We start from the raw sequence: 72,089 nt of genomic DNA, 5'->3' as shown, positions 1-72,089 counted from the left end.
ATTGGTCAAAACCAATTGAGTTATCCTATGTGGCTTCCTCCATCATTGCTTGTGTTATTATTAAGGGTGGGCAGTGGGGCCCCGCACCCCTCTGCCTCACCCTTGCGTGGGCTGGGGGGCTCCATGTCTCCAGATGCAGGGAGCGGGTGGCCCCTCCCGCATCTGGGGCCTCTAATGGAGGCAGGGGACTAAGGGGGCCTAGCCTCGCCTCGATTTTCCCCCTCCCCATATATATATATATATATATATATATATATATATATTCTAAATATATATATATATGTATTTATATATAAGAAAAAAAAAACCCAGCCGTTTTGTCTCTGACAAAATGGCATCGTTTTATGGCTGGGGTTTTTTATAAAACACCCTATTCCAAAACACAAAATAGTGTCATTCTAGTATGGGGTGTTAAGAGCCCCGCCGCAACTCCCCCTGTTGCCTTCTCTGTTCCCACACCCCTACTGAAAACTCTATCTTTGTCACTCTCTCATATATGTTGTCGTCCGTCCGTCGTACACACTACACACTCGTCGTGTGTCTGCATCTCCGTCGCCGAAGGTAAGTTAATCGAATCCGATTATTTCAATGGTTATTTTCTTTTGTTGAGTTTTGGAGATTGGAGGAATGATGAGATTAAATGGAGGAGTTAGAAGATGAGATTGTGTATCTTTATGAATTGTGTGCTGTCGAAATTCGATTTGTGCATGTATTTTTTTATGTTTGTGTTAATTTTTTTGTGTGTTTTGGTGACTTTAGGGTTTCAGATTGAAACCCCAAATTAAGTTGGGGTTACGAATCTGTGGAGGTCTTTTTTTGGGATTCATAGGGTTTATGAGCTTTTCATTGAGTTTATGATATCTATATTTGTGAAAATTCTTATAATTTTGCATATCAGGGTTTATAAATCCACAACTTGTTAGTAGATTTTTTTCTCAAATTTGAAAACGATTCAAATTGGTTGTTAAAAAACCTCGATCATTCTGGTTAAATTTTGTTTATTTTTGTATGGCTGTTAGTTTAGGGCTGTAAAATGGAGTTTACCCTTAATGTATATGTGTGGGTGTGGGTGTAAAAATGTTTGACGGTCGGCATCCTTTATTATTTGAGAAATTCATAAAGGAGTTTCTCATCAACTTTATTAGTGACATTGTAAATAGCTTGAAGCTCCAGTGACATTTGTTTGAGAGAAACTTGTTAAATTAGCAAAATTGTTCAATCCCTGCAGTTTATAAATTGAAAATTACTCAATTATTAGTTTTACCAAATTTTCATATCAATGCTTGATAGATGGTCAAGAAATATAGAACAACTTTTAGTTTTAGCAAATTCACATAGGAATGTTGTGATGGGCCATATTAGTCCAAATTTTGGATATCTTTGCATGAAATGGTGACTTTTATTGCAATCTTCTTTATCTAATTGTTGGAAATATTTTTTATTGCAATGGTGACTTTTATTGCATGAAATGGTGACTTTTATTGTAATATTTTTTATCATTATATAAATCGTTGGTGTTGTTGTGAATTTGTGGTGTTGACTGATGATGTTAGTGGCATGTTTTCATTTATGATTTTTTACTGTTTTGGAGAATCCAGAATGTCTAGTCTAGCAGATTTTAGTAATAGCTCTCCTACCCCTACCCCAACACCTAACCCTACACCTGGCACTAACTCCACGTACCCTAGTTCTAATCCTATGGAGACGAAACCTTGCCCTGCCTCCATGCCACACAAAGCAAGAAATATATTTCCACAGTTTGGTCTCACTTTACCCAACTGCAGGATGCTGACCCTAATAATCCTCAAGTAAAGTACAACCACTATGGTAAATTCTGTGGATGTCACTATAGGAAACATGATACATCATAATTAAAAACCCACTTAGAAGAACAATGCAATAAGAGTTTAATATTAAAATCCTTACTAGAGAATAGTCAATTTAGACTAGAGATTGGACTAAAAACAATGTCGGATGGGAGTAGTGGGGGCTCAGCCTCAAAAAGGTATACTAAGTATGATCCCGATGAGTGTAGAAGAAAGTTAGCTAGTATGATTATCATGGACGAGCTTCATTTTTAGTTTGTGGAGGGTAGAGGGTTCCAAGAATATTCTAATTACATGGAACCTAGATTTAATCTTTCTTCTCACCACTTAGTGGCAAAGAATATTAAAAAACATTACAAGAAAGAGAAACATTTGTTGAGGGGCCAATTGGTGGGCCAAGTAGTTTGTCTCACTACCGATACTTGGACATTCATCCAAATTATAATTACATGTCTTTGAGTGTAAATTTCATTGATTGTGATTGGATACTATACAAAAAAGTTGTGAAATTTTATCAAATTTCTGAACATAAGGGTGAAACGGTTGGGAATGCCTTAGAAGCCATAATAAAGAAGTGAGGGTTGACACGAATTTTGACAGTTATAGTTAATAACGGCTCGTCTAACAATGTCGCATTGGGATATCTTAAGACCTATCTTAGAGAGGCAAATAAGACAATCTTGGGTGGTGACTGTTTACATGTTAGATGTGATACACATATTTTGAATTTAATTGTGACTGGTGGGTTGAAAGATGTTGATGACTTGGTTGCACAAGTTAGAACAGTTGTGAGATTTGTGAGATCTTCTCCTGTTAGATTGAAGAAATTCAAGATTGCTGCGAAGAATGCGGGTGTAACATCTAAGAAGGATCTTTGTACTTATGTGCCTACAAGATGGAACTCAACCTTCTTGATATTAGAGGTAACCCAAGAATATAAGGCAACCTTTGAATTATTGGGTGATGAAGACATTCAATATATCAAATATTTTGATGAGCACGAGGGATTAGGAAAGCCTATCGATGATGATTGGGAGGTTATTGCTACTTTTGTATATTTTTTAGGCTTTTCTACAAGATCACATTGAGGCTATCTGGTTCTTTGTACCCTACATCCAATGATTTCCATTAACAAATATGTAGGGTGGGAGAAGAATTTGATGAAATGTGTAGAGATGACCATATTAGGATGCGGGAGATGACATTCATGATGAGAGTCAAATATGATAAATATTGGAGAGATTTGAGTAGACTAAATATTTTTTTATATGTGGTTGTTGCTCGACCCTTAGATCAAGATTGATGGCATGATATATGATTTGGGACTTGTGCATGGGAACACATGAGCAGAGCTTATTGGGACAATGGTTATAGAAATCCTTGATAAATTGTTTGATGAGTTTACACTGATCAAGGTTAATAATGTACCTACACCTACACCTACCCTACTGCCTCCTCCAGAAGTCGAGGCGTGAAAAAGCGTAGGTTAGCATGGGGTGAGAGTCTCTCACAGAACCCCCTACTAATCCGTCAATCTACGGAGGCAAAGTCAGAGGTAGACAAATATTTGGCAGAGGATCTTCTCCCATATACACGAGAATTTGATATATTAGCATGGTGGAAGACCAATGCCGTGAAATATCCCGTCTTTGGAGAGATAGCCCGTACTATTTTGCTTATCCCTATTAACATCGTTACCTCACAATTAGCCTTTGGTATCAGAGGGTGTATATTGGATCCATTCGGGGGTTCATTGTCTACTATCACTGTGGAAGTATTGATTTGTATGCATAATTGGATCAACGAGATGAAAATTCATGTTCCAGATGTTCTTGACTTTAAGGAGACAGACGAGGAGGAGGGTGTTGATCAGCCTGGATCTGATAATCGTTGATTTCATTTTATTATTTTGATTTATTTATATTTATTTTATCGATATTAATCTCAAATTTAATTGTTGTAGCAATACATGAAACGATGTCTTCTTCTGCTGCAATATAATTTCATGGTATTGGATCCATCATTGACATTTGCCATAGATTTGTACAATTTGTATTGTCCCTTAATTAATTTTTTATTTATATAATTTTTTGTATCTAATTTTTTCTTATATTTTTTTAACTTTTATAATCTTATTGTTATATGCACAACTCAAGCCTCAATCCTAATCCCAAACCCAAGGACCAGAATTCGAATGATCTATTCTCATCTTGATCCCCATCTCATCTTGGTTAGTCAGATTTTAGTTTTTTATTTTTTCATTTCTAATATATGTTTGTAATTTTAATTTTTTTTTTTGTTTATAATTCTAATTTATTTTCCTTTTAAATTGTTAATATTTCAGATTTTATATTCTCTTAGCAGGCAGCAGCCGCAACACTAATTACACGTCTTTCCACCCTTGGCCACCTGTCCCAAATGTCAAACAGCTCACTTAGTTCAGTTATATTCAGTGATTCAGTTATTTGTAATGTTGATTCAATGTTTTATGTTTGTAATTTTGTAATTATTTTTTCTTAATTTGTATTATTGTAATAACTTAGATATTATTAATTTATTAGGTAGTAGTAGTACTTTTTGGGCCCATTTCAGCGGTTTCTAGGCCATTTTGGACCCAGAAAAATGTTCTAATGTTTCTACGTAGAAAGGCCCATTTGGGGGGTGGACAGATAGGGTGTCCACCTTGCACACCGGGGGCAGGTTCCAGGGTGCCAAACCCCACCCCAGCCAATGAGGGGGGCACGAGGCGGGGAAGAGGCTACCCCACCCCATAGGTTACGGGTAGTACCCCTAGTTATTAGTATGTTAGAGTAGTGCTACAGACACAAAGGATTTCACAAACTAAGGTGGGTTCATGTTAAAGTAATTTTACAATTTAACGTACCAAATCAAGCCACGTCAATTTATAAATTTATTTTTATAAAATCTCTGTGTCTATAGCATTTCTTTATTATTATTATTATTATTATTATTATTATTATTATTATTATTATTATTATTATCATTATTATTATTATTATTATTATTATTATTAATCATTGTGAAATCATCTTAATGCGTTACGCTCCTTGAGGCACTTTGTGATAAGGGCAATCAAAGTGCTAAAGTTTCTGATGAACCGGTGGTAAAAGGATGCCAATCCATAGAAACTCCTGACATCGTGCAAGGTCTTAGGTTTGGGCCACTCCATGACCGCATCTATCTTTGACTGATTTGCATGAACACCATAAGTAGACACAACAAAACCAAGGAAATTTACAGCAATGAAGAAAGTACACTTCTTATTGATGAACAGATGCTCCATTCTCAACATATCAAAAATAGCTCGAAGGTGATCAAAGTGTGACGTCCATGTCAAACTATAAATGCGGATATCGTCGAAGTAAAGTACAACGAATTTCCCCATAAAGGGTCGTAAAACCTAATGCATAAACCTCATGAATGTACTGGGCACATTGGACAACCCAAAAGGCATGACCATCCATTCATACAACCCATGATGTGTCTTAAACTCTGTCTTCCACTCATCTAAAGGCCTTATCCTGATCTGGTGGTATCCTCTTTTAAAGTCAATTTTTTAGAAGACCTTAGAACGAGATAATTGATCCAACATATCATCTAAGCGTGGAATGGAAAACCTGTACCTCACTGTGATTCTGTTGATTAATCTGCTGTCAACACACATACGCCATGAACCATCTTTCTTCGGTACTAGTAGGGCAGGGACTGCACTTGGGCTCATACTCTCACGGATGTAGCCCTTCTCTAATAATTCCATCACTTGACACTACAACTCTTCAGGTTTTTTAGGACTAAGATGATATGCAAGTCGATTTGGCAAACTCGACCCCGGAACAAGGTCGATCTGATTATGAATATCCCTCATAGGCTGCAACCTAGGAGGAAGATCTGCTGGCATCAGGTCAAAAAACTCTGCTAGCAGCTGTTGAACCTCTACTGGTAAATTTGGACTCACATCTGCTGCACTATTCCCACAAGGCAGTAGGGCGTAAATCACATTTTCACACTCAATCTCGTCTAGTAACCTAGACATGGAAAGTGGGTTAGTACTAATGGCTACCAAGGTAGGACTGGTTCCTTCCCATTGAGGTGCCAACACAATCTTCTTCCCTTTGATGCTAAGGGAATACATATTCTTCTGCCCATCATGAATAACAATGCGATCAAACTGTCAATGCCTACCTAACAATACATAACAAGCATCTATAGATACGACATCACATCAAGTATTATCAAAATATTTTTTGCCGATCAAAAAAGACACTAGGCATTGCCTATCTACTGTTACCTCACTGCCTTTATTTATCAACGATAATTTGTACGGGTTGGGGTGATGATCTATCTTCAACTGTAATTTCTAGATAGGCTCTTCAGACACCACGTTCTCACAACTGTCACTGTCAATGATCATCTTGCAGAATTTATCGACAACTGTGCAGGTTGTTTGGAAAATATTGGTTCTCAACCAATCGTCCCCTGAATCACCCTTGGGAGTCAGTAGACTTTTGCGAACGACCAAGGTCTCATGGCCATCACCATACAATATACTCTTTCATCCTCATCATCATCGAACACAGGCTCTCCAATCTCCCCAGTTTCTTCTCCCAAGTCTTGCTCAATTAGGAGATTTTTGCCTTTCTGATTAGGTAGGCTTCTTGCAATCAGTCGCTCTATGCCCCTGATCACCACATCTAAAACATCTAATATTAGAGTTAGAACTCTAACCCTATGGTGGTTGCTGGGTGGGACGTGGTTCTTGAAGGCGAACTGCTTGGCTACTTTGATCGCTTCTGATCACTGGTCTCTTGTTATGCTGCTTATCCACGATGAGTGCACACTGGTATGCTTCAGAAATTGTCCACAGAGCATGAAGGCTAAGGACATCCGATAGGTATTGTTGTAAGTCGCCCAAATACTGCGCCACCATCTGCTCTCCTATCTCAGTTAAATCATTCTGGGCTATCAATTGATAGAACTCTTCTGTGTAATCATCAATCGATCTCGGGTCCTACCTCGACGAGTGAAATTGCTAAAATAGAGTTTGAGTGTAGCCAAAAGGAAATAAGTGGCCCTTCATCTTCTCCCAATCAGTGTGATTGCCTTAACTGCTCCCACCACACAGATGCTCTACCCTTGAGTTTGATGGCAACTAGTTTCACATTGGCACAATCTGGGACTTCTTTATAATAAAAAAATCCGTTCCACTTCATTCAACCAATCAATGTTCAGCCTGTAACGTACCAGAAAACTTGGGCAGATCCATTCTGAAACCGAGGCCCCCATGACGCTTCTCCCAACCACAGTGCTCCCAGAATAGAGCATGGTTGTGATACAGATTTTCAAAACTGAATTCAGACTCTTGATCATAAGTCTGACTCTCCAGGTTTTGCGCCTCTAGACGCTGGGATAATTCTGCTATTTTCCTCTGCAAATCTGCAATCATCGCGTCCTGTACGTTACGATTGCGGGGAGGGACTTCCTCATTCGAAACTTGACCACCTCTTCCACGACCTCTACCACCATCCATGCAAACTGATGATAATTCACTCCATGAAAACACTACAACTCTGATGCCAATTTACGCCGAAACAAAATAGAGATTAATTCTAACGGCTAGCTAAAAAACATAAGCTAGATATTGAGATTGAGAAAACTCACAAATAGAAATAAACTCTAGGATAAACTATGGGATTAAAGTTTTAAATAAAATAAATTAATCATCCTCTCTGAAGCCCACAAGTCATGCTTAAATAGCTAACGAAAAATGAAAAATCAGTAATTAAGGCCAAACAATAGAATAAGATCCAGCCTAAGAATCCAAATGAAAGAGTTGACTAAAATTAACACTATGGAGGTAAAAATAGCTGATTTTGGAGTCAACAAGGAGCCCAACAAGCAAAGCCGATTACCACAACGTGTGCCCCAAAGAGAGCTTTCCGGATTAGGGTCATATGCATGATTCTAACACCAATAGCCAAAGTTATAGCTAAAATACGGATGTCATCACTTCTCCTTGCCCAACCAAGAGATAAGTCTCCTCGCCCAACTGAGGGATAAATCTCGTCGCCCATCTGTGGAATAAGTCTCCTCGCCCATCCGAGAGGTAAGTCTCCTCGTCCAAATCTTTATCTCTTCTCACCTACTTAAGTCTCCTCGCCCAAATCTTTATCTTTTCTCATCTACGTTGCACTGGTCTACCTTCTCTAAGTTGTCCAGTACTTTTAGCATCGCATCTGTCAGCTAAGCCTCATCGGTCTTGGATTCAGACTCAGATCCCCCTGCATCAGCCATAAAAGTGCAAGCTAAATGAAAACACCTGGAGAATTGGAAAATAATTACGTGAATTCTATCTTGCTAGTCTAATAGGGTCATCAGTTTAGGATACGTTCACTGATATTTGACATAGCTATTATATAATTACACTAGGTGAAGCTTCAAGTGCATAAGACACCATTGAAGTAATTTATTTTCATCCATATGCACAAGATTTTTCTTAATTATTATTTCAAATATCGGGGGAATGTTAGATTTTATTAAAATGATAAGATTCTTTGGGATATTTTAATAAGTAATGTGATATTTCATTTTCTTGATATGTTTAAATATATTAAGAATAAAATATTAGATGACATTTGTTACGTGATAAGAAAACTAGTCATTGTATCTATAGCATGTTTTATAGAACAACTAGAAGAGAAAGGGTTTCATTGAATCTTGAGAACAAATTTGGCAAATACTCTATAGCACGTTGAATGGGGACAAAATATGTTCTAAAGAAATTGTCGTTATGATCGAGCCTTGGAGTCCAGATCTTTATTTTTTACCTTCATGATTCCATTATTTTCATTATAACTTTCTAACACATTCCCTCTCTCAAAGACAATTAAAAAACTTCTCAAACAATAACAGAATGAGAGGAAATAAAAAATAAAAACACCTCCAAGAATTTAGACAACAAAGCCACAATGACAGGATAATATAACTATGATTGTCTATGCTTCCTAAGAAACCAAATAGTACAATTCCTAAAAGGTAGGAATTTCCAAGCCCACTAAAGTTTATAGATACAGTCAACAAACTTCAAAGTTCAAAGAGAACACAACTCCAAGTGGGAAGCAAAACTGCAAACTTCAGCAAGAATACAAAACTGGGAACGTCCTCCACAAGGTATATATATTCACTGTAATGTGATGTTGCAGTCAGAGATGAGCACACGCGCAACGCATGTAAGCAAAGGTGATGCTCATGATAGGAATATAATTTTTTTTTCATCATGGCATTTAATTTTGTGAAACACATCATCATCAAGAACCATATGCTCAGAATAATCTGACGTTTGCTTTGATCAGTTTGAAAATCTAGTCACCCTGCATTACTTATTTGCATAGGGAATTAACATTATCTTGGAAGAGGGATGTGTGGTTCAAGAGTGGAATCTCATTCTGAATAATACGCCCCAAGTATTTGTTTTTTTTTTCCCTTTTTTTTTCTCTTTTTTTTTTTTTGGCATGATGAGGTCAGGTACTTCATGGGAGCACTCAGACACTCATTTCACAGTGAATGTTTATCTATTTTATTTTCTCTTTGAGATTAGAAGCAGAAAAGCCATATTCTTTTAAAATGCAGATGATAAGAAAAAAACAACGTGATAAACCCACAACTGAAAAACCAAAAGTTATAACCATGTAATAAACAAACCAAAAATACAACAAAAACACAAAATTAAAATAGAGACAACAAAGAGAGAAATAGAAAACTCAAAGTGCCACGCTCCATGACAAAGGAACACAACAAAGTAACACTCTAAAATCTCAAGTCCAACAACAAACATACAAACCCTAACCCTAGCACCTCATAAAAGCAACCCACCAAATTAGATAAAACCAATGTAGATGCAAAAATGGTCTACATGGGTGCATTGCTGCATCATTCCTTACCTTCAATTAGGGGTGACAATATGTGATATGACCCATTAGTCCAATACAAATACGACACGAAATTAGTTGGTTTGGGTTTGATGTTAATGGGTTCGGATCAAAACAAGTTGACCCGTTAAGACACGATTTATTAACAGATCAGTAACGAGTCAATCCGCTCAACCCGTTAGTAACCCGTTTAGACTCATTAAGTTTTTTTACTCAATATTAAAATTATATTATTTTTAACCTAAAAACAAAAAAAAACCCTAACCCTATTTCGTATTTCCTAACTCTCTCTTAGACTGTCACACTCTCTTAGTTCTCAGTTGAGTCAGTTCTCAATTGTCATGACCTCCTCCCTCACTTCTTCTGGATTGTAATTTTAGTGTTTTTATTGTTTGGATTGTAATTTTGGACTTATGTAGTTAGTTTTATATTTTTTTAGAGATATTGTGATTTTAACTTTTATGTGAAATTATGTTAATAAGGTCAAATGAATTATTTGGGTCAATTCAATCATTTACATAAACGGATTGAAGCGGATCATGTCATGTTGATATATTTTTATTTAATTCGATCATAACGGGTCAAAACGAGTCGTGTCATGTCAACCTGTTATTTTAATTGGTCGTGTTAGGATTTGGAAATCTGACCCGTTAAGTTTAATGAGTCGTGTTCTGATTGATCCATATTATATAATATACATGACCTGACACGACACAAATACAACCTATTAACAAGATTTGCCACCCCTACTTTCAATCAATGCTCACTAAATCTTGTTGAGAAATAATCTGCCACTCAACCAGTAGAGAGGTAGAGAGAGAGATCAAGAGAGAGACAGTTGAGATAGTTCTAATAGCAGAGAGCACGAGAGACAGAAGAGAGAGAGACATAACTACTTAATATAAGTCCGAGCATCGATAATAACCGATTAAATCTGGAAGTAACTTGATTATTTTCATTTCTGAGTCGTTTAAAATGGGTCCAGATATTTCGGGTCGGGTCAGACGCTTTTAATCCAATCGAACACCCCAATGGCTTCTGAACATTTATGAAATTATAACCAACATAAAAAAAGATCCACATTGACACCTTCCCTTTTCTATTCATAATGGGTGGCGTGGCATAGATATTGGACTTGTAATAATCCGTAATTATGCTCTTTGCTGTTCGATTACTACTTATGAAAAATGGGATATACATATATATATATATATATATATATATTTGTTGTCCAGATTCATTAACAATGCAGCGGAATCATTTGTTAAATACAATTACTGTGCCAAAAATAAATACTAGAAAGCATCAAATATGTACAACAAACCTTCATACTGCAAATTTACAAAACTATCCCTTGCCCAACTTAAATTCACATGAGCACATTAATTTACAATCTAACAATCCATAACAATTTTAACTACCAAACATATCAACTGACGATGTTTCATTATATCACATTATTTATTATTGCATAGCATAGGACACTCCTATTCTTCTTGGTCTTTTTGGTTGTCAGTCTCTTATCCTATTCTTCCGTTACCAATAAATGACTAAACTTCAAGTGTACCACCACTAGACATGTGATTGCCATATGGTTTGCACTTATATAAACAAGTACCATGATGAGAATCATATCAAGTTTACAACTAATTGTAAATGAAAAGATAATATTATAATCATTCGGTCAACTCACAAATAAATTTATCTCTAAACTTTCTCAATAACTTTATCAATAAAACGTTAGTTCCAACAACTATAATTTCTTTCATTTATTTTCATTTTCTTTCCCACTTTGTTTTAATTCCACATGCCACATCCCCTCATGCTGTTCATATGCTTTAGTATTGTCTAGGAGTGACAACTCATGTTCACAGATCGTGTTCATATCCTATCTAGTCATGGGCATTCAACTATATAGATCAATCTGAATACAACCCATTTAGTTAAACGAACTAGACATTCAAACCCTAATACAACCTATTTAAATAACATGTGATAGACACAACCCGCATAACCCGTTTAATAATTAATTAGAAATAAGTCAACAAGATTCGACCTATTTCAACCTGCTTCAACCCATTTTATGTAAATGAGTTGAATTGATCTGTATAATCAATTTGATCTGATTAACATAATTTCACATCAAAGTTAAAATCTGTATTTAGTAATAGCCACAATATCTTCAAAAAACAATAAAAAGACTACCTACTAAAAAAATATCAATATTTTTCATATTTTAACCTATAATAAAACAATATTACAATCTCAACAATAACAAATATAAGCATATTGTAAGAATACCAATAGGAATACCAAAAATACAAAAGATAAGCATATTGAAAAAATAACAATACTACAACTCAACCCAACAATAATAAACATAAGCATATTGTAATAATATCAATGCTACAATCCCAAGAATAACAACATAAATCTAAACATTTATAATACTTGAAGAGGAAGTGGAGTGTCCTCCTTACACTTGTCGAAATCCAACTCCATAACATCTACAATTAGCTCATCCAATTTCATTTCTTGTGTTTCTATTAAACAAAATAGCATAAGTAAAGTTTCATGTCAAATAAAATTGTATTGAAAGCACTACAATCAATTATTTAATAAAATGAAAATAACGTTACCTTGCTCACCATACAACCAATCTCTTGTACAAACTAGTGCTTCAACAATATCTAGTTTTAGGGCACTTTTAAGCTGATCAATGATACGGCCATCAATACTAAAGATAGATTCAACTGTAGAAACGGGAACACTTAAAATGTCACGAGCCATATTTGCAAGATCAGGATAACGAAATTCATTTCTTTTCCAAAAACCAAGAATATCAAAGTTTGCATTTCTATTTGCATTGGGTTCATCCAAATAGAGCTCCAATTGACTTTTTTGCATGTTGGCAGCAAGATCATCAGTTTTATAGGACTCAAATTCCTTTACAAAAACAAAAAAAAAAAGTTTCAAGCCAGCATGATATAAAACATCAATATCACATAAGTCATTAAACAAAAAAAAAAAAAAGTATTATTTTACCTTCATTATTTGAGTCATTATACTAAAAGATTCGAATTGAGCTTCCCGTACAACTCTACAAACATTTCTTTCAGAGGCTGAACTTGTTGGAGTACTGGAACTATATTCCATGAAAAAAGATTCCAATTTCGCACAAACATGCAAATACTCTTGAGAATTATTTCCATAAAGCTTCTTGTAAGAAAATTCAACAAACCGAAGCTTGTATCGAGGATCCAATATAACTGCTATAGCCAAGATCACATTGAACTCTGACCAATATTTCTCAAACTTAGCAAGCATTTGATAAGACATTTTTCTCATGTAGTCATCTTCATTCTCACACTGATCCTTTAGTCTCAAATAAATCAAAAAAACTGCTAGAAAGTACAAATTGGCTGTGGGGTATTTCATTCCAGAAAAGTCACAAGCGGCATCATAAAAAGCAGCTAAGAAAGTGTTAATCTTCTCCACCTTATCCCACTCAGATGTAGATAGACAATGCTTAAAATTTGAATCAGTCAACTCCAAATGGCAAAAAGCCCGACGATAGAAAAGAGCACTCTCAAGCAAAAAAAAAAAGTAGAATCCCATCTAGTAGGGACATCCTGTCTCAACCCTTTCTTACTATCCAAAGACATTTGATTGATTGAATCTAAAAATTTATGTTTCCTTGTTTGTGAACCTTTGACATATTTGATATTGTCACGAACTTTTTGGATAGCACAATTAATCTCTTTTAACCCATCATGTACTACCAAATTGAGGATATGAGCACAACACTGAAGATGAAAGAACTCACCATCACAGATAAGGGCTTTCTTACTATTCAATTGAGTTCTTAAAATCTCCACCGAAACATCATTAGAAGAAGCATTATCGAAAGTTAAAATAAAAATCTTGTTTTCAATTCCCCACTTCATAGCAAAGTATAGACTTTTTCAGACAGCGATATGTCATTATGTGGTGGTAGCATAAAAGAAAAGCTCAACACCGTTTTCTGTAAGACTCAATTCTTATCAAGAAAATGTGCCGTAATGCGCATATAACCATTAGTAGTTATAGAAGTCCACATGTCAGAGGTCAGCTAATTCTACCAAGAACATCATTCACATGCATTTAACCCTTTTTCTTTCTCAGTGATACATCTTAACCAAATCAACCTTAGCAGTATTTATGGATATAAGAGGAACATTAGGACGCAAATATTGGAATGCAGCTCTTATATCAGAACATTCAGCTAATTGAAAAGGTAGATCATGCTTCACAATTGCGTCTACCCACAACTCTCTAAATTTTTCAGCAAATTTAGAAGCACTTACCAACACAGATCCACTATTTTGGCATAACATCAATTGACCACTATTTCGTGAATTTCTTTCAAGGCACGTTTCAATGTGAACCTTCAAATTTTCATTTCCATATTTGCTCGCTGCCAAGTATGTAGCTCCACACATCTTGCACTTGGCTCATGGCTTGCCATCACCTTTGTCAGAATTAGGACACATCTAAAAAAAACCCCATATATTTGAGGTTTTCCTTCGTTTCACTTTAGTTTGCTCAGTTTGCAAACTTATTGAGACATCTTCTAGCGAATCTAATTCAATCAAATCATCATTTTCGCCTTCAATGTATGGGTCATTACTTGTCTCAGTCATCTGACATTTAAAAAAAAAAATCTCAACTTGAGAATTAGTCTAGCGGCAACTACTAACTAGTACATAAACACAGCATAATTTCTTTGATTGTGCCCAAATTAGTAGATAAACACAGCAACTATAATACCCCTAAATTCATAACAGAGGTTACACAGCAACAACTATAACACAGCTTAATACAGTTTCTGAATTATCTTCTCTCTTCTTCCGGAGATAACTCGCCCTTGAAGTAAGCAAATTATCCTACATCTTTTCCATTATCCATTTGTTGTGTGTTACAGTTCTTCACGTTTTGATTTTGTTTAAGTTTAATGTATAAAAAGATAATTGCCTCCCGTATGGGTAATGTGTAGTTTTAATTTCTTTGTTATTTGGTGCAGAACAAAGAAGTATCAAAACTTTCCTCTTTTTCTCCCACTTGCAATTTCACTTGATCAGGTATTGTTTCTCTCATTGTGTTTTTCTTTCTTGTTTTGTTCCATTGATGGGAGTTTCTCTAGAACTGTGCTTCTCAATGTCACAAACTCATATTCTAATCACCTGAAGTCATGTATTTTTGTATATAATGTTTACTCTTATAAGTTCCTTGTATCTGTGCTTTTGGTCTATGCCTGTTGTTTTGTATTGGTCAGGTTGCTTCTAACAATAAAAACAGTTCAAAACTTAATAATGAGGAAGCGAGCTACGAGTGCTTCTAACAACCAAAACAGAAAAGTTAAAGGGATGCCTAGTCTTATTTTTTTTAATACGTAAGCCTACTCATATTCAAGAGCTAATAAGCAATATAACCACTGAGCATGCTTCACAACGCATACAAGCAAAAAGCTTAGCAGATTTTTGTCTGTGCTCAAAATTAAGGCGCATTTCTCCCTCAACATACGTATAACTCTAACTGCAAGCTCAACAGTTAGTGCATATTGTATGGGCGTAATAAGCAATCTAACCACTGAGCATGCTTCACAAAGCACACAAGCAAAGAAAAGCTTAGCAGATTTTTGACTGTGCTCAAAATTCAAAATAATATGCGCATACAATAAGCACTAACTGTTGAGCTTGCAGTTAGAGTTATACGTCTGTTGAGGGAGAAATGTGCCATAATTTTGTATATATTATGAAGACGCTATTGGAACAATAATCTCAGCCCGAATCTCGTCGGAGTTCTTGGCATTTTCCTGAAAAAACCATGGTTGGTGGGCCCTGGGGTTGCGGCTTTGGATATAAGACGCTCGGCATTGCTCTCACGACTGGTGAAGCATTTTATCAAACAACAACACTTCAATGTTTTCATAAAAGGGGAAGAAAAGCCGTCAGATAATGGATTTGGCACAAACAAAAGAATTTGATGAAAAGGGCTCGCATGAACAAAAACAACGGCAACAAGCAAGCAAACGAGAAGAGTATTGATTTTGAGGAAACAAGCAATAAGCACCGTTGCAAATGAGAGCAAAACAAAAAAATGAAGACAGTAGAGAGCATACCTGAGTCCAAAACGTGCTGAGAAATCAAAGAGCGCCGATAGCAAGAACAAACTAAGAGCAACAGCAGTGGTGCGTGTAGCGAAAATGGGCAAGAGGTTGTGAACAAGGACCACGGCTGGAAATATGCAGTGCCTGACAAATGGAAATGTGAAAGGGAAAAGCTTTTTGAACCGATGAACTGGACCTATTATTTGTATCGATTTAGGCCTCGACTGCGCTTCTGCGTAGTATTACTGTTTAAAAAATATCTCATCTCATTTAATCATTATAATTTTTTAATTTTTAATATAAAATAAAATAAATAATTTAACTTTTCTAAATCTTAAAATAAAAATAATATTAAAAAATATATTCTAACAATACTTTATTTAATTTTTTAACTTTAATTTCAACTCATTTTATCTCATATTATTTCATCTATAAAAATAAACGAATCTTTATTTATTTATTTTTAATAATTATGGAAGCAAATATTATTAAATTTATGTATTTTTTAAATTATAAAAAATATTTAAAAGAAAAAAAAAAGACAAAAAAATCTGAAAAGACAGAAAACGCCTACACTTCGCGTCAATACGAAGAAATATTTGAGGCACACCGTTCATATCATGGTAAAATCTCACTTAAAAAATTTAAATTTTAATATTTTTTAAAATTAAATTATGTCAGTTAACGTTTTATTAAAAGCATTAGTACGCTTATAAATAAAATTTTTGCAATTCAAATGAAAAAAAATGTACCTAATGCATTTAAACAACAATAATGATACTCCAAGCAAACTTTGAGAGGGAGTCTTTTAGTACAATACCATGCCAGCCAAAACAGTAATAGCTACTGTTTGGTGCTTGTAAAAAATTTTAAAATATTTAAATTTAAAAAATATCTCATATTTAAAGATCACATTTAAGATGTTCCTCTATTTTATTTGGGAACCCTTTTCTCTTTCATATCCTCTTTGTTACCATATCATCATTGGCCATTGCTGTTGATCTTCGTCATTGCTCGTCACGTAGTTTACAGTATTACGAGTTCACGAAGATCTCCACCACTGCATTTTCTCCCAAATTTTGCCACCGCCATCTCTCCCCATGAAATTGTGGTTGTGTTGCAGTCGAACATTATGTTGGCATGGTCGCACATTTCAAGTCACTCTGTGCCATCAGAAAACTTCTTCTTTTTCCCCACTTGGTATCTCGTTCCTGTAGCAAGGTCATTCGAGATGGAAGTAGGTTTCTACCCTCACAATTCTGTGCTTGAAACATTGAGATAAGTGTAAGAATTTGTTAATGCAATTTCTAGTGACGTCCTCGGGGAATCAACCAACAACTAGAACAAGAGCCTAGAGAACCAAGTGGGAGATGCCTTTGATAGTTAAGTTAGAGAGGGAACTACCCTCAATGATCAACACAGAATCCCTTTAGAACAACCTTGTAGGGTATTTATAAGGGTTGAGGTGTTCTACTACGGCACTACCCTTTCGGGGGCATGATTCTTGGTGCCCACTTAGGAATGTCACCATTTTTAGTTCGATTTTTTCATTAATACATACTTTCCAGCACGGGTATCTTGCTCTGCTTTATTCTGTAAGTGGCAATCTTACAAAGATAGGATTGGTTAATATTCACCATTGTGAATATGATGTTCTTATGGGCTTTTTATCTATGGGCCCGTACAATGGGTTTTACGTAATTTTATGCTTTGCTCTCCCTTAGTCAAGTGAATCTTTGTGATTTCACCATTTTTCGCCAACTAGTCTTTCCTCGCCAACATCATATTTATTCGCACTCAAGATCTACTAGCCGGAAATTTTTCTTTTTGAAAAGTACCCTTCATAGATCTACTAGGCACTCTCATGGACACATGACCCTTTCGTATCATTCTTAGTTTGTTTTTTTGGATGTTGTGTCTGCTCGATGGCTTGTTTGACACATTTTCACCTACTTCATCATGTAGCATGAAATTCGACAGTTCTCCTAATAAATGTCATACTTGTCCCTTTGTGCAGTGCAAAACACGGGATTTTGTTTCAGTTGCCTTCCTTCACTTTGACACGGGCGTCCTCCTCTTGGTTGATCACCTGCGCTTTCCTATCATTCCATCTTCCCATAACAACCGTTCGTCTTCTTTCTTTCTTTGTCATTCTTCCTTCCCTCACTACCTTTTCTCATTCGACCATCTCCCCTCATTCCTAGTCTTCCTTCATCTTCAAGTTCTATGCACTTCTCTATCTTGATGGCTCCCACAAATCCTTCCCGTAATGCCTCTCGTTTTTCTCACTTGCGCCAATCATTGGACGATTATTGAGGAGTCGACTCTTCTAGTACTGCTGCCTTTGCGGGGAATCAATGAACTGCTACTACCACCCAAGTGGAACTGGAAGTCGTGAGAGAATGGTGCGACAACTCAATGATATTGAGTCTTCTAGACACTTGCAGCGGCATTGTCAACTTGAATAGGGTTGGTTAACATGTCGGGCTCTACATTGGCATGATCTCGATGAGATCGAGACTCCCATTATGTCGCCCAGTTCGCGATATTTTGATAATTTGGGCATGACTCTTGCTCAGCTCTTGCCCGACACTTGGAGGATCTTGTTGTCCTATTGCATTTTTTGGAGGTAGCCCTTGAAGTGGCAGGAGAAATGAACTTGACCTCACCACCAATGATTTTTTCCAAATCCACAATGTGTGGAGGCCCGACGAGAACCAATGCAATTTTTATTCACATACTAGTTATCGGGTCATACACCTAGAGTCCTACTACTCCAACATCAAGAACTAGGATCGCAAGTTCTTTTTCGTTTATGAAGTTAGTTGGGAATTTCCAGGTGGCGTCATGAATTTCCCATTAAGGCCACTTGGGGTTTTTTCTCAGATGGCCGTAGTTTTGAGGGGGCCCCCACTAGGGGGAGATGGAGCGTTTGGATCTCTTCTACGTGTGGGTCAGGGATAACTCGGCAAATTCGGATAGTTTAGAGGTTGCCTTTACCCAGGAAAATGTTGATTGCTTCTTGGTCCTGCCTAATAGGTTGTGCATTGTGCATTGTCAAGTCCTGAACTTAATAGGTCCACTCATTAATGCAAAAGGTTCACCCCTGCCCCTTCGACCCTAAGGGAAAAAGACCCTGTACAGAGGGCAATGAACCCAACAGCAGGTCACACGCTCATCACGACCCAACTTACCTAGAGGGGACCGCATGGCGTCCCCGAACATTTTTTTTTATCCCTCTATCCTCTATCCCTACTTCCAGGGATCAACTAGATGCTCAGTGCCTACCACCACCGTTCCAAGGCGATCAAAGTCCAAATCCTGAGCCCCTTGGCCAATCAAGTTGCAAGGCAGTCAGCGTGCAACAATGGTGGTGGACGTCGAGCCTCTAGTCAGTCCCCGAAAGTAGGGATAGCAAAAGAAGTTCAGGGACACTTTGCAGTCCCAATTGGGCAAGCGTAACCCACCGTGGGGTTCGTCGCCTTCCGTCCAAGGTCTCTTTCCCTCAAGGTTCAAAAGGGTAAAGGTAAGCCTCTTGCGTTCACAAGTGCGCCCCGAACCCATTGAGCCTAAGACTTGACAGCCCACAATGAACGACCAGTCAGGTAGGACCATGAAGTGATCAACGTTTTCCTGGGTAAGGGTAACCTCTGAACTAACTAAATCCAATCTCCCTGACCCATGCATAGATGAGATCCAAATGCTCCATCCCCCCCTGGTGGGGTTCACCTTGAAACTGTAGCCATTTGGGATAGAACTCCAAGTGGACTTTACTAGTTCTCGAGCCTTCCTCCAAATAAGGCAGCAGGACAGCAAGACTTCCAAGCATTGGGCAATAGCTGAGTAGGAGTCATGTTTAGATAGTACAAAATCTCGTGAACTGAGCGATATAATGGGAGTCTTAGTCCCATCGAAAACATAATGATGTAGAGTTTGACATGTTCAGCATCCCCATCTGAGTTGACAATGCAGCTGCGAGAGTCTGGAAGGCTAAACCTCATTGACTCGGGAATGTCATACCATTCTCTCACGGCGTCCAGCTCCACTTGGGTGGTAGTAGCGTCCATCGACTCCCCTCAAAGGCAGCATTGCTAGAAGAGTCAACTCCTCAATAACCATCTATTGATTGGTGCAAGCAAGAAGAACGAGAAGGGTTTATGGAAGCCTTTAAGACAAAGAAGTGCAAAGAACTTAAAGATGAAGGAAGACTGGGAATGAGGAGATGTGGCGTCCTCAGCCCCCCCTTGGGATTTGGTAGAAGGTCGAGATGCCGGGATGCTCGCCACATAAGCAACACCCTTCACATCCCATGAACATTGTGTGTTAGTATGCCTGGCATACATGCACAAGAAAAATTGCAACAGAAATAATGTTAAGAAAAAGTCATATCTAGAAATATGAATACCAGAGAATTATACTTAACTTGCCCAACAATAATATTATCCATAAGTCTAGCCAAACCAATATTAAAAATATTACAACCCACAACTTGTTCATCGTCTAAAACAAAAGACTAGACATTATCACAAGATCTCAACATCTTAACAAGGACAGGCCTTCGAAACTACTCCTCAGGCTCCCTATCGTATCTCGCTTCATTTCCTATATTTGCATCAAAGCCTATGATTTTGAAGAGTGGAATCACAGTGGGACTACCACGGTGAGATTTTGAGGAAATCTTAATAAGTTAAAAACCCATGATAGGAACCATAAATGCAAGTAAATGGCAATGAATGTGAAATAATGACATTCAAGTAAATAAATTGATAAATCCTACTTACCAAAACGCCAACCTTTGAGCAAATAAAATAAGATAAACATAGTTCACCGTAACAATTATTACCGAGCACCCAGTGCCCAAAGCATCACAAAATATACGTTTCCCAGACGGTAGGTCCAAGACTTAGTCATGAAAACCATCTTATCAACCATTTACATTTATTAATGTGTATTCTATGGTCTCCCATTTCTCACGACTTCGTAACGAGTGAAACCTGGCTTCACGCCCCGTACTTGGCCACAATGTCCTTTAGCTTTTACCAACAGAGAGGTCACGACTTCAACCCGGGAGAGTTACCATCTCACTCGAGCTCATTATCGCCTGGAGACAACCCAGGAGCCTTCATTCAATTCTTAGAAGCTTTCGAGTAACCAGAGAAGCTCCATCAAGATAATGCAGTATCTCGATCGACTTGGGGTTCTGATCCACTCACACACTTATGAACTCCTTTTAAAATAGGAAAGTAAGTACCTTTAAAGAATACGATCAATCCTTTAACCAAGATAGCCAGTAAACTGTAGTAAGGTATTATGCATTCGGAAAATGTAAAAGAATGGAAAGAGAGGTATATTAGATTGTAACCCAAGGTACTTAGTCATTTTTCGACATTTCTAGAAGTGTTGTACAAAAGAACCCACCTCTGCAGTGAGTTTTCACTGAAATGCATGTTGATGATTTGGTCTCCCTTAGTTCGTTGTAGATTCTGACGTGTGAAACGTGAGAGTGCGATCGTTGCCTATGGGGTTCAAGCCTTCACCTTTCCTCAAGGATTAGAGCAAACGAGACACACACACACACGCAGAAATATATATATATATATATATATAGAGAGAGAGAGAGAGAGAGAGAGTGTGTGTGTGTGTGTGTGTTTCTTTTGAGCTTTTCATAAATTCCAAAGCATGAAGAAAGAGTTAAGTGAGGCGATGCTTTTATACATAGCATTGAGCTGATCAATAGTCTCATAGTTCTCGACATGGGTTGGCTGATAAATCGGTGAGTCCTTCACTATCCAAATGTACGTCAGATTGAGGGGGTTGACAGCAACCGAAACGGCATACTCTGTGTGTCTCATAATTTTTGGCCAAAGAGAAGGGTGGTTAGCATGTTGCTTGTGAATGTCGTCCAAGTGGTTGAAAGTTTTGCGCATGGTCGGGCACACGAATCCATGACCTTCCTTTCTCATGTGTGCTCTGGTGGAAACATTTTCATTTATACTATCTTTCATGAGGTTACCCACTACTCTATGAGCACTCAGGTTCTATTTTCTAGGCAGTTCAGTTGCTGAACCATGGTGCCTATTGCTTACTTTGAAACGTGTTCGTAATACACATTTTGCACCCTCAACATTACTCAGATATTACTTACTTGCGTCGTTACTGACCTTTTGCATCCCCCGTCTATCTTTTCCTCACCCGATACATAAATTGAATCCCTTTGGTCTCCTGTCTTTGCCCACCCAAAATGCTATTTCAATTGTTAGTTTCTCTTTTCTTGATCATTTGCTCGCCAAGGGCCATGCTTGCCTGTGTATTGTCTGCCTGAGGTCTTTGCTCGCCTTGACCGTCCAATGAGGGTTTCTTTTGCCTTGAGATTATCATCTTATGCTTAGACACACTTTGACCATTTGTGGAGGGTTCCTACCTTTGAAAAGAGCGTGGTTCTCATAGGGGAGCGCGATTCTCATAAGAAAAATGGTAGTTATGGGAAGATAGAACATCCGAGGAGCGCAAGAGCTCAGCCAATAGGAGGGAACCACGTGTCAAAGTGAGGGAAGACATGCCAAACAAAATTCGGCATTTTGCACTGCACGAAGGGAGGGTATGACATTTGTCAAGCAAACTATTAGATTTCACGCTACACGATGAAGTAGGTGAAAAGGAGTCAAACAACTCGTTGAAAAAAGTGGACTAAGAATGATACGGAAAGGGTCACGTGTTCATAAAAGTGTCAAGTGGTTTCGAAAAGCGTACTTTTCAAAAAGAAAAATTACTGCATATACACACGTGTGCAGTGGCGGAACCAAAACATTTCCCCGGGGGGGGGGGGGTAATAGAATTCGATTGTGACACGTTTAGGTAAAATAAAAAAGAGAAAAATCTTAATCTTAATTTCACAAAAAATCATAAAAATATATCTACATATAAAAATGATTTCGGTAATTTGCTATATGCTTGTAGTAATAAAATTCTAAAAACACAACTTAACATCTCTTTCAAATTTTTGATGATAGTGTTTCATGAAATAAAATTGATTCATTATTATTTTTGTAATGAGATATTTAGAATTCGTTTCTTCATAAAAATTATCAATTGATTTTTTAAAACTCATCTTTCATTCTAGTATGTAAGCTAGTTTATCAAGTCTCATATAAAATCTAGATATGTTGGTGTCATTTTAAGCATATAATGTTATAATTGAGACTTTAAATAGATTTTTTCTTGCTCAATGAAATTTAGAGGATAAAACTTCTCAACTATTTTTTATATAGATCGTCAACTTTATATGATTTTTCTTTTATTTATTTCATTTGGATTCCATATTAAGAAGTCTAATATTGTACAATAATAAAAACTTTGAGATCCATATTAATAAGTTTATTATTTCTCAAAAAATTAGTTTTAATATAGTTTTGGAGGAGTCGTATCATAGAAAAAGATAATATAGAAGTTATACAAAATTTTGGGATTATGGAAAAAGAATTGGAGAGAGACATTTTTAAGTATATAGAAATTTTAGAAATTTTGGAGAGCATATGGGGTGTATAATTTTTTATTTTTGGGAGGGGGGGGGGGGGTTTCATTTACATAAAATGAAAAAAACTTGGGGAATATTTTGGATTTCAAAAAAAATTTGGGCAGGGGAGGGGGGGCGCAAACCTTGAACACGTAGTTCCTCCGTTGCATGTGTGGTGAGAATTTGTGGGATAATTGTTGGGTGCGAATAAATATGTCATTGTAAGATGTTAAAGTCACAGGATATTCATGTGACCAAAGGCGAGCAAAGCATAAAGTTACCCAAAACGCATCGTATGAGCCTAGAGATAAAGCCTAGAAGGACATCATGTTCACTATAGAGAATATTAACCAATCGTATATTTTTCAGATTGGAATCCATAGAATAAGTTCAAGAAAGATATCCACGTCGGAAGGATGTATCAACAGCAAAATTGAGCACATGAAGGTAACATTCCTAACTAGGCACCAAGTATTGTGCCCTTGAAAGGGTAATGTCATAGTAGAATACCTCAAGTCTTACAAATAACCTACCAAGTTTTTCTAAAGGGATTTTAAGTTGATTATTAAGAAAAGTAGTTTTTCTCTAACTTAAATATCAAAGGCATCCCCCACTGGATTACCCGAGGCTCTTGTTCTATTTGCAACTTAGTAGAGCACGTGGAGGGTGTCGCTGAAAATTGCATCAACAAATTCTGATACCTAGCTTAATGTTTCGAGCACGAAAATGTTATGGTAGGAACCTACTTCAATCTCATACGGCCTTGCTACACTTCCTTCTTGAACAAACTTGCTACGGGAACAGGATACTGAGTGAGGAAGAGAAGATGTTTTCTGATAATGCATGGCAAATTGAAATGTGTGACTAGGCCTACGTAATGTTTGACAATAGCACACAACCATGCTTTTCGTGGGGAGAGATGGCGGTGCCGAAATTTGATTGTGAGTGATAGCAAAATCTGAGAGAAAATTGCAGTCGTGGAGATTTCATGAAGTTGTAATGCCATAAGTCGCGTGGCGAGTAGTGACGGAGATCGACGAACAATGGTTGTTAAAGCTAAGGAAATTCATAAGCACAGTAGGTGTTTATAAAAATTTCTTAAAGAATAATTTGCTCTTGAATAATCCCATTTGATTCAGAATATTTTCTCACGTACATTTCCAATGTATGCCAGTACAATAGATAGACTTTTTACATAACAGAATTTTCAGAGAACAACCATTTAGCTAGTGACACTTGTCTAGCCTAGTCACACTAATTTGTTACAGGAAGATTCGGCAGCAATATTCTCCAATATTCTAGAGTCATCCTTCGGTGCTAATATTTCTGATGCCTTAACATTCCCCCGCGATTCAAGCGGCACTATGGTAAGAGTAAGACTTGATCGGAGTTGCAAGAATCAATTAGTAGAAAGTGGTTTTGTAAGAATATCAGCAAGTTGATCCTTGCTGGAGACAAAAGATACTTGCAGTGATTTTGCTGTCACCCTTTCACGAACAAAGTGATAATCAAGCTCCACATGTTTGGTGCGATAATGCATAATTGGATTCATGGACAAGTAGGTAGCCCTAAGGTTGTCACACCATAGCGTAGGAGGAGCAGGAAGTGATATGCCAAGTTCACCCAAAAGAGACTGCAACCAAAGAAGCTCACAAGTAGTGTTAGCCAAGGATTTATACTCAGCCTCCGTAGAAGACCGAGCAACAGTAGGTTATTTCTTGGATCCCCAAGAAATCAAATAGTTCTCAAAGTAGACATATAACCCTTATGTGGACCGGCAATCATCAGGGCATCCAGCCCAATCGACATCAGAGAAAGCAGATAAAAGATGAGGAAAATTTGCAGAAAAAATAAACCCAGGTATCGAGTGTTGTTAAGATAAAAAAGAATTCTTTTAATGGCTGTCCAGTGGGGAAGCTGAGGAGAATGCATAAATTGGCACATACAATTGACAGTAGTACCCGAGAGTAAGGTTTGGGTTTGGTGAGAAAGCCTAGATTCATGACTCAAGAGATAACTGAAAATCTGATGGGGAGAGAGAGAATCTGGGCGAGTAGTGAGAGAAGTGACAAGGCTTTCATATTCAGTACCAAGACCGGTAAGAAGATAAATCGAGAGCTCGGCATGATCTAGAGGATGTCCCAAAGCACTCAAGGTTGAAGCAAGTGATTTGACTTTGTTGTAATAGTCAGTCACAGATTTGGGCCCTTTCTTGATAGAGGCTAGTTGAAATTTCGTATGAATAAGATGAGCAGAGGACTTAGCAGCAAACAGATTTTGTAGGATTGTCCAGACCTCACAAGAGGTTGAACAATCCAAAACCTAGCAAGCACCGAATCCGATAGAGAAGAATTTATGGTGGAGATGATGAGCTTATCTTGAAGGCACCATTGAGCATGCGCAGGATTTGGCTAATCATTGAGAGTTGCAGAGGGTTGAGGAAAGGAGCCATCAACAAACCGAAAGAGCTTATGTCCTTCCAAGAAAGGGACAATTTGGGCTTTCAAAAGCAAATAATTGTCAATGATAAGTTTGATGTTGATGAAATGAGATGCAGTGATGAGGAGGGAGGGATGAAATAGTATTGAGAGGGTTGTATTTGTAGAAGAAGCCATGGATGAGGGAAAAAAAAATCGAGCGTTGGTCCTTTTGGCTCAAGATATCATGTTAAAGCTAAGGAAATTCAGAAGCACAGCAAGTGTTTGTAAAAAGTTCTTAAAAGAATAATTTACTCTTGAATAATCTCATTTGATTCAGAATATTTTCTCACATACATTTTCAATGTATGCCAGTACAATATATAGACTTTTTACATAACATAATTGTCAGAGAACAACCATTTAGCTAGTGAAACTTGTCTAGCCTAGTCACACTAATTTGTTACAAGAAGATTCGGCAGCAATATTCTCCAATATTCTAGAGTCATCCTTCAGTGCTAATGTTTCTTATGCCTTAACAATGATCAATAGCAATATGGTAACAGAGAGGACCGGAGAGACAGAGAGGGACCTCCAAATATAATAGAGGGAGATTGCAAAATTGGTCTTAAATATTAAAAAAAATTGAAATTTGAATGTTTTTAATTTTCATTACAAACGCCAAACAGTAGTGGTTACTGTTTTAGCTGACGTGACACATGTATGTATCAAAGAAGACTCTCCGTTAAACTTTGCGTGTGAGTATCATTATTGTTGCCCAAATTAATGAGGTTTTGATAGTTTTGAACCCAAATGATTCATCTGGCCTTCAAGGCCAACACTCGACATTATTTGAAATGTAATCCTAATCGAGCTCGGAGTCAATTTTAGGATTTTTTTTTTTTCAAGCCATAATACTAAAAAATAGAGCTAAATTAATATTTGTAACATGAATTACGTGAAGAGACTGTACATGACTCACAAACATGAACATAGCAACCCTTTTTACCATCTTTTGGGTACTCTTTTTCCTTCTTCAACCCCCTCCCAAAAAACCCCTTCTCCCCCAAAATAAAGCAACTGAAACCTTAAGAGTACGATAACTTTGATTAAAATTAAGAATCGGCACAACTTCATCAAACAAATGAATAAAGGTCTCTTCATGATTGTAACATTAACATGCGCCATCGTTGATTAGAAAACAAGGCATACTTATCCAGCCTAGTGATAAAGTGGCATCCAACTCTTCATGGAAGCCACTTAAAACCAAGGCAAAACTCCAACGATGAAAACTTGTCAGCACATACATCCTACCCATACAAGCCATCCGGACTTCACGAAAGATAGATCATAAAAGGTCTGCCCTATTAACTTAACTTAGAGAACTACTACGTCTGCACAAACTTTTTTTTACAAAAAATAAGCTATGCAAAGTATTAGCTTAGCAAAAAGTTAATTAAAAACACTCAACACATGAGAAACTTCACTTACATATCAGCGTATAAAATCGCTTTTGTAGGACTTCTATGAAGACAAAATAATTCTGTTAACTTAAGCTATCTTGACATCTCGTAGAAGTCTAGCAGCCATCGACCCCGTTCTTCTAACTTCAAAATCATTAAGTTTCTCATTCTGGACATTGGTCGCTGGCTTGCAGTCTTCCTTGTCTACATCACCAGTAGAATTGGACACCTTTTCCTCGGTACTTTGCCCACCATTTTCTTCCTCTTCCTTGCTTGTTTTGACCTTTTCAATTTTGTGATCACTCCCCTCAATGTTTTCTCTAATCTCCTCCGAACGTTTTGCTCCCATGATGAAAAGTTGAATACTTGGATGTTGGAATATCTGGTCCATCTGCAAGGAATAAGTGGTTGGTAGGGACCAAAGAGTTAACAAGTGAAGTGGTACTATTTCTTATTTCAGGTTCAAGCCCTGCGCACCATACTGGACGCATGGTGCATGATCAATGATGTTCCTGTGTTCATCAGACATTAAATCCATGACCATCTGATGTATTTTTCCAATATATTACATACTACAAATATGCCATAGCTATATATCACGTAGTCAATCTATCAGGTATGGCACAGAAGCAGGGACAAAGCCAAGAAAGAAAATTAACCGGGGGAGGGGGGTGATATTTTATTTCCATATCATGCTATCCTTTACTTGAAATTTCTTTTTGTATCCATACTATAGAAATGGTGTTTTTTCTTTAAACCTTCATTTTACTTTCCAATCATGCACCACTTTCACAAACATGGGACCTAGTGCTTTTTCCTTCCCAACACAATATTTAATAGGAGTCAGGCATACAAGAATGTTGGGTGGAAGAAAATTACTACTCTTAGCACCCTCCAATAAACCCTATTTTACTTCCAAACTATGGTATTTTATTTCACTCCAGGCAGTTTGGGGGCCAAGGGCACTCAGCACTGGCCATAGCAACGGCCATGGTAAAGTGTATTATCTATAGACTATGGACGAAGGTATCTACTGTTAATTTTTGTGTTAAACATCACATACCTTAGATTGTGGAATAATCTTCACATCAAAGTTTCTTCTCCACATCTGAAGCATTTGCTCATGGACACTCGTAGAACGGATCTCATACCCCAGCTTCATGAAAATATTAGAAGCAAATAAGTGCATCAGTGATGATGCTTTTGTAGCACAAATTCAAGTAATAACTATCAAATCACATACCAAAATTGTAGTTTTAGGTCCTGACAAGGCAAATATTGTCTGCAATAGCGGTTCCAATAGATGCTCTGCATAAACCTTGAATACAAAAAGTTTGAAATTTACTGACTCAGGTGAAATAATTTTAGCTAGAGAGCCACACCAATATAACAATAAGAGAAATGGTGCGCCAATGGGACGGATTTGACATCTACAATAAAAAAGCTTAAGAAACCACAAATCGATCAATTATCAAGTACATGCCAGACTTAAATTTTTTTATTGGCAGGTTGGAAGCCTTGTCCATCCCATATCAAGTCTAACTTAGAACTAACTAGTCATTTTACCAGGGGAGGCAATATTGAAGCTGATTCAGGCAAAGTTACCCAAATTGCAAAAGTTAATGCAAATACTTGTAACACCAAAAAGTAAGACTACTACTTTAGGAAACATTCTAAAACGGGTACTGTTGTAGACCGTAGTTCATTCAAACAAAATTCTTGTATACCTACTGCGCAATTCAACATTAACCAAACACAAGTACATATGAATTACTCTTAGAGAGCAGCTGAAAACATTTTTTTTTTGTTGGCACTGGGTGTCCAAGAATAGCATCCTAACTAATCCCGAGGGTGAACAAAAACTAATATTCCTGCCCCCGGCACCACGTGCCTCAAAAAAAAAAAAAAAACCAATGAAACTTATGAACTCTTTAATTGCCTTGTCCACAAAAACCATTGAAAGTAGCCATTTATACCACGACTTAAATTGCAGTTATTGCTTATGTCAGTTACATAAGTTAAAATGCTTCACATCCCAACTGTGACCGATATCACCTAAAACTAATATTCCTGCCCCCGGCACCACCCCCCTGAGAAAAAAAAAGGAAAAAAGAACCTACAATGTCCTCATAGGCTTTAATTTTTCCCCTTAGAATTGTTACTTTTAGATTGAAACCCTTCCAACCAAAAAATAAATATTTATGGTCCTCATTCCAAGTATATGAGACCTATCAGGAAACCAAAAGGCAACAGAAAACTTATCTGTATAGTGAACAATTATCCCCCAAGAGAATATGGTTGTTGTCCCTGATAATATATCGTCTAAAATCAAGCCTAGTCTTGCAATAATGAGGGTACCATTTCATTTGATTAATATAAAAGAGAACGGATGGCCACAACAAAAGTTAGCAACATGACATTTTTTTTCCCAGTAAAAGTGGCAATTGGTGCAAAGATAAAGCAGCCTCTCACTGTCGAATGCAAGTTCATGGGTATAGAAGCAGTCTCTCCATGCAAAAAGGTTAAAGATTAAGATTTCCACTCTCAAAGCCTTACTTTTGTAGGACCAAAATCTTTGTGATAGAATCCTTTTAAATAAATGAGACAGGTCCACTTCACTCCATCAGACAATCATAAGGGTTTGTAATAATAAGCACACAAGCAATTTCAACACAACTTTGATCATGAGAGATCCCAAATTACACAGATATATGTATGTGTGATGCCAACATATGCAAATGAATTTACAATTTATTCATTTCTTAATGTGGGAGCAGCTGTAAGGAAGATGACTCAGTTCTTTTCCAGTCCTTTGTTAAAAGGAAAACAGTGGTGCAAAAAATGTCTAATATTTCATTAACTTACAACATCAGTGCCAATGATATAGTCAAATGGTGGATCAACAGCCCTAATATGATCCTTGTTTCCCCAGTCTAACTCTGCAACCTGAATTGATCCAAATGAATCTGCAAAGAACATAAAGTTTCAAGTTAAGATGCAAGTATTAGCTTTAAAAGTCTAAAATAATTAAGAGGAAGCTCCAAGTACATTCCTATAATCCTCTACCAATAGCAAAATATTCTAGAAGTGGTGAGTTATCATTGCTCCTTTTATAGAGCAAGAAGGGTCAACCCAAATATACCTGCTTTGCACAGAAATTCACACTACCAATGAGAATATGGGTAAAAAGAAAAAAAAGAAAAGAAAATAGATTATACAGAAATTGTAATATGTACAAGCCAATGAAAGTTGCATAAAGGTTGCAGAGCAGACCGGAACCAGGATTCATCTGCAAGATCCTTGAAGTATTACGTTCAACATTTCTCATTAGCAATGGCAGAACTTCAATTTGGTCTGTTGCAACTACATGGCATCCAAGCAAAGCCATACCTGGAAAGAGGTCCAAATCAGACTAAGCAGGTAGCAGGTAGCAGCACCCTACAAGATAAAATAGGGTGTCCTAGACTCTATTGAAGGAGAATAAGTGCTCAAACTGTGTATTGATTAATTGTACCTAAAACTCAAGAGAAAAATAAAAACTCACCAAAACCGGCTACTCCACAACCAGCTCCAAGTTCAAGAACACGTTTTCCTTTAAGTTTAGATGGGCAAAACCTTCCCTTTCTGCAGTTTTTCTCCTGCAAACCAAAAAAAAGGTCTCCTCAGATTTACAAAAAGAAAAAAAACAGCACCTGATGTTACAATCAGTTTAAAGCTATATAATAGTTAGCTACCATGTCTGCTTGTCTCTTCTGCAGGTTAAGGGGAAAAAATTTAGCAATGAGATTGCCCATACTGCATACATGATTAACTTGGCAATGTTTTTTTTTTTTTATAAGTTTTATTAACTTGGCAATGTTTAAGAAAGCTACTTAAGGGTCAGGAAAATTAACAACTAAAAGTGGCAGAAACGTTTCAAGAGCATACAAAGGGAAAATAGACGTACCAGAAATTTGACAAACACAAGTGAAGCATCCCAAACAGTAGTTCCTAAATGCTTGGAATTGGGATCCTAGCACAATGTCAGCATGCAGGTTCAGAGTTAATTTGTTAATGGATATACAAGAGAATCAATGTAACCAAATAATAATAGATGTGAAAAAACTCGATGTTCCTAAACCATCTAAGACTTTGATATTTGGTACTAGGTAACTGGCAAGTTAAATAAGTAAGCAACAAAAGTTTGCTTTTCTAGCAAATATGTATTAAGAAAAATGAAACCTTTGCCACTGTATTATTAGCATGTGCCAAGTTCTCATGCTTTAAGACAGTATGGAAATACCTAACTTATAATCTCCCATGACAAGACAATTTAGAAATGGTGGATTGTCATACCTAGGCAGGAAGGTCCATCGTCGTTCATGTGATGAATAGGTACTCTATTCTTTAAAAATGTCCAGAATTTTAATGGCATAACAAAGGTGCAACCAATACACCACCCCCCCCCCCCCCCCCCAAAAAAAAAAAAAAAAAAGTGCAACATCACTACAGTAAATAAAACATACCTGATAAAACTGCAATTCATGGCCTAAAACTTCGAGATTCATCGAAAATGTGCTCGGAGAATTTAACCTGATCACAAAAAGTTGTAGAGCATAAAAAATCATTCTCTGAAGAAATATGTGATCATTGTGATGTGAGGAATTACATGAAAATAGGGAGCACAATGTCAACCACATACGTCCACATGAACTCATAACTATACACAAGAAAAAGTTGGATAATAAATGATAGCAATTATCACCACACTACCACTCAAAGTGGTGTGCATAGGAGTATTCGTCATGTTACGAAGGCGAGAAATTTAAAAAACAGCCATTTAAAAAAAGAAACAAACAAACAAACAAAAATCTATAACCTTATTGTGCTATCTACTATATACATGGACATAAATGTGTGATCCAACATATTGAGCAGGAATCAAACTAGGGAAGGCTCCATAATGCAGACATAAGAACACAGTTGTATACATGGTGAGTTTGATTCATTTAGTCCTAAATCATAAAAGAACCAGGGTAACTCAACAGAAATACATCTAATGCGGGCAAGGTTCAATGACTTGTTTTAACTGTGAAGAAGAAAAATGAAGAGCCTCAAATATTTATATATAGATATTGACAAAATAAATTGATATTGAGAAATAAAGCCTTTACACATCCATTAAAACAAAAAGTTACGTTTTTAACCCTCGAACCATCAGGTTTGTTTACATACTGGTCCAATATCAAAGACTCAAAATTGCTAGTTAGAAGTTAAATGATCAAAGAGTTCTATTATATACAAGTCGGTGTGTAAACACACCACTTTTATTGGACTTATTACAACTTTAAAAAATTCAAAATGTCAATAGTCTTTAATGGTAGCTGATGTGGAAGAAGTAGTTTACCTATGATTCCTTAAATTTTTCAGGGTTATGTTAATTATCTTGCAAGGTATGACTTGAATATCTGAGCATGATTTCAAAGCAATCAATCTAGTAGGAAATCTCCGATCGATACATCCTTCAAATCTGAGAAGCATTGTTTACTTCATAAATCCCAAGTCGTTAAAGCAAAAACCTCAAGCACTCGGTTTTTTTGACATATATATTTACAAAGACAGACTCTTAGAACGATTGAATTGCTGAAGAAGTCTGAATAACCCATCTCTACACAGTCTCTTAGCGAAATCAGATTTAAGAATGCCATGGAACATGAATTAATAAGCAACAACACAAGGCGGGCCTTATTTCAGATTTAATTGCCCAACACGATCGAGGAGGTGGGCGGGGCAGTGAGAGGAAGGAGGCCGAAGGAATGTAATCTATTCAACCACACAAATTATCGCTCCCAACATACTCATAAAACTCGGTCACAAATTGACCATGAAAGAAGCTGAAAACCATTCCTTTTTAAACTAACAAACCAAAAACTATGAAGATGCGCAATACCTGTCAGGCTCCATTTGATTGCTGCTTCTGAAGTGAAGTGATAGCCTAACACTGAACTTGACACGAGAAGCTTCGAATCGCAGTTAAAGTGGCTTCTTGTTCTGATATCATTTACTGCAACGAGAGAGCGAGAGAGATAAGTTTTGGGTTTAGCCTTCTAACCCTGCGTTCAAGACTCAAAGGGGTGTAAGATCGTGTTTTCGTTTGCGTGTGTAAGTCATCAACATTTATCTATATAAATCAACTCAATCCAATTCGTTAAGTTAATGGTATGACATTTTTAAATCTTAATCCAATGATAAGTCGTATCGTTTTATCATTTTAATTCGTTTAATAATTAATTAAAAATATATTAACACGATACAATTAATTTAAAATCATTTATTTTATATAAACGGTTGGATTAAAATACATAACTCATTTGATCTGATTAACATAATTTTACATAAAAATTAAAATTTCTATTTATTAATAACCACATTATCTTAAAAAATATATATCAATATTTTTTAAATTTTAACATATAATAAAATCAATATTATAAACCATACAATAACAAATATAAGCATAAGTCTAAAATTACAATCTCAACAATAAAAACAATAAAAACATAAGAATACTCAAAAATATCAATATTACAACTTAACAATAATAAAATTTTAATTTTGAAATAAATTCTAAATGGGTCAAAACGAATTGATTTCGTGTTAAGCAGGTTAACTCGTTATTGACCTGTTTACAAATCGTGTCTTAACGGGTCTACCCGTTTTGACCTAAACTCGTTAACATCAAATTCAAACTCGCTAATTTTGTGTCGTGTTCGTATTGAATTCATGGATCGTGTCACATATTGTCACCCCTATTAAAAGTAATGCTGCCCATAAGTTCTAAATAGATAAAAGCATTGGCAATGTGTCAAGTCCAAATTTTTACTAAAACAAAGTTTGGCCAAAATCAAAACTTTTAGAGATGTTCATATATATTAGACTAGTCATTTCAAAGTTAAAATAATAATATAATATTATATTTTTTTAATACTATTTATTTTATTTTATTTTATATTTTGCAAAATAAATTTTAAAAAAATAAATTATCTATATTATATCTCAAAACTTTATTTTCAAATTTTCATGAGCATGTCTACGAGCATTTCCAAGCATACAAGTTTTCTTTAGTTGGACTTTTCTACTTTAACACAATTTGAAGGACTCCAGATTTTATATTCATGATAAAAAAGAAAAAGAAAAAAGCACTATTGAAAACACAAAGAAAAAAATTAAAACAAAAGTGAAGAACTGAAAAAAGAGGGAAGGAAGATGTTTGTTGGGAATAATTATAGAGTAAAATAATAGTATGGAGATGAAGAGTAATTAGTCAAATTTGAAGAAATATATAGAATTATTGTAATTTAAAAGTGGAGCTTTGGATGTTTGTCTAGTTCAATGCAATCTACTTTTGAGCTACTTGGCTAAATTTTGACTAGTCAAATGCCAGTATTCTAAGCTTTATATAGGTAATTTTAAAAATAAAATATTATTAAAAAATGGTTTTATATATATATATATATATTTTTTTTTTTTAAGGTGGATTTACTTTTTTATAAAATTTTATGCAGAGTTTATCTTTTTAGAAATTGTACAAATCATTTCTCTTTAGATAATTCATGGTTATTTGGACTTGCATTGTAATGGGCAATAAAATAAGAAAAATAATATTTGTAATTTTATTGCGTGCAAAGTCATATACTGTTTTTTTTTAAAAAAAAAGATAAATATATAATTTACATCATTTTTATTTTATCTAGAATCTACCATTATTTTATGGTGGTAAATTCTACTTTTTTTTTTTTTTCAATGGAAGGTTGTGAGATTTACCTACTTTAAAACTATATATAATATTACTTTTAAAATAATCGAATAGATTTTACCTACTGTTGTTCAACAGAATGATTCAGAACTGAACTTATAGCAAATGACTATAATAATCTTATTTTTTCTCACTTTTTTCTATAAAAGGATTATTTATCTTTTTATTTTCTTTATACCATTTTGTTGTGTTAGATAAAACTAAGACATATGATGGTTAGATTTTGAAAAATAAGATTATTAGAAAACTAGGTCAAAAATATATTGATTTGATTTAGATAATATGATTAAAAGATGTTAGATAAAAAAATAAAAAATAAAAAATAAAAAATATTTTATTATTATATAGAGTGTTGATGGATAATTTAAGAGTAAATCTATTCATAATTTCTTTTCTCATCATCTCATAATGTAGCATTAGATGATAAGTTTACAAGTGAAATATAATAAATAGTTTTCAATCATTTAATGCCACATCATGTGATGATTAGAGGTTGATGAGAATTGAAATGATGAGTAACATAATATTATTCTAAAGATTTAGGCTTGGTTTGGGTAGTGAGAATACCTGAGAAGTGTTGAGAATGTTTATGAATAGTAGTGAAAAAGTAATGAAAAAGTAATAATAAAATATTGAATAATAGTAAAAAGTAGGTGAAAAGTAATGAATAGTAGAAAAGTAGGTAAAAAGTAATAATAAAGTAAAGAATAGTAGTGAGAATACTTGAGATACTCTCACTTGCCAAACATACCCTTAATATGATATTAAATTTCGAGAGGGATAGACAAAAGGCAAAAAAAAAGTTGTAATTTAGGTAAACTTAGATTGATTGGATAGCCAAGAAGATGCTATTGCTCTAAAAGAAACCCTTGACACAAGAATAATTCTTCTTATAAGTTACTATTCACTTCTACACCCCATACTCTATGAAAGAAAAAAAAAAAAAAGCTATCAAGTGCGTGGTGTGGAGGTAAATAATTGCTGATGTATAACAAATCCCTCGACACAAAGGTATATGTGAAGATAAGAGGTCGGGGCATGACACACCTTATTTTTAGATTTTTAATTAAAATGATTTTTACATATTTTTATCACGCGTATATAATTAGAAAAAAAAGTTTGGCCCTTTCAAAATTAGTGCACAAGATTAAAAAAAAAAAAAAAAAAAAACAAAAAAAAAAAGGGGATTGGTACACTGCTTAAGCTCAATTTTGAACTTAAAGCAAATCCCAAACTCATGATCATGCCTGCATTACCATAATGAAACATGCATACCCACATGATGTGTTTTGGAGTGTAAAAGAGCCAGTACATTTGTTTTCTTTGGGGTTAATTTTTTTTTTATATATATATATAATTATTTTGGGTGTACTTTGTTGATCACAAGTTGCACTGGACTTACATGATTCTTTGCTGACCCTCAACCTGCTATCAAGCACATCCATTTTCATCATGATTTCTATTTTATATGGCGGGTCTCACTTTTTAAAGGTTGCTTACACATCTTTACTTTGAATAAATCATCTTTTTCTTTTTTTTTTTTGCTCACAAAGCATTCACTTTTTATCTTGAAGAAAAATTTTAAAGAATTAATCACATTCCATACAATGACAACAACGTATCGCTTTGCATCATTCTGTTGTGTTTAGTATTGCATTCAAGCCATGGTACATAAGAAGCCTCTTTCAAACCATACAATGACAATAATGTTTGGTAAACATACACTTAATAGCTGGTTTGGATTGAGAGATGATGAGATCATCTCAACCCATCTCACTACTATTTATTATTATTCACAAATTTCAACTCACATATCTCATTACTATTCACAAACCATCTTAACTTATCTCATCTTAAATCTCTTTCAAAATTAGTCACCCTGATTTTTACACTAACTGTAGGAGCTTATAAACAACAGCTTTAATTTAGTGCTTTTTAAAAAAGTGGATCTTCAACTTTTTTTTCAAGTGCTTTAAGCATTTTTTTATAAATTTACCAAACATATTTTTTCTATAAAAAATTTTTAAACCGTTAAAAACACTTTTTAATTTTCCAAACTCAAATCCAAACTGGCAGTTAAACGAGTAGGAAGAGAACAAGAAAGTATTAATAGTTTCTAAAAATCAACTCAAATCCATAGTTTCTGCATTTTCTTTTTTTTTTTTGGGTTTCAGAGACACTAGAATAAAGAGTCAATTATTAATTTACATGGATTGAATCTAACTGAGATCAAAGAGGTTGGGGGAGAAAAGAAAATTAAAAATTAGTTCTATATATTCAATTAAATGTTCATCAAGTTTCCAAAAGAAAACTTATGGATCTTTGTTAATTAGGAAATCTCAAATCCAATAAGGGACAACTTTGATGCGGGTCCTTCGAACCTAATTGGTGCTGGAAAACTAGAAGGACAATTAGTGAGGCTAGGAATCGGTTCTGGTGTAATGAAGGAATTTACACCCTCCAATAACCGACTGACATATCATCATTCTATGGAGAAGAAAACACAACCGACCTCACTCAAGCAATTCATATTAGAGATGCATGCACAACATGGCATCACCACTCTCGAATCACAAAATCATCAAGGATCAGAAGGTGCTTGTGACAACATCACAGGAGCTGATTTGCAGACACTGTCATCATCAAGTGCACCACTTGCTAGTAATAGTGTTGCTATTAATTTACTAGAAAATCCTTCTTATAGCTAAGTTGTAATGTACATTTATGTAATTGTAGAGTTTGTTATGCAGCAGTACAGATTTGCTGTATATTCGATTATTCCCTAGTTGGTTAAATTGGTTTTCCTTTATTTGTATATAAGGAGCCGCGCATTGTAATAGCAAATTGTCATTTATGGAATAAAGTGGTCATTCACAGCAAATTCTCTCTCTGCTCTTCTCCTTCTTCCCACTTTCTTCTCTGGTTTTAAATTTTAGTTTCTAAATCTTACATGGCATCAAGAGCCACAGAGTGAGATTTTTTTAAAAAAAAAAAAAAATGACTACTGCTTCAAAGACTTCTAACACCTCTATTTTCCTCGATTTTTCTTATATTACTAACCCCTATCGACTTGATAATGGGGATAACCCTTCTTTTTCCTTAGTCCCTGACCATCTTACCATAGAGAACAATACCACATGGTCAAGAGCTATGTGCAGAGCTCTTCGTGCCAAAAACAAACTGGGTTTTATTGATGGCACTCTGTCCAAACCCAAAAAGACTACTGACCCCCTTTATGAAGCCTGGGAAAGATGTAATGATTTAGTTGTGTCATGGCTTCACAACTCAATCAATCCAACTCTCAAATCCAGCATTGCCTTGGTGGATGATGCTAAGCAAATATGGGATGAGCTCAAAGATCGATTCACTCAACAAAATGGGCATTGAATCTTTCAGCTCAAGAAGTCCCTAACAGGTTTGGAACAAGAAAATGACCTAGTCAGTGTCTATTTTGGCAAACTTAAAACTCTATGGGATGAACTTCTTATATATGATCCAATGCCCGATTGCAAATGTGGCAAACTTTCCGTGTTACTTGATAGGTACCAGAGGGATTGTATCATACAATTCCTCATGGGCTTAAATGATTCTTACAGTATCAGTTGTGACCAAATCATGCTACTGGATCCATTGCCTCCCATAAACAAAATTTTCTTCATGATCCAGTAGCAAGAGATGCAACATACCATGCTTTCTAGCATTCCTTCACCAGATTCCATGGCCCTTGCTGTTAAACAGCCATATTCCTCATATAAGCCCTTTTCCAAAACAACTTAGCAACCCAAACGTGACAAGCCATTTTGTACTCACTGTAAAATTCAGGGTCATTCTCTAGACAATTGCTTCAAGGCAGGGAATGCACAAGACCCAGTCTGCACTCACTGTCACATGACTGGCCACATAGCAGACAAGTGCTATAAATTGCATGGCTACCCACCTGGGCATAAGTTACATGGTAAGGCCAAGCCACTTGGTTTCTCCTCTGCAAACATGACTTCACTTGAAACAGAGGACCCATCAGATAACAAATTCAATTTTACCAAGGATCAGTATCAGCAATTCTTATCTCTATTACAGTCCAAGGAAGTTTCCATTGCAAATCATTCAATCAATCATGTCCAAGCAGATTGTACCCACCCTCCTGCCATGAATGGTATCTCTTTTTGTCTCACTTCACTCACTTCTCTACATCACACAGCCACACACTCACCTTGGATTATTGATACTGGTGCTACAGATCACATGATTTGTAGCACCTCCTTCTTTTCATCCATCACCTCTCAAGTTTCCTTTGTGGTTAAACTTCCCAATGGACATACTGCACCTGTTACTCACATTGGCACTGTCCAAATCACTAACACCTTAATTTTACATAATGTGTTATGTGTGCCATCTTTCAATTTCAATTTAATTTCAGCCAAACAACTAACCATCTCAATTTCCTGTTGTTTTATTTTTCTTTCACAACTTTGCTTCATTCAGGACCTTTTGTCATGGACCACGATTGGCATGGGTGAGATGAAGGATGGCCTCTACCATTTACTTGCTGCACCAGTATCATCCACAGCCCTTATTAATCATTTTTCTGCTTCTTTACACAAAACAATTTCTGTTTCTACTATTTCCACAAGTGTTAACCCCATTTCAGATATTTGGCATTGTAGAATGGGGCATACACCCATTTCAAAGTTGAATGTAATCAAAGATCCTTCTATTAAGAATCATGCTTTTACTATTTCTGATACCAACCCTTGTCATGTCTGTCCACTTGCAAAGCATCATAAGCTTCCATTTCCAGTTAGCTTCATAAAAGCAAACATATATTTGAACTTATTCACTGTGATATATGGGGACCCAACTCAGTTGAAGCTTATGATGGTTCCAAATATTTTTTAACCATTATTGATGACTTTTCTAGAAGTACTTGGATCTATCTCTTCAAAACAAAATCTCATACTAGACCATGCATTGAAGCATTTTGTACCTTAGTAGCAACTCAGTTTCACACTAAAGTTCAAATACTTAGAAGTGATAATGGCATTGAGTTTCAAATGAGGGATTTTTTCAATAAGCAAGGCATTATTCATCACAGAACCTGTGTAGAAACCCCCCAACAAAATGGGATTGTTGAGAGGAAACATCAACACCTCTTAAACATAACTCGAGCCCTCAAACTTCAATCTAACCTTCCCAATCAATATTGGACAGATTGCATCCTTACTGCAGCTTATATAATCAATCGAGTTCCAACTCCATTGCTCTCCAATAAAACTCCTTTTGAACTCTTGTTTAATTCATCTCCTACATATTCTCATATAAGAATCTTAGGATGCCTATGTTTTGCCTCTACACTCTCTCAAAACAAAAAAAAAATTTGACCCTCGAGCTAGGCAGTGTGTTTTTCTTGGTTATCCCTTTGGGGTCAAAGGTTACAAATTACTTGATCTCAATACTAAATCAACTTTCATTTCTAGAGATGTTACATTCTATGAACACATATTCCCATTTCATATGTCATCTCATCCTTCATCAATTTCTCCTCCTTCCTCCCCCCCATTATGCTAAATATTTCTTTCTCTCATCCTCCACCTACATCCATTAATAATTTGCCTCTATCTCCTCACATTTCCCCTCAATCACCTATACCTCCTGAACCACTAGTCCCTACCCCCTCCTCTTCTATTCCATCAAGTACAGACCATACTCGTGATCCTTCTCTTAGAAGGACAACTAGAACTAGACGAGCTCCTCAATATCTTCAGGATTTTCATTGCCAGCAAGTCACTTCCTTCTCACCTACTCAATCTATGGACATGGCATCTTCCCCACCAGGTATACCTTTTCCTTTATCATCCTCTATCTCTTATGCACATTTATCATCCACTTTTGCTTTGTTTTCTTCTGCCATCTCATCCACTAATGATCCACATACATACAAACAAGCTGCCAAAGATCCAGATTGGTGTAAGGCAATGGAAACTGAACTTGATGCATTAGAGCTAAATCACACTTGGGTTCTTACTGATCTACCCCCTAGTAAAGTCCCTATTGAATGCAAGTATGTCTACAAAACCGAGTACCATTCAAATGGCACTGTCGAGAGAAAGAAGGCCAGATTGGTAGACAAAGGGTTCACTCAACAAGAAGGGGTGGACTACCATGAAACATTTTCACCAGTGATCAAAATTGTCACTGTTAGAACAATCCTTGCCTTAGCTGCAATTAAAGGGTGGCATCTTTACCAATTTGATGTCAACAATGCCTTTTTAAATGAAGAACTTAAAGAGGAGATTTACATGAAAAGGCCCCTCTGGCTATCACAAAGGAAAACCAGGCCAAGTATGCAGGTTGCTTAGAAGTCTCTATGGACTTAAGCAAGCCTCACACCAATGGTATGATAAATTTTCAACCTCATTAATTCAGTTTGGCTTCACATAATCTAAGGCTGATTATAACCTTTGTACTTGCATTAATGGTGCCACATTCACAATTTTACTTGTCTATGTAGATGACATAGTGGTTACTAGCAACTCTTTTGAATCCATTTCTGCCCTAAAAGGTTTTCGGAACCACCATTTCAGAATTAAGGACCTTGGTCCATTGAGGTATTTTCTTGGCATTGAAGTTGTTAGATCACCCAAAGGCATTCATCTTTGCCAAAGAAAATACACACTGGATATTCTTGCTGACTCAGGTCACTTGGCTTCTAAGCCTTTGAAACTTCCAATGGACCAAAATTACAAGCTCAGCAAAACCACAGGAACTTTTTTAGCTGATCCCACCTCCTATAGACAACTTATAGGTCGTCTACTCTACCTCACCCTAACCAGACCAGATATTTCTTACCCTACACAAATTCTCAGCCAATTCATGGACAAACCTACCACCTCTCACCTTGCTACAGCTCATAAAGTCTTAAGGTATCTTAAAAATGCTCCAGGTCAGGGAATCCTACTGTCATCTACTTCCTCCATTCACCTCCAAGGCTACTGTGACTCAGATTGGGCTTCATGCCCTGATACTCGAAAGTCTATAACTGGCTATTGCATCTTCTTGGGTAAATCTCTTATCTCTTGGCGCTCAAAGAAACAAACAATTGTATCAAGATCCTCTGCTGAGGCAGAATATTGTGCAATGGCATCTCTTTCCACTGAATTCACTTGCCTTAGGCAACTTTTCTCTGATCTTTCCATTCCTCGTCCTCATGTTGCTGACATGTATTGTAATAACCAAGCTGCTCTCCATATAGCAGCTAACCCCGTTTTTCATGAAAGGACAAAACACATAGAAGTGGATTGTCACCTAATAAGGGATAAGATCCTAGAAGGGAGCATTAAAACTGCTCATGTTTCCACTCATTCATAGCTTGCTGATATATTCACCAAGTCTCTACCCTCCCATGTCCTTTATTCTCACCTATCCAAGATGGGAATAGTGAACATCTGTTCTCCATCTTGCCGGGGGGGGGGGGGGGGGTATTAGAGATGCATGCACAACATTGCATCACCACTCTCAAATCACAAAATATCAAGGATCAGAAGGTGCTCATGACAACATCACAGGATCTGATTTGCAGACACTGTCATCATCAAGTGCACCACCTGCTTGTAATAGTGTTGCCATTAATTTACTAGAAAGTCCTTCTTATAGTTGAGTTGTAATGTACATTTATGTAATTGTAGAGTTTGTTATGCAGCAGTACAGATTTGCTGTATATTCGATTATTCCTTAGTTGGTTAAAGTTGGTTTTCCTTTATCTGTATATAAGGAGCTGCGCATTGTAATAGCAAATTGTCCTTTATGGAATAAAGTGGTCATTCACAACAAATTCTCTCTCTGCTCTTCTCCTTCTTCCCACTTTCTTCTCTGGTTTTACATTTTAGTTTCTAAATCTTACAATTCAACCCCCCCCCCACACGCGGCGTACATGCGCTCATCTTTCTCTCATCTCTCCATCTTTCTTTCTCCCCCCTCTCTCTCTCTCTCACCGAATGAAAAATCATGGGTCCTCTCTCTCTCTCAAGCCGAACCTCTAGACCAGCATTGGTCTACGCTATTTCTCCTTCCTCAAGCCACCTCAGTCTCTCTCTCCTCGAGCCCATCCAAAACTCTCATGCCTATCCATGCTCTCTCTCAAGCCCTATGCTCTTTCTCAGTCAATCTTCATCGATCAGCCAAAAGAGTTTCTTGCAGGGATAGATTTATATTAGGTAAATTCTACTTGTTGATAATTGTCTATGAATCACATTATCCAGATCATGTTCTCTATACTTTGATTTATATGCTGCAATTAAGGCACTTTCACTTTCATCGCATAACACTATTACTCCAAACTTAGTTGCTTCCTTAAAGATGGCCCCATCCACATTGAGTTTCATAACCCCTTAAGGCATTTATACCACTCCAATAACCTTTATTTTTCTTGAGTGTTCCCCTTTGATTGAATGTTCCTGTAGCTATGGAACAAGTTTAAAGCTCCTTGAACAGCAGCTTCTATAGGGTTGATAACTCTAGCTAGATGAATAGTTGCATTTCATCTATACCATTCACATTATTTTTAAGTTACAATAATAATGTTTAAGTTATATTTTAAATTTGATTTATTTACTTATTTCTTTCTCTTGCATAAAGCTTGAAAAGCAAAGCAGGAATCCAAAACCAGAGATGAATCTCTAAGGAAGGTAGAAGAGAACTTATAGAATCTAGAGAGCAAGGCAAAAGGCAAGGATCATAGTCATAAAAACCTATGATTGAATTGAAGATGACCATCCACAACCAGTCTAAGAAGAAACATTGGCAATTATCTAGGAGATTGAAGGGGAGGGAAAAAGTTTGCAATAATCTCGAGGAGAGAGAGACTGAGGCGGCTTGAGGAAGGAGAGAGAGCTTAGACCAATGTTGGAGGTTCGGCTTGAGAGAGAGAGAGAGAGAGAGAGAGAGAAGACCCAAGATTTTTCTTTCAGTGAGAGAGAGCGAGGGGAGAAAGAAAGAGGGAGACAGGGGAGAAAGATGAGCCCAATACGTAGGGGTGATTGTTTGAGTGAGGTTGATTCTATTTTCTTCTCCTTAGAATGATGACGTATCAGTTGGTTATTAAAGGATGTAAATCTTGTCTTTACACCAAAATCGATTTGAAGTTAATCTCAAGGAAAATTCCCAAACAAGCCCAAACACAATTAATAAAGGGAAACTCAATCCATAAGGGATAATCCCAAAATAGGTTGACGAGGTATATAATCCAAAACATGCTCCAGATACAATAAGGACAACCTCGAAACGACCTCTAAATACTAAATTAGTAAGGGACATATTTTAGAAAGGGAAATGCTTTAACCACAAAATGATCATACAAATTAACGTGGTTTAATATAGTGCATTAGATTGTAAATCTATTTTTATTATAAAGTAGATCTAATGTATCATATGAAACCATATCAGTTTGTGGGTTTATTTTTGTAAGATATATTTGTGGATGTAGCACTTCTCTTCTAGAAATGGGTCTCAAAATCAATTGTGGAGGGACAATCCCAAATGGACCTCTAATATGATAAGGGACAATCTCAATATAAAGGGGCAATTCATGTGTAAAGTTTCTCCTAAAATGGCCACTACAACCAATTAGGAAGGTATAATCCAAAAAAATCCAATCATCTTCCCAATAAACAAACTAGTATAGTCCAAATCAGACCCAATCCACTCTCCCCTATTTTGCTCCATGATCCTTCTCCAAACCAATCATCTTCCTTTGCTGATGAGAATTCACCTAGGTTCCTGAACCCATGGCTTCATACCTCCTCTTTCTCCCCTAATCTCTAATCAACTTAGAGTTCACTCTTACCCTTTGCTCTCTTAAACTTCATCTACCCAAATGGAACAAGAGGAACATCTCGAAATTATCCTACTGATCAAAGAAAACTAATAATTCAAACTAGTTCGACCTACTCATTCAAATTGACCAAGACCCCACTCTAAAACCACCCCCCAACTAAACACTAGTGGGAAAAGTTCTCTCAACCTCTCTTCCTAGCAAAACAACAATAAGGGCAAATGTTCAACTTGAGTGGTACCATTTAACATGTGTGGTACAATTTTTAGGGCCAAGACACAATTTAATTATATGAATATCTAAACCCCACATATTCGGCTTCACCAACCTAGAGGATATCAAAGAAACTCAAGCTAAGCTTATGAAGTATTATAAGGTCATCCTTAATTCCTCTAAGAGTGGCCACCAACCACCCCTATATAATAGATAAATTTCAACCCTGCTCCATTATTGGTTCAAATGCATGACATCTCATCCAACCTAACAAATGGAAAGACCATGAAGATATATCACCAAGAATTGGCACCCAAACTGAAGTTGACAAGAGGTTCTTTCTCAATAAAGGCATAATGGGATTTATTCAGGTAAGAATACACATCCAAGTTTTTGAGATCTTGTCCCCTGGGTTTAAACTTCTTTTTACATCCAATTCTTCAACCTAGATCCTATTCGAATATGAAAGGATCTCTAAACCTAAACTAGAATCACCATCATCACACCCTCATAACCACACCCATTCATGCAACTATCATATCAGCCCAATCATCTTTTATCAAAATCAAAGCCAACATCCAAAGCCCACACACCAAACACTCACCATCCCAAAACCAACCCAACCCAAATAATGATCTATTCTTCTATAGAATACCAACATGCGCCCATCCCCTCACTTGCAACCCAACCCAACTCGCCCTAAACTTCAGCCCTATTTCATCTGCCACACTACTTCAACTTCCATCTTCTCACTACCATGGCCAAGCACATGCAATCAGATGGGAGCCTTGCCCATGATTCAAGATGACGCTCTACTAAGTCCAACAATCCATCCCAAGTCAGGTTAAATCAATAAAAATAAATACATTGGATTCGAGGTAACAAATATCCTCATTTGCCAAGACGATAAAAGCATTCCACCTAGCGTCTAGAATCTATTCACAAGGAATTTGGTAGCATTACAAGGTAGAAAGATGATAAATGTATATTCATCATGATCAAACCTTAAGGATACTAGCTTTAAACGAAGAATGAACATGGTGCTTTGCCGCTAGCACAAGCCTTAATTGTAGAATTTGGCAATAAAGAAGACACTAAAATAAAGAAAAGAGCATCAACTACTCCCAAACTAAACCCCCAAAGGTCCCATCATTTACCTAGTTGGAATTGCTAGTGCCTAGCCTAACTTGCGACTTCTCATTCACTTAAGACCATGCATTAGTTATAAAATCCTAATTGATTGTGTTAAAAGTTGATTGGGAGCTGAGAATGCTTGTTTACTACTCATTGTAGATACTAGAAGAGTCAAAACAAGACTAACAATCTATCAACAAGATATTATGTCCTTGATTTATCAATCTTTATCATAGTTGAAAATGCTTGTTCACTTGTTTTTAATTTAACAATTTTCATAATTGAAAATACTCACTCACTAGTCGTTGTAGATACTGAAAGTAGGGCTGAGCTCCTACTCCGACGGAGTCGGAGTAACCGTTTCCTAGCTTTGACTCCGACAAGAGTCGGAGCTAATTTTTTGCTCCGATTCCGACTCCGAACAGAATCGGAGTCTGACTCCGATCGGAGGTCGGAGCTCCGACCATCTATTGGACTAAAATAATAATAATAATAATAATACTTAAATAAATAATGTGGTCAATTTCTTTTGTTAAATAAATTATATGCAAGCAAAATTTGATCCATTAAGACAAATATGATCACCAAAGCCCAAATCCAAACTTGTAAAAAAAATAATAATACTGAAAAGAAAAAAAAAACTTAAATACAATAATTTAAAAACTAAATAATATGTATGATGTAGCCATAAGTTATAACGGTCTCATTTATAACGTAATAACAACATTGACATAAATATTAAACGCTCATGTCACTCAAATCTCAATGGTCCATTGATCTGTTATCATGCCTGAAATGAAGATAGAAGGTTGCAATCAATAAATTAAAAAAAAAAAAAAAGTTGATAGAAAAAAATGAAAACGGTAAAAGTAAAATTTCATTCTTACCAAGAAAGGTGGTTCTCTCAACTCCATCCCAACTCTCAAGAGGGGTCCGTCTCAGACTCTCAGTCATCGGCAATTATGTTAGGGTTCACAATTAGATCTATAAAATCATAAAAAGTAGAAATTAGAAACATTAAAAATAATTAAATAATCATTTAAAAGCATATAAACTTACCTGATTCAAGCCTATAGCTCTTGGCATCAACGCCAACGATATCTAGTCCAATGAGCATTTCACTTATCTAATTCTTTGTGCAAACGAGGGTCTCCACGGTTGACAGTGACAATGAACTCCGATAAGCATCCAACACGCGACCTCCAGTGCTAAATGCCGACTCTGAGGCAACCGTAATGACAGGAATGGCTAGCACATCTCGGACTACATGGGAAATGACTGGATACTTGGTGGAATTAACTTTCCACCAAGTTAATAGCTGAAATACATCATCAGGTGTCTCGAAAGCTTCCATAAAATATCGTTTAACCTCAGATGTACAATGCATAATATTTCTTGTTGACATGAGTTGATGATACTGTTGGATAATACGATGGCCTTTAACCTCTACAGATGGGTCAGTATCACCTGACGAAGTTGTCGACCCCGTCGGCCTCGAATGTGAGGAGCTACCAGCTGCAGATGAAGGCTGACAACTATTGCTGTAGTGATTATATAGGTCATCAATATCACTTTTTAGCACTCTAATAAACTCTGTAGCCTTCACTGCCCCGAGGATGGAATTTACCCAAAATTCTAAAACGGCCAGCTTATATCGGGGGTTAATGATTACATCCACAAATAGCAATCTATTTATCTTCTCAATATTCTCCCAATATTTATCATATTTGGTCTTCATCCTCATAGCCATAGCAGATAACCATCCACTAGAGTCAGTACAACTATTTTCCAAGTGGAAGTGAAGCTCCGAGAGCTCGATGAAGAATGAGTTCGCAGTCGTATATTTGGATCCAAATAGCCGCATGGTTATGTCATAAAAAATTCTTAAAAATTCAATAAAGTAGCTCACACTGGTCCAATCATGTGTGTTCGGCGCACCGAGCCCCTGTCCTGCTGGCTCCAACAAAGCATACCTCAAGCCCCCATCCTCGACCTCTATCTGCTCGAATGCTTTTTGGTACTTTTGTGCCACATCCAACATCATGAATGTAGAGTTCCATCGAGTCGGAACGTCCAAGCACAACATACTAGAACATTCAATCTTAAGATCTTCTGCTATTGCCTTAAACTTGGCAAGCCTTTGAGGGGAACCCCTCACATATCGTATAATACTGCGAACTCGGGTAATGGAATCATCAACCTCTTTTAACCTCTCAACAATTATGAGGTTGATGATATGAGCACAGCATCGAACATGAATAAACTCGTGGGCCCAAATGACATCATCTCTCACTGTCGTGTTCCGGTTAAACCAATCAATTGCTGTTTCATTGGCACTGGCATTGTCAACTGTAATACACAATACTTTTTGAATTTCCCAGTCATTTAAACAATCATCCATCTTTGCCCCAATGGATGCACCTTTATGATCCACAATATCTTTAAAACTAATAATTTTTTTATGCAAAATCCACTCACTATCAATGTAGTGTGCTGTGATACACATGTAGCAGACGTTCTGTATGGAAGTCCATGTATCAGTCGTAAACGACACTCTTTGGCCAATGGTAATAAACATCTTCCTCATCTCCGCCTTGTCCTTTGCATGCCTCTTCATACAATCTCGCATCATCGTATACCATGATGGAATGGGAAATCGTGGCTCAATAAAATTTAGAAACTTTCGAAAGTCTCTTTTCTCGACTGTGGTAAATGGCATCTCATCAGTAATTATCATCTCTGCAAGCATGTCCCTCAACATCTTCTCACTGTATTGAGAGATGACCAATTTCTTAGTTTGTGTACCATCAGTGGCTGTAAAAGTTTGGTAACTAAGGTTGGTCTGATCAGTGGCTTGCAATCCCTTCGCTATCTTATATCGTTGGCAACCATTTAGATGTGCTATTAACACGCTGGTTCCTTGCTTCTTTGTATGGCATCCACAAAGTGATCCACAGTAATGACATATTACTACCGGGTTCATAATATCACCAGGAATTTTGGTGAAATGCTCCCATGTCCACGACCTCTTTTTAGAAGGTTGTAGTGGTTGATCTTGCTCAATGGGCATCTCCCCTCCTCTTCGTTGAACATATCTTCATCATCTATATCAACTGGGAGTGGGAGTCGACTACTTGATGTAGCTGCTCTAGATGTGGCTCTAGAGGTGGAAGTACCCACCGGTGTAGGAGTTGTAGCATTGGCATCCGCCACATCCCCTTGTGGACGATCCATGTCACAATCAAAGAAGCTGAAAAAATAATAATGAAAAAAAAATTAGTTTAAAAAATAACTAGCATTTATTAAACATTTAAATTAACACAAAGATATAAAATTATTCATTGCAAGAGGGCACATCATTATTAAACCTGGAAATGTCACATGATTTATAGAAATCATTAATCGAAAGCTTTATCATTCTTTTTACTTCACACAAAACAGGCCAAGATGTTGGGCACTTTGTGTTGCATGAGATTGGTATAGAAAGCATTAATCGATGTCATTTTCTATCTAAACTTGTAACATACTAAGTATTGTCTTTAATTTTCTCAAGAAAATGAAGTGTTGTAAAGGAAAAAAATGAATATTTATTGCTATTACATTTCAATATATATATATATATATATATATACCATATGGTTAAGGCAAAACTATCAGTGTGTAAGGCTTATTATGATTTGTTCAAAGTCATTGATTGAATGGAAACAAGATTCAACGAACTTGATAAAGATGCAGTTCCTTTCCTTTTTAAGACTATTTGAACTACCCACGGTAGAATCAATTTGCATATTCAAACTTTTAATACCAATACAACATACCAATTTGATATGTCATTTCATCATAATTAAAAATTTTCTGAATGTTTCTGAATACCAATTTAATTCATGCAATTTACAAATTACTAAGAAAAAAATTATTGTATAAAATCATGCAAGGAGGCAGAGAAATAATAGGCCAATAAATAACAAACACTGTCTATCTTCTACTTGTCATCATCATCTACTGACGTTCAGCTATTCTAATTCCATATTATGCATAAATTCACTCTCCATATGGGGGTAGAATAATAAGAAAAGGAGCAAAAAAATGGAGGATGCCCAGCTTGAGTACATGATGGAGCAAAAAAAGGTGCACCAAGAAAATGATGGGCTTATAATTATATTTACTGTTAATTTGGTGAAATTAATTAAGTACATTTATCTGATCTGGCGAAGCCCAGCTTGAGCTAGATCGATCGATCATTGGCATTCGCTTTTAATTAGGCCAACCATTATATATATATAGGAACGATAGCTAATTAAACCAATTAATTAAGCTAGCTGTCATGTATAGGCAATTTTGATTAAAGAACATATGTGAATAAGTGAATTTAAAGAAGAGTGTTGAGAATTATACTTGCAAGTGTTCATTAGTCGGAGTTAACATCTCTTATACATTTTATCAAATACTATGCATGCATACAACACAACTTACAAACACATCATACATTTCATTAAACACATTTCCTTACTACAAATTTACAAAATCAATTCAGAAGAATCATAACAAAATATCAATTCACAAGAGAGTGAGAGACGTTTACATAAAATTAATTAATTAAACTACTAAATTTAATTCTAGGGATCAGAAGTTGGGAACCCCTCACTCTCACCGTAGGCTAAAGCTAAACGGAGGCTGAAGCTCGACTTGAAGTCGCACAGAGGAGCAACGAGGAACAGAGCAAGTATAAAATGGAAGAAGCGAGAGAGACGTAAGACGCAGCATGGTAGTGGAGCACAGATGCAGCAGACAAGAGAGAACAGAGAAGGAAGAAAGAAGAAGGGAATGAGGGGGGGGGGGGGGGGCTCCTGCGTTTTGGCCCCCTCCACGTGATAAAACGATGCCGTTCCACATTAAGTGGGACGGCGTCGTTTATTTTTTTTTAAAAAAACCCCAGATGTAAAACGACGTTGTTTTACATTTGGGTTTTTTTTTTAAAAAATTCAGAGTCGGAGCATGGAGCTCGAAACTCCGACTCCGAAATCTGACCACTCCAACTCCGTCGGAGTCGGAATCGGAGCGGATTTCAGGAGGAATCGAAAATTCTAAAATTTTGCTCAGCCCTAACTGAAAGAGTTAAAATAAGAAAAATCAATCTATCAACAAGATAGTATGTCTTTGATTTCTCTATCTCTACAAATCATCAACATACGTCCACAATGGATGACAAATTCTGAAACTTCGGATTTGTAAGCACGTCAACTTCAAAATGTTTCAATTGAAACCTCAAATTAATTTTCTCATTCTTAGAAAAATCAAGAGGATAATACTTCTCCTTAAGACAATAAATGTCATCAATATTTGAAGATTTATAAACATCATTTGGATGAGGAAATAAATTGAGTAATGTTTCGGTTATGAAAGTTTCTTTATGTAAAAATAGGTCTATGTGTATATTAGTAATTCTAGGTTCCAGTTTCAAAATATATTTTTAATAAGAAGTATGTTTTAAGGTAAAAATGAGAATAGTATAGAAGTCCCGTGATGTTTGGTAAGTTTCTTAAATCTCGAAATCGATTTTTGTAAAGTTTAAAAGTCTTTTCAGTTAATAGGCCGGCTTATGATTTTAGGGATTTGATTTTCCTTTATGTGGCATTCAAAGTATTTCTAACATTAAGAATCGCTTTTGTAGTCTCGACAACTTTACTTTTAGGCGAAAAGTTTGTAAGTTGGCATCTCATTTACTCTTGGATAATATATCTATGCTTATGTGTAGACCTTTCATATGCTCTAATTATTTCAAGCTATTCACATGTCATGATCATCGTATATGTTCTAATTCTTTCAAGCCATCCAATTACCATGCCATGATTAAAATGTCATCATCTCATGTTCATGCAAGAAGTGTGTTATGCACTAAAAGTAAATTCTTGTCACTAACCAATGCTAGGATAAAGAATTATCATAGTGGAACTCTCATGTCTATTCTGGAGTGATTAAAGATGGAGTGATATCTCATGGATTGATGAAAAATAATCAACGACTTCGAATGAAATAGTAATGATCCCAGAGCGAAGCTAAGAGCATTCTAACTAGTGGATGCACTACAGTAGTCATGGTGAAGATTGTTTCGTGTTGCATGGGTATTCTTAAGACAAAGACGATGTTAACAACCGTATGGTGAATATAACTAGTAGGTGAACATGATTTACGGGGATCTATGAGGTATCCATATGCATGAACAATAAAAGAATGCAAGATGTTTTATGTGTCTCATAAGTTCTAAGTTTTTGGAAAGGAATCTAGATGAGAGAAAAATATAGTTTCACGAAATATAAGGTCATAATCATGTATACATTTTCATGTTCACTCTAATCATGTTCACTCTAATCATGTTCATGTTATCTCAATGTATGTTCGAGGTATAACTTGTTGAGATTTCAATGAATCTCATTGTCGTAGTCCCACTATCATTCCCACCTCAAAATAGTAGAAGTTGTAATGGATTAGAAAGAGAATGAGCAGGATGGAAAAGTGCAAGCCCTTTTGGTCGAAGGTCGTTGAAGACGATCTCGCTTTGAAAACAGACTAGAACTTATCACCTTCTATATAGAAGTTGTTCTGCACCTGATGATGGACATTAGGGAAATGTTAGATGAGGATGATTGAAGTTGTAATCGTGAAGCATGAAACTATATGATAATCTTTTGTAGTTTTAAATGATGGGTAAATTTTGGATCCGAACCTAATGTATAGGATTTTGAAGACATGATCTTTTGGGGGATAAAATAGAGTTTTATTTGGTACCATGATTTATTTATACATTTTCTGCTGCGACTCATTCATATTGCTAGAAATATGATAAATGCATTGCATATTGACTGTTGTGAACGAGAGGTATGTAATCTAGTATTGTATGTACCAACGTTTCAATCACTATGAAATCCCAAGCAGAGATTGGGGATGCAACAAGCACACAATAACGGAAACAAGAAGTAGAAACAACAACAACAGTATAATCGAAACGCATGCATCAGAGGGAACTACAACAACATGCTCAGTCCAATCCATGACAGTAGCTCCATCTTCATTTCCAAGTATCTGTAGCACCTCAAGCCCAATTTAAGCCACTGTGAGCCACCATGAATCTAAGAGGAAGCAGTAGCACAACAAAGCAAGAAGAAGGCAAAAGCAGCAGTAAACCAGCAGTAGAGAATTTTCAGACCCGATAGCTTCACTCTTCTTCTCTCTTCTTAGTTTTTCTAGTTCCTCTTTAGCCCCTTTCATGAAAGCAACCTCAACAAGTGATATTAGATGGTAAAATCAAAAGGAGCTGACAATTGAAGCATTAACAGAGAAGATAACAATAAGTATGAAAGCAACAACATGCAGTTCAACAATAGAGGAAATGAAATCAAGCATCAAACTAACAAATCGAACCATTATCGCTCAATAACACCTCAACCTTCAAGAGCCACCGTGAGTAGCAAAGGAGGAGGAGCTGCTGAAGCCAAAAGTGGTAGTAAAGCCTTAGCATATGGCAACACCTAAAGCAAGAAGAAACAACAACATCACAAAATAACAATAACACCCAAAGCACTTAAAGCTCTCAGATACTCTTAGGGGATGTTTGTAAAATGAGATGAAATGAAAAATCTGTGAATAATAGTGAAATAGTTTGTGAATAATAGTGAAATGATTTTAGTTAAATGTTTTATGGGGTTTTGGAAAATGAGAAAGAAAAAGTTGCATAAAAATATTATAAGTTTAAAATATTGTTAGAATAAATTTTTTTAATATTATATTTTTTTTAGAATGAAAAAGCTGAAATGTATTTTTGTGTTTTGTTTGAAATTTTGAGAAAATTGTAATGATTATATAATATTGATTAAATGAAAAAGTTGAATATTTAAAATTGAAAAGAATTTGTGTTTGGTGATATTTGGGAATGAGATTAGATGAAACCTCTTCCAAACAACCCCTATACTTCCATCTCCCTCCACTTATGGTTCTTCATCATTTTCTTTTATTCTTGATCTCTACCTTCCCTCGCTTATTCATGGCTACAGAAGCTTGAAGGAATCCATAATAGAAACACCAAACAACATTTCTATTCAGCCATTCCATTTTCACTATCAACTACCGCAACAACTAAGATCCCTTAGACAAGTAACAGATAGCAACCCTCTTTGGTATGTCTCTCGTCCTTGCTTAATTTGAGTCATATTAGTGGTTGTGATCGAAGAGAATGTATGGGTGTGTATGGTGTTTAAATGAAGCAACAAGTATGTTACTAATTTACTTTATAAACTAGATTATGAATATGGAAGTGTGAAGTGGAATGTTGTGAATTGGAGCTAAGTATTGAAGTGTCTTATGTATTAAATTAACTAGTGAGGCTCGGAACATCCTATATATATGTTGATGATTATAGTATGGACATATTTATACATGTAATGTATTCAGCATGATAAACTAAGAATAAGAGATGTATTGGTTGGGGTTGCAATGGAGTTGTAAGTGAAGATTGAAAAACATGATAATTGTGTTGGTTTCTAAATGTTAGATGGATTGTATGTATCAAATATGTTCTGTGTGGATGAAGGTTGTAAACTAAGTGGATGGATTGTATGTTGACCTTAGGTGACAAATGAGTAAGGTACATGTTTATTTTTAGTGGATTGTGTACGAATTGAGGAGGGGAATTGTATTTGTAGTTTGGATTTGATGGTATAGTGGGATTAAGTTGTAAAGCTTGATTGATCCTTTTGATGTTAAAGTGAAGTATGAGAGCTCACTTTATGAATTAAAAATGCAGTATGATATATGTAAAAGGATACAGGGAAGTATAAGACCATGATGTTGGACTTAAAATATTGGAAAGGTGTGACCTCAATGGGGTTCCAAGTCATGGTCTTGAAGTTAATGAAAATGAAGCTAGGGAAGGTGAGGTAGAGTTAGGACTAGAAGATGGTGAAGTCATTGGTTAGATATGAGGTTTGGCTTGTAGGTTCATAGTTTAGGACTTAGATTAATGAAAATAGTTATGCTTCAAGGATTGAATGATGACTAGGAAGTAAATGATGGAGATGGTAGGGTTTGTTTCTTAACCTTAGTGAAGCATAGAGATTCACTTTAAAGTATAAGGCCATGAAGTTGGATGAACGAAGTTGGACAGGTGACCTCAAAGAGTCAAAAGCTATGGCTTTCAAATTAAGAAAATGGTGGTAAAGAAATATATGAATGATGGATTGGATAATTGAACAAGCATAAGTGAAAGAGGTTTAAGTAAAAATCAATTGAAGGTTAAGATTACGTTGACGAGAAGGCACTAAAGACTAAGAGTATTTTTATTATGCAAGTTTTAACTTTAAGTTGCATAAGTGAATGAAAAATAAATGATATAAAGTTATGGATGCATGTAGGTTGTCATTTGATACGTACATGAATGAACTGCATGAAATGAAAATAGCATGGAGTCCAGGTAAGTATTATATTTATACTCTTTTAGAATTTTCCAAATGATATAAAAATAAAATTGAAATGTTTCTCTTTATGAAAATAAAATGAAATGTTTTTATGAGAAAAATGTCTTTTTATGCAATGAAGGAAAATGAAATATTTTTCATAAAAAGGAAATGATATTTTATGAAATTATACTAAGGTATTAATGCTTTAAAGTATATGTATGTAATGACATTTCTTTGGTAATTCCTTTTTATGCACATTCAGAATAATTGAATGCATGATGAAATGGATGTTATATTCCATGAAATGAAATAATGATGTTTATGCTCAATGTTATAAAATGATGTTTTATGAAATGAAGTTGATTGATGAATGAAAAAAATGGAAAGGAAAGGAAAATAAATGTAATGAATGTTTTAATGTATAAAGCTACGTAATGATCATGACTGAATGAATGAATTATGGTAGCAATAGATTTTGTAGATTACAATGTCGGATAAGTAGTGCCAGTAGTGTATCTCGTGCTACCGTGACTGAAAGGGGATTCCATACCTATGGCTATGGACATAATTTAGGTCTAAAAGACTTCTAACCCTAACACACCATACATAACAAACACACTGTACATAACAATGCGTACCAGCCAATAAAATGAGATAATAGTTAATTAGAAGTTATGAAATGGTTTAATTTCTTAATGAATGAATGAATAAGATGTACATTCACAACCCGTGCAAGGCTTGGATTGGGATTGCATTGTGGGATTAACATTGAACTAGAAGACAAGACATTTGGTGGGATTCCTACCCGGAATTCCTTTCTCATTATTATGTATGAAACTCAGTTGCATCTGCTTCCTATTTGCAATAGAAAATTCTCTTATAAAAAAATATTTGTTTGCTAATAAAATTTGTTGAAAGTTGTTTATAAAATCATAGGGATTAAAAGTTCAATTAAAAAGCATATGGAGCAATATTACTTTAAGATGGGACAAAAGTTCCATGATAAGAAGTTTTTCGCAAATATATATATATAGAATAATTTAAAGAAAATTGTCTAAAATTAATGACCTCTTAAAATTATTTACACTCAAGACTCAAGAGAATGAGAATTCAAACTTTAAACATGCATTTTGATCTTGGGTTGAGTTGAGCTATCTATGAATAGTAGTGAGTTGAGATAGTGAAGTAAGTTCTGTAGAGCCCACATAAGATGTGTTTGGATGTTAAGATGAGTCAATATATATATTTTATGAGAAGTTGAAAAAAGTTATAGGTCCGTATATAAAAAGGTGTTGAGTTGAAAAATATTATAGATCCTACGTGTAAAGAGGTTTTGAGTTGAGATGAGTGATTTAAGAGTTAGGTATTTTGATATTAAAAGATGTCTAAATCTGAACCGAACTCAGCTGAACTGAATATAGTTAGTGAACCAAACGAGCCTAGAACACGACTAAAATCAGAACCCATCACTTGAGCTAACCGGATGACTTTCACTGAGCTCATTACCTACTATAGAGAGTGTGTACCAAAACTTTCTAAAATAATATACGAAGTCTAATAACATAGCTCGCCATCGTGCAGGGATTTTCGTGCGTAGGTATAAATTAGGCGTGAAAATTTGGTAAATTGGCATGGTCTTTTAGACTCGGAGACCGTCTGCGAACTTTTAACAAACAGCTTGGGGGCCGATAAATAAACCCCAAAAGAAGCAATGGAAGGTGACAAACCGACAACACTAATGTGCACACTGCTAGCCATTGACCACACCAGCTTCTGCTACAATGTCTGCTCTGTCTGTGAGAGGACTCTCCCTGACATCCAATCTCTCTGCAAATTCTGCAACTTCAACAACTCCAACCCCTGCTCCTCTAGTTCCAAACGTCTCTTCCGCGTCCTTGTATGTAAAACCCTGGATTTCCTGTTTGTTTCGGACAGAAAGTAGTTTATCCACAAAATTTGTCTAAGGTTCCAACTCAGTAGAATTCTTTTTCTTGGGGGGGGGGTTTGGTTCTGGGATTTCGATTTCAATGAAAAGAAAGGGTTTCTGTTCGTTTCCACGTAATTCCTTGTCAAAATTAATGCTTTCTTGGAAATATTCTGTTTTATTTCCACGTTGGCGTTCCGCTTCCTTTATGGCCTATTTTAATTCATACGTTCTGTTTGGTTGGTTTTATAGATATCAATTGCATCAGATACAAATGTGTTCACAGTGATTTGCTTTGATCGGGCCGCTAAAGTTCTGTTTGGGTGCTCAGCTAATGAGTTCTTTGACTTCACCGAGCTCCATCCTTTTGCCGGTAATCTTCTTTCAACGCATACTCATTCTGATTAAATTGTGGCATAATGCGTTTTAGAACTACTTAGAAGGCTTTTTAAAGTTTAAAACGATTCCTTCGAGGAACGAGGCATTTGAATGGCTTTGTTTGGTACGTAGTTGATATTTAACAAATCTTAGTTAGTTATGTAATTCCTTTGTTTTTTTGTTTATGCTTCTCCTAGACAGATCCCTTCTCCTATTTTTTCTTGTCAATCAAATGGAACATGTTAGGTTGAATTGTGAGAGGGAAAAATAAAATTTTGAAGCTTTGTGCGTAGATGTATCAGTACTTTACTAAGATTTAGTGTCATGGACTACTGGTTTTTTGTTTTTCCATGGACAATATTTTTTTGCTGTCACAGTCATCGGCCTAATAAGTCAGTCTTCCCTGAAAGGTTCTATCAGATTTGACTTCCTTAGCCTATTATTGTCTTGGTAGAATTTATTGAGTAGTCATGGCACTGAACATTATCCAATGCTGTGATCTTTTGCGTGTTATACAGCTGTGTCTGCTAATAGAATTCTGGAGGGAGAGATGTTTAGAGCGACACTGTCCAAACCAAAGAATGGTAATGCACAACATGTACGGGTTGTGTCACTTGTTCCGTTGAGATCTGGATTTCAGCCAGCAATTGAGTCATTAAAGAAATTGTATGGACAGCGAGGAGATTGTTAAGTGTTTCTCTTCATTTATTGTATCTAGCATTTTATCTTTTGGACTACCTTTTACTCTTCTCACTATAAGGCTTTCGTTGAAGATCTTCCAAATTCAGTTTCTATCCTTTCTTCTCAGTTTTGAGGAGGTCTGGTTTGGTTTTGATTGTTTTTTGTCGTAGGGGAACTGAAGAGAAGTAAGCTTTTCTCTTTATTGTATATTGTTGCCAAGTAACTAATCTAGGAATGCCAGATGATTTCTGTGGTTACAAATCTGCTTGTAATGCATGCATGAGAATTATGACGAGGCTATAAACTATGACAAGGCACAAACATAAATGACGCAAGCACACCGCACAAACACAGAGTGAATGACAGAACAAAGTACAGGCCCTCCTTCCCAACAAGTAGAAGTTGGGGTACTTGAGCTAGTGCATAAATGCTTAAAATCTGTAATGGTAGGTGAATGTCTTAAACTTATTTTTTGATGGAAAATATTAGAACTATGATGGGTGAATAGATCTATAATTTATTAGGGGACGTATTAGAAATAACTTTTGAGCATTGTTATGGTGGCATTTGGATCATGGCTTTCTCTTAATATCATCCATTGTTTTCCTAGTGAGAAATGTTATCCATCATCCCTTGATGTGGCATCACATGGTTGAAAAATTATTTCTTATTTTTCACTTATATATCAATTATTTGATATCTCACATAAGGGATGATGAAAGGATAATGGTTAAAAAGAGTGAGTATTCTTTCTCTTTCATTTGCCGATAAAAAAAAAAAAAAGTATTCTTTTTCTTTCCTAGTAATTAGATCTATTACAACTGAACTTGCTGCAAGTCAAGTAAGTTCCGACAAAAGTTTTTGCTAAAACTCACAAACAGACTCTGATTTCTTAATAATGCTGGAATTTTTAACATCTTCATTTTCTCGACAGTTAATGAGTCACAAATCAAACTATCTTGGCCAATCATCCTTGTGCCTTTATGCAGGGTGTCATAATATATTGTATGATGTTATTCATTGATCAAATGGATATCATGTGATACTAAATCTATTTGCTGGACATTTATGTGTGAAATAATCTTTATGGACCATTTTTCAGGAAACTCCATTCTAGAAAGAAATCTGCAAGGGCTGTTGAAAACAAGCACATTGAGATCTCTGGTGGGCAAACATATCACAACTAGTACACTCGGACACCCTTTTTGAAACCACAAATTTGAATAATGTAGATGCATGCTCAAAGAGGATGCTGGCTTCACTGGAGGCTTCACTTAGGAGCAACCATATATTCTTCTGGTTCTGTCATGGCAAGTTTCCCTTGCATCCAGCTGCTCAGCATTTGTAGTGAAGCTTTTGACTGATCCATTGGAACCATATGACCAGCATCATGGACCTATATATCGTTGAAAGGAACAAATGTTGCTCACATTAGAATACAAATTTCAGTCACATGGTACTCCACACGCACGCACGCACGCACGCACACCCAAACAGAGACAGAGCTAGGGAGAGACCTTGAGGAAAGTCAGAGGGCCATGGCTCTTTAGCAATCCTGCTTCTGCACCATCAACTACAAATTGAACAGTTGGGGCTGCCCCAAACTGTTTTTGTCCAGACCATGCCATGGCATGAACCCATCTTGAATTCCCTGCCCAGAGAGAAACAAACCAAGACTACAAGATCAGGAAAAGAAAAAATTTACTTTCCTTCTATGAGATATGGAATAAACAAGTTTGATTTTCATTGAACACAAGTTGCTTACCTAGCCAGTTGCATATTAGATCATACTCCCCAGCATATACAAGAACCTTGATTCCATCCTCTAGAAGTGCAGGAATACCCACTTCAAGATTCCTCATCCAGTCCATCAGCATGGCTTCGTAGACATTGCTACTGCATGAAACGAATTCTAGGTCCCCAACTCCTAGAGCATCCCTAACTGACTTTTGGTTCAGGAATGTCTCCATGTTTGAGAAGTCATAACACAGGTCTCCCTCGCATTTCTTTCTAATATCATAGTACTGCAAGCATAACAAAGATTAACAAGTTACTCATCAATAATGAAAATTGCATTTTTGTTTTTGTGTCCTCTTACATTTATATCACCAGCGATCTGCATGATGCGACTGAATATATTATTGCAGACAACATAAGAACTGACACACTCGTTTCCACCAGCAGTGCCTGAAAATGCAGTTCAATATGATTGATCAAGGATAGAGTAATTGTAAAGCAATAAAGCTGTTTTCCTTATAGGGAAGTCTGGACGTTGTCTCTAAAGAAACAGGAATACGAAGAATTACCACAGTTTTTAATTGCCTGTTCACATGCTGGAAGCATCTTGCTAATGCTATCGTGATCAGATTTTTCAATCAACCCCATATCCCGTGCATAGTCGGGGTATGCTTTGTACTGGATTTCAGGATTCGTGAGCCCATTGCCAATGGCAAATCCCTGTTAAAAGCATATCAGAGATACAAAGCATGAAGGAGAGAGAACCCAAAATTAGTCGAATCTGTTAAATTTGAGGCGTACCTTCAGGTTTATATGAAGTCCTTCCTTTGCTTTGTTCCCTTGATGAACCCTAGATGCAAATGCCGGAATGTAATGACCGGCATACGATTCTCCGGTGATGTAGAAATCATTTTTAGCAAACTGACTATGCTGCGCGAAAAATGCCTGACACAATGAAGAATTGGGGTGACTTAAGCTCAGAATCCTATCCCCTCACAAATGCGGATCATACCTAAACAAGCATGATTTTCATGGACAAAGATACAGGCAAAAGCAAACGCACCTGCAAAAAGTCATACAAGTCATTGCTAACACCCTCTTCATCATGGCGAATATCTTGCTCGTCAGTAGTATAACTGAATCCAGTTCCAACAGGCTGGTCGACGTACAGAAGGTTTGATGCCTGCAAAATGGCAATAAAATTTGCAACAATAACTCAGTTAACCAAAGTAGGCATATGAGCAAGATATTTAAGACAGATTCAAGCCTACTGTTTCAAGAAGGTAAGGCCCAAGTTCATTAATCAATGTGTTTATCAAGGGAAAATGCCAACTCTATGGTGTTCCTCTTGCTAGCCAAAATAAAACATCGAAGTGTTCCAACAAAGTAATATAATACTACTTATTAAAAGAAAATATCAATTATGCAATTAATAGTGTAAATCTATCAATGAAATGTTTCATGATAGGTACTTTATCATTTTCAACCGTTTTTGGCTCTGCAAGTTAATATACTTGCTCAATGAATTTATATGAAACAACCTTGTCCCAGCCATGCTCATTCCACTGAAGTGACAAGTTGTTTGCAATTTGGAAAGGACCATTTTCATAGAACACAGCCAGCTCGCTGCTACACCCTGGTCCTCCTGTCAACCATATGACAACAGGGTCGTTTTTGCTGTTCCTTGATTCAAAGAACAAGTAGAACATCCTGGAAGTAACAGACGTAAACACTTCAGAACTTAACTGAAAATTAAACAGTAGCTACCAGCATCAACTTCTTTGATTAGAAAGCTATTTTTAATGGAAATTGCAAGTAAAACGCCATGTAATATCATCGGCTTTGCATCTATTCAAGCTAGCACAACTTCATTCCTTCACTTATGGTTTGAATATGCTCAAGGATCGAAGGCCTACCTTGCTGCCTTGGAATGGGGAAGCCTGTAGTAACCAGCGTGGTGAGCAAATTCTTGGGGTGAGGGGCCAGAGCTGCCATCAAGAATATGAGGGAGATTAAAACCTTTCTCAACGATCTTGGGGCCCACGAATGAAGGGTCGCGGACAGCAGTGTTAATGGGGTCTTTAGGGAACAAGTTGAGCCCTCTTATCAGCTTTTCTGCTTGCAGCTTTGGGAAGTAGGCAGTTGAAGACAAGTGAAGGTGATTGTTGTTGGGATATGCCGCAGATGAGAATGGTGAAGAAAGAAGAAGCAAGAGAAGAGAGAGAGAAAGGAGAGATAGAGCTGATGCCATTGTTGGGTATGAAAAGTGAGTCTGCATTGGCTGGGGATTTTATAGTGTTTTATGTGAACAGACTTGGTTGATAAGGCAGGAGAAAAGGTGGAGTGCAAATTGTCTAAGCTTGGAGGGAGAGAGGGAGAGAGAGAACAGTCTTTGGATGTTCTTTTCTTATTCAAATTCAATTTTCTGTTGGGCTAATCTCTCAATCTCACTTGATTTTTTTTTTTCTTCACTTTTTCTCCATTTCTTTTCCTCTTTTTCACTCTCTCTCTAGTTGTTTTTTTGTCCTTTTTGGCATCTGGTTTCAGTGGGTAAGCGTTTCAAAAATCAAAAGGGTTTTACTTCTTTCTTCTTGAATAAATAAATAATAGAAGTATCATGGTTTGTGGATTAAGGACTAGTTTGGGTTGTGGAGTATTCTCACACTACTATTCATTATTTTATTATTATTTTTCACCTACTTTTCATTACTTTTTCATTACTATTAACAGAATATCTGAAATCATCTCATTACCCAAACACAACCTAATTCTTTGTACTCCAACTCGGATTCCAATCAATCATTATAGGCTTTAAACTCACAGCAAAGTTAGATTCAAATCAAGAGATACGCACGTTAGCTTCAAACTCATCATTGTCAATTTATAAAGATGTGGAATTATGATGAAAATAATGTAAGTGCTTTATGAGATAATGTGCTGAAAAATTAATTAACAGTCCAAACGAGGCTTTAAAAGCATGTAACACACTGATAAATGTTCACATAAATTTAAATAATCTAATTTAATGCATGTGATGACGACTCATAGGGATGAAAAATCAAGAATAGTTACAATATTTAAGCAGGTCCTATCTTATGTACCGTTCTCCATTTGAAATAACATAATCCTTTCAATTGCACTGACTGTATTTAGTGTAAAATATGAGATATTTTAATCATTTCACATAATATTTTTGTTTATACGAAATAGATTTCATTCATTCATGAAAGTAAAGTTACAGCTGTAACCTGATACATATAGGAAAAATTCTAGATTACAAGCCAACTACTCACGGTTGAAGTTCCACCAGTATACAAATTCTTTTGTGATTGGTATTGTTTTAACTTCTATAACTCTCTACAGACAAACTGTATGAGAGACTATACTCTGCCTAAAGTAGAGATTTCAAATCCCACCTACAGAGGAGGAGAGGACTTTCACTCTATGGACAAAATGTCCAAGAGACTATTTCTTTTTTATTTTTACCTAAATAAAAGGAAATAACAATAAACATAAAAATAGATGTGAAAATGATGAATTATAGCAGTAGATATGAATTTTCAGCTTAAAGAAAAACAAAATAAACAAAGAGATTGTAGTGGCACATGAGGGACACGTGCCACGCTAGGAGTGCGGCGGCCAGTCGAGTTGATGGTAGATCATATAATCAAAATATCTCATCTTTTGTATTAAATGGATACTAACCATTTTATTTGACATTGAGAGGATTTTTCTCCCGTGGGAGTTACAAGTCAAGTCTAAAATAACTAGAAATTAATAAGTAAACTAGCCAAAATATATTTGATAGTTTGAAATTTTATTAGTGGACCAAACAATGACTTACAAGTAAGAAATTCAGTATGAAAAGAAGAGCCATAAAATTGGAAATTAATATAATTAATTAGTTAGTTGATTAATATAATTAATTAGTTAGTTGCACATCATACATTTATTATATATGGAACATGAATAATATATGAAAAATATTATCGAGATTTTATAAAAAAAACATTTACAAAAATATTGACGTAATTTTATTATGTGATACGTTATATTTTATTTTATAATAAAAATAATTTATAATTTAATATGATATTTAATTTATCACATTAAATTATAAAATATCTTATATAAACCTTCTTACAGTACTCCACATTTTTTAGATTTTGTTTAATATCTATCTTTTTCAATAGAAGTTTGAACATTGTTTACGAAGTAACGTGGCGGAAAAAGAAGTAGAAGAATATGATTAATTAGGCGGTTATATAAAGAGAGTTAGGACGAGGTTGTGAGTAGTTGAACAAGCCAAGCGAGGTGTAGGACAACTATCTTGCGTGTAAGATATCAGTCCCCTAAGTTTTGTTTTTAAAGTTCTGTGGACCCTACACCTCACAATTCTTTCTACTCTTGAAAACGTTGATCTCACCACTCAATTTTTTCAAAGATTTTCCAACTCTTTAATTCATAAATAGAGTCATTTTATTATTAAGTTAGTGCGTAGAACACAATATCTAATATTATTTAAATAATAAAATTTGATTTGTAATATTTAAATTTTAAAATTTATTTTTTAAATTAAATTATGTGTCTATAATATCACTTCCTTCTATCACTTTAAAAATATATCTAAAAACAAGTGAATTTTAATTAGCAACTCTTAGTCCAACAAAACCTACTTATTATCTAGTATAAGTATGGAAATAATACAAAAAAGTTATATTATTAGAGAAATGATAGTTACAGTCGTGAATGTGTAAGTGTCGCGCAATCACTTTGAAAAAAGTGAATAAATACGAGATTCATATGAAAAAAATTAATTTTTTAATAGTAGATCTAATTTTTTAAAAATGACTGCACGACTCTTATGCACGTGACGACTGTATATAATATTACTCTTTCTTGTAAATTTTGTGTGTAGCTTCCACGTGTCCTTTTTGCTAATAATTTTTATTTCTAATTATGATAACAAATTATTTTCGGAATTAGAAATAAAAAAATTATAATGATATATTCTACCTGGTCATTAAATAAATAAATAAACGACTAAATAATAAAGTGTTAAATCGGTTGAGTTGTTTCTCAACCAATATATATATGTCCTCCTTTTATAGTAATACGAAGCCAAAAAAAAAATAAAAAAAAAGAATTTGTGTATATATATATATATATAGCCGCATGTGATGTAATATGCATTTATATTAATTAATTAAAATGGGGTATATTATTATATATTGATGGCGTATTAATATAATTAGAAAAGAAAAAGGTTGAGAAATCTGCAGCTAGCTAGCTAGCTTTATGGGATGACTACTTTTGGAACCATAAATACGTCAAAACGTTTCGCATAAGCTTAGCAAAAAAAATGTGACCCAAAAGGCGAATAAAATGGTGACAAAACCAGCTTTATGGAAACGTTTACCAGACGACTGTCCATCATCCCCTTGATGAGCTAGCAGCTGGAACATACATATATATATATATATATATATATATAAGGAGAAATACTGCTTTATGCGTAGTTTCAGCGAATATCTTTTCTTTTTGTTGAAGTTTCACACGTGAAACATCATGGGATCTATCAGGAGTTATATATCTCTCAAGCTCATGATCAATTGCATGTTAAAAGGAAAAATCTAATTGTAAGTGATTCTGTATATTAAAACATACACTTATTCAATATGATTGATTAGAAAGTAGATTTTATTAAAAATAATGCTAATTTTAATTTAGAATATGAAGACAATGATATTAATACGTAGATTGATATACAAACTTGTTTGTACATAACAAAACTCGTTGGTAAAACATCATGATAAGATCATTAGGTGATATATAAAAGTCGTTTGGAATTAATATTGGTTTGTTCAATCTACACTCTACCTTGATTTCTCTATTAAATACATCGTTCGTGAATACAAAATTATGATAAACTGTTAGATGATATTATAATATGGTATTTATTATTTTTATGGTATTAATTTTAACTATTAAAATTAAGGGGAATATTATAAATATTTAAAAATGGTAAGTGAAAATATATATATATATATATATATATATATAGTACATGTTTTTAAAATTTTTTGGACATAATTAGTACTTACATATATAGATATAAAGTATACAAAGATGCTTTAGAAACCCAAAGTTTGTGTATGTATTTGTAATACATAATATAAATGATCTCTATTGTCAAAATTAAGAAGCTTCTAACCAAGGTCCATTAATTCATTTGAAAATAGATGAATTGTTTTTGAACATAAATAAAATTCAGTTTTTTCTGTTAAAGGAAAAATTAAGACTACCTAATTATATCCACTCAAACTCAACTTTATCATTTATGATTTACCAAAACTGATAGTGAAGAGGGAAGTTTGAACATGGCTTAGTGGGAGAGCCTCTCTCTTCTTGTAAAGATTCTTTGCACTTGAACAACTCTCCATTGGAGAGAGTTCAAAAGAAAGGTAAGAGTATTATAAATTTGTCTACATTCTAATCAACATATGTTTGAGTCTTTTCTTGGTTAAATTAATATGTATTGTTTATTCCTATATTTCATGTGATAATATATATATTTCACAAACCATTTTAAATATAATTTAGTTGCACTTAGTGAGACTAATGCATAGAAGGTCTAAATTAACAGTTAAATTCATAAGGATTCAAGTACCATGTTTAGTATTAGGAACATGATTTTCTCAAAGTTCTTTGAATATTTTCATTATATATATGGAGATAATGTTATAAAAAATAATAAATACGAAATTATTCGAGTTTATATGAGTCGAGCCAAGTTTTTTATGGGTTCTATTGTTTAACAATCGATTTAACTTCGTGTTTACAAATAGTTCATTTAATAATTGAATCGAGCCGAACTCAAGTTTGGTCAAGCTGATCTTGATCAACTTGTCAAATAGTATTTATTATTTACAGTACTAAGAATAGCTACAGATTTTTTATATTATATCTTCTTTGATCACTGGTTCATATGAAAAAATGAAAAGATTCTATGATTTATATTTTGCTTGTAATACTCAAGATTAAAATATGAAAAAAATAGTGGTCAGATGTTTATTTATAAGAATAGTTTTTATGGCATTTAATCAAGCATACATTGTTTTGAGAGTAAATCGATTTATTGAGTTGTAAATTTGGAGCAATGAAAATATTTTTGGGCCTACGAAGTTATATAACTATACAACATTTGAGGCCCAAAAATGATTTCTACACAAGGGACTTAATAATCGGGTTTCAAAATAGGGATTTATTTGGACTTGTTAGATAGTAATATTTAATTAATGTGGGCTTGAAAAAGGAAATAAATATTCATGGGCATTGAAGTATACTGCAAGTGTCGGCCATTAAAGAGTCACATGCATGTAAGATGCGTATACCGAATTACAAGCTGGTAATTTGTTCAAGAGAAATCCTTAGGGCAGTCGGGCTACTATTAGCCAAATAACAGCCTACCAATCATAGAGTAATTTTTAAGACTTTCACCATACTTATCCTGAACTAGCACTACATCAAAAAATGTGAGGCTCTTCTTTGCGATTTCAGGCTTTCAGCTCCTTACCCCTGGCACCCCCTCGAAGCACATCAGCCGTTCCAAAATTCTGAGAGCTTTAGTCCCATCTCGCGACGGTGGTTGGGCCCTTGTTTTCGTCCTGACCCATGGGCGGTGGCAAGAAGTGAGAAGTAGAAAGGTGGGGACGTTTATGAAATTCGGGTTTCAACACCCAATTTCTATATATTTGGTATCTTGAAGCTAGTGGAATGTGTTATGGGTCTCTGATCTGCTTCATCGATCTTTCTATTACTGAGGGTTTTTTTTTTTTTTTTTTAACATGGAGAGGGGAGATCTGCTTCATCGATCTTTCTATTATTGAGTTTTTTTTTTTTTAATTTTAATTTTAACATGGAGAGGGGATTCGATCCACCTTGGCTTTTGTTGCCAAGCTTTTGAAAACGAGAGACAACTACTTTTTTTTTTTTTTACTCCAGTAACGTCTTCCTTGGGTTTGACTCGACTGCTGTTGTCTTCTAGATTTCCAAGTGTTAGACCAAATCCCACTGAAATAGTCAAAAATGCAGCAGACATTAAAGAGCCTTTCAAAGCAACAGTTACAAATGGAAATCCCGAAAGTGCAGCACATATTCAAATCCCAGATTTTACTCATTTGATTCCTTGATCTTGTCTTGTATACGTTGCCATCTTTTTGCTCCTGTAAATCTGTTGCTTTCCATTTTTAACTTGCAAAGCTGTAACCTATATGTTGATTGATGTATTATTTAAAGTGAATGAAATGTTTCGGAAAGGTAAGTTGGCCTTTCATTGTTCATCTATATTCGTGTTTCAGAGTCTTACATGGTATCGAGCCTCTAAGGCTAACGCCAAACCAAGATCCTACACACTTTGCTTCCGCACTTCATCACAAACACAATGGCCTCTTCTCAAACTACTCCCCAGTTTTCCAAATTGGATGGCCCTAATTATCTTACCTGGAGGATCCAATTTCTTGTTTTCTTGAAGAGTCATGACATGGTTGGTCTTATTGATGGCTCCAACCTTGCTCCAACCAAAACTCTCCCAGATAACACCCCCAATCTAGACAATACACGCTGGTCTGAACAAGATTACAGCATCCTCAGTTGGCTATATGCCTCTATTGCGGAAAAACTAGTTTCCACCGTCCTTAATTTGGAAACTTCGAAATAGGTTTGGGACTCCCTTCAAGCTCGATTTTCATCTACCTCGCGCTCCGAAATTGCCTTTCTCAAACGGCAATTTCAAACTATCTCACAAGGAAATCGGTCTTGCCTCTCATATATTGAAGAAACTAAACTTCTTTCAGATCAACTTGCTGCTGTCGGCAAACCTGTCGAAGAACAAGATTTGATAACCTATCTCTTGAGTGGCCTTAAACCGCATTTCATGCCGTTCGTCACTTCCTACACTTTCGCAACCTGAGATCAGGATCTGCCCATTGATGAATTCCAAACCGAGCTGCTCAACTTTGAGACGTTAATGGAGGTGCCTCCTTCCTCTGTACCTGCCGACACCAACTTTGCCTTTACTGTAGCTCATCCGAAGCTTGGCTCTCTAAAGAAACCTATTGGGCCGGGCTTCTCACAACAGACTCGGTCCCCAAATCGCCTATCAACTCACATGGGCTCTTCCAATAACAGGCCAAATGCTTCCCCAACAGGTGATAACCGGCCCATCTGTCAGATTTGTGAGAAAAAAGGCCACAAAGCCCTTGATTGTTATCATCGGTTTGATTTTACCTACCAAGGTCGACTACCACCATCGGATCTTGCTTCTATGGCTGCTGAAGGCAACAACTCTTATGCTCAACAGGTGTGGTATGCTGATAGTGGAGTCAATGCCCATATTACCAGTAACACAGCAAATCTCACCTCTTCGCAGCCCTATGAAGGAGGAGACACTATAACGGTTGGAAATGGCTCAGGTTTGGTGATTAAAAACATGGGTACCTCATCTCTCAAAACACCAAATTCAAATTTCAATCTCTCCAATGTCCTTCATTGTCTAAATGCATCTTCAAATTTAATTTCCATCAATCGTTTTTGTTTAGATAATGATTGTTATTTTGTCCTAACTGGAAGCGATTTTTCTGTGAAGGAGAACAACACGGGGTGACTTCTACTCCAGGGGCAAGTTGAGAATGGACTCTATCCCATAGCAGCCAATAAATCTTCTTCAAATAAAATTTCATGTTTTGTGGCCAATCTCGGCGTGTCCACCACTCTTGACATGTGGCATGATCGATTAGGCCACCCGTCTCAATTTGTCTTAAATCATTTGTTTCGTTCAAAATATTTAGATGTTTCCAATTCCAATAAATTTGAATTTTGTTCATCGTGTCCTTTGGGGAAATCAAAGCAATTACCCTTTAGTGATTCAACTCGTCAATCTTCTTGGCCTTTAGCTCTTATTCATTCCGATGTATGGACTTCTCCTATGTATTCGGTTGGTGGTGCTAAGTATTATGTTCTCTTTATTGATGACTTTTCCCGCTTTACGTGGTTATATCCCATTAAATCAAAACATGAGGTGTTTGTAGTTTTTACAACATTTAAAGCACTTGTGGAAAATGTCTTTTCTTGTAAAATTTAACAACTTCAAACTGACAATAGTGGAGAATTTCTTTTCACCTCATTTAAATCATTTTTACAGGAAAATGGCATTTTTTATCGCTTAACTTATCTTCACACATCTCAACAAAATGGGATCGCTGAACAAAAACATCGCCATATTGTTGAGACTGGGTTAACTCTTCTAGCTCGATCTCACCTACCAAACTCTTTTTGGGCTGATGCTTTTCTTACATTTGTTTATCTCATAAACAGACTCCCAACAAGAGTGTTAAACAACCTCACTCCTTTTTACATGCTTCATAAAAAAATTTCAAAATATTCTCATTTGAAAATATTTGGATCTGCCTGCTTTCCATTACTCAGACCATATGAAAAACACAAACTCTCTTTCCGCAGTAAAGAGTGCATTTTCCTTGGCTACGCTAGTCAACAAAGGGGCTACAGATGTCTTGACTATATGTCTGGACGTGTGTATATTTGCCGCAATGTCGTTTTTCACGAAGCAAATTTTCCTGCAAAAGTAGGGGTCCTTTCTTCACATGCCTCGCAGAATGAAGTCTCCTCAGGTATGGTCCTTCCCGAAATCTCATGCCCAGACCCGTTCATACTACCTTCTGCAATTGAATCCTCTCCAGCCCAAATTGAAAACGAAACCCACCCTTCCCTGCAACCTCTGCCTCCTCTTTCCCAAAATCTCCAACTCGAAACCGAAACCCAGACCATCTTTGATACCATGACACCCATTCTGTCGGTACCCACCCAAACCGAAACAAGAGTGACTACTCAGTCTATGACCGGCAATTCCAAACCCAAATAGTTTCCAGGCTTCACAGTATACTTAACTCGCTACCTATTGCAGGTTCTCTCAACAATGGTCACCGAATCTGAACCTTCCACCTACGCACAAGTTGTGACTTCTCCCGAGTGGCATGCTGTGATGGGTCTGGAATTTGATGCCTTAATGGTAAATGCAACTTGGTCCCTCTGTCCGCGACCATCTGGTAAGCATATAGTTCGGAATAAATGAGTTTTTAAGCTTAAACATCTCTCTGATGGACGTATTGAGGGCAATAAAACGCATTTAGTTACAAAACGTTTTGATCAACAATATGAGATTGATTATAGAGAAACTTTTTCTCCAGTGGTGAAACACACCACAGTTCGCATGATTCTTGCTTTAGCAGTATCATTTAACTGGAATATTCATCAACTAGATATTTCAAATGTTTTTTTGCATGGCTTGTTGGATGAAGAGGTTTTTATGGAGCAACCTAAGGGTTTCGTTGATGAGAATTATCCAGATCATGTCTGCTGACTACACAAGTCACTATATGGCCTGAAACAAGTACCACGTGCTTGGTTTCACCGTCTCTCTCAATCTCTTTTGAAATATGGTTTTGTTGAATCTAAGGCTAATTATTCCCTATTTATCTATACCAATGATTCTGTGAAAATGTATGTCCTGATTTATGTGGATGACATCCTTGTAACTGGTTCAAGCAAGACTGCCATTGACT

At 35.9% G+C, this 72,089-nt stretch overlaps 3 protein-coding genes across 4 annotated transcripts; 1 reads left to right on the top strand and 2 right to left on the bottom strand.

The window, feature by feature from the left end:
- Positions 1-27,196: 27,196 nt before the first annotated feature.
- On the bottom strand, positions 27,197-33,450 carry LOC121239249 (protein N-lysine methyltransferase METTL21A). Its single transcript, XM_041136454.1, has 9 exons — positions 33,243-33,450; positions 31,819-31,885; positions 31,260-31,325; positions 30,858-30,951; positions 30,587-30,703; positions 30,179-30,279; positions 28,557-28,631; positions 28,377-28,469; positions 27,197-27,704 (listed from the first exon to the last, which is right to left on the bottom strand). The coding sequence occupies exons 1-9, from the start codon at positions 33,254-33,256 to the stop codon at positions 27,402-27,404; spliced, it is 930 nt and encodes a 309-aa protein (XP_040992388.1). The 5' UTR covers positions 33,257-33,450; the 3' UTR covers positions 27,197-27,401.
- A 23,736-nt stretch (positions 33,451-57,186) lies between these two features.
- Positions 57,187-60,147, top strand: LOC121239729. 2 transcript variants are annotated; one of them, XM_041137035.1, is made up of 4 exons: positions 57,187-57,313; positions 57,345-57,627; positions 57,907-58,027; positions 59,816-60,147. In XM_041137035.1, exons 2-4 carry the CDS (start codon positions 57,442-57,444, stop codon positions 59,920-59,922), a joined length of 414 nt encoding a protein of 137 aa, XP_040992969.1. In that variant the 5' UTR covers positions 57,187-57,313; positions 57,345-57,441; the 3' UTR covers positions 59,923-60,147. The 2 variants fall into 2 exon arrangements, with proteins under 2 accessions (XP_040992969.1, XP_040992967.1); XM_041137033.1 differs by lacking the exon at positions 59,816-60,147 and adding an exon at positions 58,551-58,974 and having other exon boundaries at positions 57,238-57,314; positions 57,346-57,627.
- Positions 59,849-62,787, bottom strand: LOC121239728 (serine carboxypeptidase-like). The gene is made up of 9 exons (XM_041137032.1): positions 62,367-62,787; positions 61,992-62,160; positions 61,514-61,633; positions 61,252-61,395; positions 61,020-61,170; positions 60,812-60,900; positions 60,479-60,737; positions 60,231-60,364; positions 59,849-60,109 (listed from the first exon to the last, which is right to left on the bottom strand). Exons 1-9 carry the CDS (start codon positions 62,726-62,728, stop codon positions 59,984-59,986), a joined length of 1,554 nt encoding a protein of 517 aa, XP_040992966.1. The 5' UTR covers positions 62,729-62,787; the 3' UTR covers positions 59,849-59,983.
- Between the last annotated feature and the right edge of the window lie 9,302 nt (positions 62,788-72,089).

Source organism: Juglans microcarpa x Juglans regia, chromosome 7D, assembly GCF_004785595.1.
Source record: "Juglans microcarpa x Juglans regia isolate MS1-56 chromosome 7D, Jm3101_v1.0, whole genome shotgun sequence".
NCBI classification, from domain to species: domain Eukaryota; kingdom Viridiplantae; phylum Streptophyta; class Magnoliopsida; order Fagales; family Juglandaceae; genus Juglans; species Juglans microcarpa x Juglans regia.
Note: the sequence above shows the minus strand (reverse complement) of the source record. Positions and strands in the feature narration are given on the sequence as shown.

Coding starts and splice junctions, on each gene's coding strand:
- LOC121239249 (XM_041136454.1), bottom strand. Junction 30,952..31,259: donor TTGTGTTTGTCAAATTTCTG/GTACGTCTATTT, acceptor TTTGGTTTGCAG/GAGAAAAACTGCAGAAAGGG. Junction 28,632..30,178: donor ATATCATTGGCACTGATGTT/GTAAGTTAATGA, acceptor TTTGTATTCAAG/GTTTATGCAGAGCATCTATT.
- LOC121239729 (XM_041137033.1), top strand. CDS start 57,442: ATGGAAGGTGACAAACCGACAACACTAATGTGCACACTGCTAGCCATT. Junction 57,628..57,906: donor AACGTCTCTTCCGCGTCCTT/GTATGTAAAACC, acceptor TTGGTTTTATAG/ATATCAATTGCATCAGATAC. Junction 58,028..58,550: donor CGAGCTCCATCCTTTTGCCG/GTAATCTTCTTT, acceptor CGTGTTATACAG/CTGTGTCTGCTAATAGAATT.
- LOC121239728 (XM_041137032.1), bottom strand. CDS start 62,728: ATGCAGACTCACTTTTCATACCCAACAATGGCATCAGCTCTATCTCTC. Junction 62,161..62,366: donor CCCCATTCCAAGGCAGCAAG/GTAGGCCTTCGA, acceptor TGTTACTTCCAG/GATGTTCTACTTGTTCTTTG. Junction 60,365..60,478: donor TCTAATATGCAACTGGCTAG/GTAAGCAACTTG, acceptor CTCTCTGGGCAG/GGAATTCAAGATGGGTTCAT.